Here is a 72089-nt window from a genome sequence, read left to right on the forward strand (position 1 = left end):
ACCCGTGGCCGGCGTGGGAGTGGATGCGTCGGAGCGGGCCTGGCAGCAGCAGATGAAGTTGCGGGGGCTGCAGTCGAAGCAGTTACTGATGCCGGTCGAGGAGCAGGTGCTGATGTTGGTTGAAGAGCAGTTGTTGATGCCGGTTGAGGAGCAGGTGCTGCTACCGGCCAAGGAGCAGGTGCTGATGCCGGCCAAGGAGCAGGTGCTGATGCCGGTCGAGCAGGCATTGGTACCAGCCGAAGGGCAGGCACTGGTACCAGCCGAGGGGCAGGCACTGGTACCACCCGAGGAGCAGGCACTGGTACCAGACGAGGAGCAGGCCCTGGTACCAGCCGAGGAACAGGTACTGGAGTGTGATCCAGACTAGGACTAGGACTCAGACTAGGAGTCAAACTAAGACTCCGACTCCGACACAGACTACGACTACAACTACGACTAGAACTACGACTACGACTAGAACTAGGAATATAACTACGACTACGAATACAATTACGACTTGGACAAGAACTGAGACATGGACTAGGACTAGCACTAAGACTAAGACTGGGACTAGAACTAAGACTCGGACCAGGACTCAGATAAGGACTCGGACCAGGACTCGGACTACGCGTCAGTCTACGAGTCGGTCTACAAGTCGGACCAGGAGTTGGTCTACAGGTCGGACCAGAAGTCAGACCAGGACTAGTGTGGTGGATAGACCGGAGCTTAAACAGCAAACAAAGTGGTTTTAGTACAAAAGTTTTTTTTACCCAATATCAAAAACTACAGAGTTGGATTGGATTGCCCATTTAAACAGGCAGCATCCTCTGCAGCAGTGGTCCCCAACCACCGGGCCGCGGCACCGGGCCGCAGAAGATTTTTTTATAAAAAAATAAAAATAAATAAATAAAATAAAATATATATTTTTTATTTTTTTTTATTAAATCAACATAAAAACACAATATACACTTACAATTAGTGTATCCCCCACCCACCCCCCGCTTAATAATTTGTCCCCCCCCCCACGGGCCGCGGGACAAATTATTAAGCGTTGACCGGTCAACGGATACAAAAAGGTTTGGGACCACTGCTCTGGAGGATCCAGATCATGCAAATCACACATAGCCATGGTCTATTTGGCCATTTTATATGTGTCCCTCATGTGTCGAGGTCCCGTTGTTTTGGATCTTTTTGTTCCACAACATCCTTGAGTCCCTCAGTCATAATATACAATCAAAACATTTTGTAGAATGGTTGACCACAAATTCAACTTTCACCCACATATGCTCAGCAGTGGTTCAGATTAGGCTTTTTGATAGACTTCTTTTTCGGACTTCAACAGACACAAAATATGGTTCAAAAAGTCAGAAATTCCACTACATACCCCCCTTCCAGGGTTGTAGAACCCTGGACCATACCGATTTCTGTCCTAGGCCACTTACTTAAAATTTCTACCACAGATAAAGGCGAAAACCCCAAGTTGTTATGCGGGGCGAAAATTCCTCTACGACCCTCACTGAGCGATCGCTGTTATCAGCCTGCAGTAAAACCATCTCACAGAACACAATGAGTGGCCTCCCCTTTGATATAGTAAAATGGTATAACAGAATACTTTGATCATGAAAACAGATATGTTCTGTACCAGATTATATCTAAATAGCTACTTTACATCAGGCAATAAAATGATGACACTAATTAATCATAATTAATAATGTATATATTTTAATAATAATTATTAATTAATCAATAAATAATCATGGTATATCATGTAATCAAATTAAGAAAATTCATAAAATGCCCTTTCATTGACACATACTAAATATCCAATACAACCACACCTTATTTACATCATCACACAAAGACAGTACATGCTATTATTAACATCTGTCATCATTTGTAAAAACTACCATGATTTTAACAGACACACCTCACAATTTACAACAAAAATGCTCTCATGGATAATATAATACACATTAAGTTGATATGTCAAACATAATGCCCACCTTAGTGACCGTGTGAGCAGTTTTGATTGCTCCAAAACCACTTTTTATAACTTAAATTTTTCTATTCCTTTTGATCTAACAGGGAGAAGGCTAATTGGTCTGTACTTGTTGATGTCTTGTTTATTTCCTGCTTCATGGATTGGGATGATAGTAACAGTTTTCAGCGTGGTAGGGAAAGTGTTTTCTGTTATTGATTTATTTATCAATGTTGTTATAGGAGCAGTAAGACTATCTTTATACGTTTTTAGGAAGAAGGTGTCCAGACCGTACATATCTCGAGATCGTGATAATGCAGGGAGGATTTTGTTTACCTTTGAGGATTTTGTTTACCTTTGTTTCATTTGTTAATTCTAAACTTAGTCCATCCTGAATAAATGGCAATTCTTTGCACTGATTTTGAGGAACTTTTTATTTAGGGTTTGTACAGACTGGATGAAATGTTCATTAAAATGATTATTTATGTCCAAACTGTCTGTGATAGTACCGCCATTGATATTTAATGTTGTAGTGTTGTTTCTTGTTTGCTCTCTTCCAGTGAGTTTGTCACTGGTTTTCCATAACTGTCTAATGTTCCCTTTTGCAGCTTTGATTGATTCTAAGTGAAAGTCAGCCCTATACTTCGGCATAATTATTGTAACTTTGTTCCTCAAACTTTTAAAAATCATACGATCCGTAATTAGACGTGTTTTAATTGCTCTTTTGAGAGCTGAGTCCCGATTTTTCATTAGAATCCAAATTGTTTCATTAAACCAAAGTTTTTTTATTTTAGCACTTTTCTTTCTGGGTTTTGTTTTAGTGTATTTAAAGATGATCTCTTTGATTTTTGTATCCAATGTAATTCTAGTAGGCCTGCTTATCATTTGTGTCATGTAAAGCCGTTTATAATATCCTTCAGTTTCTTTCAACGTGACTTATTTATTAACCAGTCCAGATTAACGTCCCCCATATTGTTCAATTCTTTCATATTGTGCTGTTTGAGGATGTCTTAAAATTAATTGAGAAAAATGTCTTTAGCTGTGGGTGGTCGGTATGCTACATCCATCCATCCATTTTCTACCGCTTATTCCCTTTCAGGGTTGCGGGGGGCGCTGGAGCCTATCTCAGCTACAATCGGGCGGAAGGCGGGTTACACCCTGGACAAGTCGCCACCTCATCGCAGGGCCAACACAGATAGACAGACAACATTCACACTCACATTCACACACTAGGGCCAATTTAGTGTTGCCAATCAACCTATCCCCAGGTGCATGTCTTTGGAAGTGGGAGGAAGCCGGAGTACCCGGAGGGAACCCACGCAGTCACGGGGAGAACATGCAAACTCCACACAGAAAGATCCTCAGCCTGGAATTGAACCCAGGACTGCAGGACCTTCGTATTGTGAGGCAGACGCACTAACCCCTCTGCCACCGTGAAGCCTACGGTATGCTACAATTACCTTGAAACACATTTCTGAGGAAAATGGGATTTTAATTTCAACACTCTCAAGATGATATACTGGGAGGGTTATTTTTTCCACTTTTTTAATGTTTTCTCTTACATAAATCATAACTACTCCCCCCTTTGTCACTTGATCTGTTTTTTCTGTAATCTTGTCAGACAAAGACAAAGGTACCCCAGATTAGAGTCTGACAGTAACTGCTGGATTTGTTCAGTATTGTTCCTGTTGTAGAAAGTTGAATGATGCGGACATGTTTGTTACTGAATACTTTCTATCAGACTTCTGTCTATAGGCGACTTTGTGTATGTAATAAGAAACTATAATAATTTGATATGCTTAAATGTGTTATTTCAACTCAGCTGTTGTGTAGCTGCTAGCTCATTGTATCCTACAGCAGGAGTGTCAAAATCGCAGCCCATAGCTATGTGTTTAACAGACAACCGAAACAATTGAAAATGTGGTATTTGGGTGTTGATTCAATCAGCGGCAGCTATGCCCTGTTTTATCATTGGACCTAAGTCTTTGGTTTCGTAGGCTGGACAGAGAGCAAGGGAACAATGTCGCACAGCATTTGTGTCCATCTTATACCATGTTAGTTATTGCAAAGATATGTAAACATGAGTAGCCACACCCTGAGTTCCAACATATATATATACAGTGGGGCAAAAAAGTATTTAGTCAGCCACGGATTGTGCAAGTTCTCCCACTTAAAATGATGACAGAGGTCTGTAATTTTCATCATAGGTACACTTCATTTGTGAGAGACAGAATGTCATGAGGTCAGATGAAACCAAAATAGAACTTTTTGGTATAAACTCAACTCGTCGTGTTTGGAGGAAGAAGAATACTGAGTTGTATCCCAAGAACACCATACATACTGTGAAGCATGGGGGTGGAAACATCATGCTTTGGGGCTGTTTTCTGCTAAGGGGACAGGACGATTGATCCGTGTTAAGGAAAGAATGAATGGGGCCATGTATCGTGAGATTTTGAGCCAAAACCTCCTTCCATCAGTGAGAGCTTTGAATGGTTGACCAAATACTTATCTTCCACCATAATTTACAAATAAATTCTTTAAAATTCCTACAATGTGAATTCCTGGATTTTTTTTTCACATTCTGTCTCTCACAGTTGAAGTGTACCTATGATGAAAATTACAGACCTGTGCCATTATTTTAAGTGGAATAACTTGCACAATCCGTGGCTGACTAAATACTTTTTTGCCCCACTTTATATATAAAAAGGAGTCAAAGGCCTCCTGGTATGAGTCGTCTAACTGGTGATCATAATATATGGCGGGTCGGGTGGTGGTACACACAGACACTGCTCAGCCAGCCAGAGTTTTCACTGATAGAACAGTTGCAGCAGGAGTTGGGGTACTCAGCAGGTGTCAGCCATTTCTGTGGTATGAGCTCATGCTCATGAAGGAGCCCTGGTAGTGGCGTCGCAGCCTGGCGTCTCCACCGCCAGGCAACACCAGGAAGGTCCCTTTGTGCGATATTGAATGTCAGTGTACAGTTTGTAAAGCAGGTCATTACCAAATAGGCACGGTGTGTGCAGGTCGACCACGAAGGGGCACTTCAGTGCGTGTCCAGCAATTTGAACCAGAAGTGGCCCAGTGACAGGTAACATTCGTGTGACCTCAGCGAAGCCTTCGACCTTCAAAAGGGAAGCCCACAGTTTCTTTGGTACCTCTGCATCCAGAGAGGAGTTGGTGGCACCAGTGTCAATCACGAAACTGATAACATTGTCCGTTGACACTTATGTCCAGCTGTGGGCGTCCTTCTCCGCGCCTTCGTGTTTGTCTGGCGGCATGACGGGACTTTTCCCGTTCGGAAATGTTGAGACAGTCCTAAACCCAGTGACCAGGTTGGTCTCAGGCAAAACATTTTCCGCCCTGGACTGACCTTGAAGCACCGCGTTGTCCACCACCCGAGTCCATCTGTCTGGTCTCACTTCTTTTGCGGATTATTTTCTTCACCTGCTGGAACTCAAAAGGAAGGTTACCCACTGCTGAATATACTTTAGCTGATTTTTGACTTTTCGGTTCTTTTGACATTTTTGCTTCAGAATTTGTAAATTAAGGAGTTGTTTCCCTGTTAATCTATCTCAGCCTTTTTCGTTGTCCTCTTGCTTAGTCCAATTCTGCATATCATGTTTAAAATCACAGCATTGATTGTCCCATTAAATGTTAAATAAATGTTAAATCAACTAAAGATTATTTATAAGTTAATGAGACTGTCGTTTGTGTCCATCAGTTAGTTAGTTGTGCACTCTGACTTCCTGTCGTGCGTGATATTCTTCAAAATAAAAGCATGCATTTATTCTCGTCGTCACCAGATTCCATTCCACTGTTATTTAGATAGCGCTGTCCACACACACACACAAGGTCGTGTGCTAAGTGACAAGCCGACCAACACTTCTGTCCTTTGTAACAATTTACATTTCGATTCTTATTATAGTTATTAATCTCGGCTTTTATTTGTAATTATCATTCAACACTATTCAAAGCAAACGGTTGTAAAGGTTATAATTATTCGCATTATACTATCAAAAGTCTGTAGCTAACTGAAAGCTGTTGAGATTTGGTGTGCCTCCTTCTTATGCCATTATTCTATCTTACCTCACCACCCAGTTGTATGGTGTAATGCAATGTCTAAATAAAAATAAATATTCCAACTTAAAAATGTTAGACTACACCTTAAAGTTACTTTTATTATATTCATTTCCAAACTCACCTCCACCACAGCAGACATTTTCCTCACAATCCTATCTCAACACCCCATACATTGTAAAACTATGGCATAAGAGGTGTTTTACAACAGTGGTTAAATAGTTATTTAAGTAATAGGTCTCAATATGTGGAAATGAATAAGACTAAATCACAGCCAAGAAGAGTAACTTGTGGGGTTCCACAAGCCTCGTTATTGGGACCTAAGTTATTTATACTTAATTTAAATGATATTTTTTCAGTTCCTAATAAATTAAAATGTATTACGTTTGCAGATGATACAAATGTATATTGTTCAGAAGAAGACTTCAAACCGCATATTGAATATATAGAGGGAAACATTTCCAAATCCATTGCTATTCTGTATAAAGTAAGACACATTCTGAATAAGAAATGTCTGCATATGTTATATTATTCTTTTATTTTTCCATATCTAACATATTGTCTGAGCTGCCACCTTACCGTGGTAGAGGAGTTTGCGTGTCCCAATGATCCTAGGAGCTATGTTGTCCGGGGGCTTTAAGCCCCCTGGTAGGGTCTCCCAAGGCAAACTGGTCCTAGGTGAGGGACCAGACAAAGAGCAGCTCGAAAACCTCTATGAAAAGTAAAAACAAAGGACCCAGATTTCCCTTGCCCGGACGCGGGTCACCGGGGCCCCCCTCTGGAGCCAGGCCTGGAGGTGGGGCACGATGGTGAGCGCCTGGTGGCCGGGCCTGTACCCATGGGGCCCGGCCGGGCACAGCCCGAAGAGGCAACGTGGGTCCCCCCTCCAATGGGCTCACCACCCATAGCAGGGGCCATAGAGGTCGGGTGTAATGTGAGCTGGGCGGCAGCCGAAGGCAGGGCACTTGGTGGTCCGATCCTCGGCTACATAAGCTCGCTCTTGGGACGTGGAATGTCACCTCACTGGGGGGAAAGGAGCCTGAGCTAGTGCGCGAAGTAGAGAAATTCCGGCTGGATGTAGTCGGACTCACTTCGACGCACAGCAAGGGCTCTGGAACCACTTCTCTTGAAAGGGGATGGACTCTCTTTCACTCTGGCGTGGCCGGCAGTGAGAGGCGACGGGCTGGGGTGGCAATTCTTGTTCCCCCCGGCTTAAAGCCTGTACGTTGGAGTTCAACCCAGTGGACGAAAGGGTAGCCTCCCTCCTCCTTCGGGTGGGGGGGCGGTTTCTGACTCTTGTTTGCGCTTACGCACCAAACAACAGTTCAGAGTACCCACCCTTTTTGGGTACACTCGAGGGAGTACTGGAGAGTGCTCCCCCGGGTGATTCCCTTGTTCTGCTGGGGGACTTCAACGCTCATGTTGGCAACGACAGTGAAACCTGGAGAGGCGTGATTGGGAAGAATGGTCGCCCGGATCTAAACCCGAGTGGTGTTTTGTTATTGGACTTTTGTGCTCGTCACGGATTGTCCATAACAAACACCATGTTCAAACATAAGGGTGTCCATATGTGCACTTGGCACCAGGACACCCTAGGCCGCAGTTCCATGATTGACTTTGAAGTTGTGTCATCGGATTTGCGGCCTCATGTTTTGGACACTCGGGTAAAGAGAGGGGCGGAGCTTTCTACCGATCACCACCTGGTGGTGAGTTGGCTGCGATGGTGGGGGAGGATGCCGGACAGACCTGGCAGGCCCAAACGCATTGTGAGGGTTTGCTGGGAACGTCTGGCAGAGTCTCCTGTCAGAGAAAGTTTCAATTCCCACCTCCGGAGGAACTTTGAACATGTCACGAGGGAGGTGCTGGACATTGAGTCCGAGTGGACCATGTTCCGCACCTCTATTGTTGAGGCGGCTGATCGGAGCTGTGGCCGCAAGGTAGTTGGTGCTTGTCGTGGCGGTAATCCTAAAACCTGCTGGTGGACACCAGCGGTGAGGGATGCCGTCAAGCTGAAGAAGGAGTCCTATCGGGTTCTTTTGGCTCATAGGACTCCAGAGGCAGTGGACAGGTACCGACAGGCCAAGCGGTGTGCAGCTTCAGCGGTCACAGAGGCCAAAACTCGGACATGGGAAGAGTTTGGGGAAGCCATGGAAAATGACTTCCGGATGGCTTCGAAGCGATTCTGGACCACCATCCGCCGCCTCAGGAAGGGGAAGCAGAGCACTGTCAACACCGTGTATGGTGCGGATGGTGTTCTGCTGACCTCAACTGCGGATGTTGTGGATAGGTGGAGGGAATACTTTGAAGACCTCCTCAATCCCACCAACACGTCTTCCTATGAGGAAGCAGTGCCTGGGGAATCTGTGGTGGACTCTCCTATTTCTGGGGCTGAGGTTGCTGAGGTAGTTAAAAAGCTCCTCGGTGGCAAGGCCCCAGGGGTGGATGAGATCCGCCCGGAGTTCCTTAAGGCTCTGGATGCTGTGGGGCTGTCTTGGTTGACAAGACTCTGCAGCATCGCGTGGACATCGGGGGCGGTACCTCTGGATTGGCAGACCGGGGTGGTGGTCCCTCTCTTTAAGAAGGGGGACCGGAGGGTGTGTTCCAACTATCGTGGGATCACACTCCTCAGCCTTCCCGGTAAGGTTTATTCAGGTGTACTGGAGAGGAGGCTACGCCGGATAGTCGAACCTCGGATTCAGGAGGAACAGTGTGGTTTTCGTCCTGGTCGTGGAACTGTGGACCAGCTCTAAACTCTCGGCAGGGTTCTTGAGGGTGCATGGGAGTTTGCCCAACCAGTCTACATGTGCTTTGTGGACTTGGAGAAGGCATTCGACCGTGTCCCTCGGGAAGTCCTGTGGGGAGTGCTCAGAGAGTATGGGGTATCGGACTGTCTTATTATGGCAGTCCGATCCCTGTATGATCAGTGTCAGAGCTTGGTCCACATTGCTGGCAGTAAGTCGGACACGTTTCCAGTGAGGGTTGGACCCCGCCAAGGTTGCCCTTTCTCACCGATTCTGTTCATAACTTTTATGGACAGAATTTCTAGGCGCAGTCAAGGCATTGAGGGGTTCCGGTTTGGTGGCCGCGGGATTAAGTCTCTGCTTTTTGCAGACGATGTGGTCCTGTTGGCTTCATCTGGCAGGGATCTTCAGCTCTCACTGGATCGGTTCGCAGCCGAGTGTGAAGCGGCCGGAATGAGAATCAGCACCTCCAAATCCGAGTCCATGGTTCTCTCCCGGAAAAGGGTGGAGTGCCATCTCCGGGTTGGGGAGGAGACCCTGCCCCAAGTGGAGGAGTTCAAGTACCTAGGAGTCTTGTTCACGAGTGAGGGAAGAGTGGATCGTGAGATCGACAGGCGGATCGGTGCGGCGTCTTCAGTAATGCGGACGTTGTACCGATCTGTTGTGGTGAAGAAGGAGCTGAGCCGGAAGGCAAAGCTCTCAATTTACCGGTCGATCTACATTCCCATCCTCACCTATGGTCATGAGCTTTGGGTCATGACCGAAAGGATAAGATCACGGGTACAAGCGGCCGAAATGAGTTTCCTCCGCCGTTTGGCGGGGCTCTCCCTTAGAGATAGGGTGAGAAGCTCTGTCATCCGGGAGGAACTCAAAGTAAAGCCGCTGCTCCTCCACATCGAGAGGAGCCAGATGAGGTGGTTCGGGCATCTGGTCAGGATGCCACCCGAACGCCTCCCGAGGGAGGTGCTTAGGGCACGTCCAACCGGTAGGAGGCCACGGGGAAGACCCAGGACACGTTGGGAAGTCTATGTCTCCCGGCTGGCCTGGGAACGCCTCGGGATCCCCCGGGAAGAGCTAGACGAAGTGGCTGGGGAGAGGGAAGTCTGGGCTTCCCTGCTTAGGCTGCTGCCCCCGCGACCCGACCTCGGATAAGCGGAAGGAGATGGATGGATGGATGGATGGATGGACTTAACTTAAAAACAAAACATTAGAATAATACATAAAGCGTTTTACTATGCACATACTAATCCATTATTTATAAGTTGTAATATGCTAAATCTGTCAGATATTATGTTTCAAATGAAGAACAACAGCCCTTCCAGCTTGTATTCTTAGCTTATTTACATTAAGAGGAGAAAACTATAATTTACGGGTTGTATTGATTTCGAAATAGGTAAAGTAACTATAAACTATATAACTATAAAATACAAATGTATTTCAGCTTTAGGAGTTAACAACCAACCAACCAAACAAACAAACAAACTTGCAGCGAGCCACCATCAACTGTATATGCTGACACATGAATACCATTTATGAATACCTTCATTTGTAACTTTTTTATCTTTTGTTCAACTTGCTTTACAAACCACATCCTGTATCCATCCTTTCCTTACACTTCACACAATGTTTCTATTTCTATTCTCCTCTACTACAAACCATTCATGTAAGGTTAAACCATCCTTTTTCTTTTCCTTTTTCCAATCTATTCTCCCTTTAAACTTCTCCTGCTCACTCTTTTTCTCACAATAAAAACTTGCATCTAATACATCCATTTTTCTATTTATCTCTTTAAAAACACATCAAGCCAAAAATAAATCGGTCTTATAAAATACAACAGGGTCAACAATAATCCAAACACAGAGATCTATAGAGGCAGAAAATAAGTATAAGAAATATAAAAAACAAGCTATTTGGTATACTACGAATATCTAAAAGGGAATACTACAGTCAATTATTAAACAAGAACAGAAACAACATGAGAGCAACATGGGGCATCCTAAACAGCATCATTAAAAATGGTGCTTAGAAAGATTACCCCCAGTACTTTCTAGATGGACAATATGGACTAAATAGTTGAACGTTTTAATGATTACTTTGTTAATATCGGAAAAAATCTCGAGCAAAGAATTCCAAATGCAGATGATGGGTCAGTTTCATTACTTCCACAATTCTCCAAAATCATGGAAAACTATTCAATAGCCGATTAGATAATTTTATCAACAAAAGTGGGACTCTCGTGGAGAACCAATTTGGATTCAGAGCAAATATCTCAACATCAATAGCATTAATCAAAATAACAGAGGAAAACATTTCAATAATGAATAAAACAAAACACGTTCTGGGCCAAAAATCACTTTATATTCTCTACTGCTCGCTCATGTTACCACATCTGAGTTACCGTTAAACAACTACAAATGTGCGCCATATTCGTTAACTGTGCCACAAAAAAGATAAATGATAAATAAATGGGTTGTACTTGTATAGCGCTTTTCTACCTTCAAGGTACTCAAAGCGCTTTGACACTACTTCCACATTTACCCATTCACACACACATTCACACACTGATGGAGGGAGCTGCCATGCAAGGCGCCAACCAGCACCCATCAGGAGCAAGGGTGAAGTGTCTTGCTCAGGACACAACGGACGTGACGAGGTTGGTACTAGGTGGGAATTGAACCAGGGACACTAGGGTTGCGCACGGCCACTCTTCCACTGCGCCACACCGTCCCTAGATCAATTACAATAATACATAATGTTGGATATAGAGAACATACAAGCCCTTTATTTATTGAGTCCAAAATATTTAAGTCCGGTGATTTGGTAAAATTGCAAACAGCGAAAATGATGTCCAAAGCAAATTATAACCTGCTACCAAAGAATGTACAACAATTTTTCTCAACTAAAGAGGAGAAATATAACCTTAAAGGAAAATTTAATTTAAAACATTTGTATACACGTACAACACCCAAAACCTTTTTTCATATCAGTATGTGGAATTAAATTATGGAATGAATTAAGTAAAGAAGTTAAACATTGTACTGAAATGATCCACTTTAAGAGGCCGTTCACATTAATAGTGCTTACAAAGTGCAAAGAAGAAGGATTATGAGTAACACTTTCAGCCCTATTGAAAATAAGATATTTTTCATCACAGTATGTTAATAATGACTGAATTAATTAATTACATATTACAAAACTGTTGTATTACTCATTCACGGATGTCATTCTACTATAATACTATGAAAAAGGTCAGTGAATGAATGTAAACGCTCTGACCTGGGAAAGGGGTAGGATTAAATAAGCTTTGCTTCTTCCTACTCCTTTTCGGACATGATGTAATGTGAAATGATATGAAATTGTCTGATGTATTATGTTGTAAGTATGTTCACGACCAAACCTGTGACTCAGACTCCATGATTCACACAGGTGTGACTATAAACGTCGACAATATTTTGATTCGACCCGGTTACACGGATAAAATTAAAAAATGTTTTAGAATATAAATTTAAATTTTCTTCTATTGTGATCATTCTTAAAATAATTAAAATGTCAATATATTTAAATAATCAATTTACCTTTTTCAAAATTAAATTCAAGTTTATTAAATTTACTTCTTTAACTTTATTTAAAGTATTTTCTATATAAACATTTATTCAAAACCACCCAAATTTATTTTGTGATATTTAAATGTTTATTTATTCATATACCTTTTATTTTACTGGAATTAGCAAGCACAAACTACCAGTACACTCTATAGACTGAGAACAGCTGTTCAAACACACTTAGTAACTACAAGCTAAATGCTAACCTAGCCTTACTAGGCTTCAGTAAGCTAATTTTTGCTAACCTAGCTCAATGATAAACTAATCCTATGCTAATCCAATTTTATGCTAAACTATGCTATGCTATGCTATGCTATGCTAACAGTGACACACCTCAACCGGCCCACGTCTTATGTGCAGCACGTCACACAGCCTCGTCACACGTCCTCATTTCCAAGACAAATCTCTTATCTCAAATGTCTCCTAACAGAGGCTCCTCTCGTAATTCATTCACACCGTATGCTATTTCATACTTTGAAACTTGCCTACAACAAAAATATATTCAGAGAGAGCCATTTTCTATAGTCAAAATCTCAGACCCTTCTTACAAAACTATAATATCGGTTAAAAACAACTTCAACAGTCAACTATTTTTCTCACCCGGAAGCACAGTTGTATTATATCAGACCTTAATAATTGTAAACAACATTTATCGTTCACTCTGAGCTGGACAAAATGGCTCGGGAGGGAGAAGTCTGGTATCTCTGCTTAGGCTGCTGCCCCCGCGACCCAACCTCCGATAAGCGGAAGAAGATAAATAGATGGATGGATCATTCACTCATGTGATTTCTGAACATAAACTTTGTCTATCTTCTCATAAACACACACATTTTGGACAAGTTCCCAACTTTTACAGATTAGCAGAGATGTGAGAAAATGGGGGGGGGGGGGGGGGGGTTGCGGCAGTGTGGGAGTAATGATTATCTTTCAAGCGAGGGAAATAAAACAGATCAGACCCGTAGGTGCATGCATGATTGTTATTAAAATACGAATATATATAAATGTACCAACATAAACTGAATCACTCCACATCCAACACACTTCTCAACATTCACCAATATACACAGACATTAACAAAAGGCAACCCACCCCATGTCTGGACAAATATAAACAATTATGCACACGTGCTTTTTGTGGAACGGCCGTTTCAAAACATCAACACAGGTCCATTCTTACTCATAAAACGGGGATTAACCCGTCCAGCGGAGCAGACCCTGTGACAACAAACTGACCAATTCCGCAAACCACACCTCAAATTTAAGGCCCCGTAGAGTCACTGGTAATCACCCAATAATTCTACAGGCATCATGCTTGGTCAGTTCCATACAGCTTCACCAAGTTTCACCAAAGCTCTACCGTATGGAGCCCGATCTCCATCTGTCTAACTGTAGCCCATTAATCAGAACTCGTGACAAACATCAGCTGAGTCAATCCCCTTTAACGGAGGCTTGACGAGGAGATGACTCCAGTTGGTCCCCCGCGAAGTGACGGGTCTTTGCTTGGTTCGTACTGTCACATTTGGAACACATCGTGATGCGCGAGTTGCCACCCCAAGATGCAGTGGGACCAGACAAGCAGGGATTGCAGGTAAGAGCTGGTTTAATGTACAAAAAGGTAAAATAACACTGGTACAAAACATAAAAGAAAGTGCGTGCCTACGCACGGTAAGCTAAGCTAACACTTAGCAATGGAGTCCGAAAGTCCAAACTGACGCGTGCCGAGCGCACGGAAGCTAAGACGTGACTTAGCAATAGAATCAAGGACTAGAGAAACCAAACGTGAAAGTTGCATGTAGCAAATGACGAACCAAGGACGGACTGTGGTTGAATGCAGGCTTGAATACTAAAGTAACAATCAAGACACCCGTGCGCGTAAAACAAGAGCAGCTGGGACAAATCAGAAACCATGGTAACCAAAACAGTAAGTGCACACACAAACTAAGGGATCGGAAGAGTCCAAAAATTATCAAAACACACAAAAGGACTCAAGAACGAGACTAAGGATGTGATCCGGGAAGCGGATCACAACATTATCAAAGATTAAAATCTTTTTTTTTTATCTTTTAAACAATTTGAACACACTTTCATCTCATCACGTCTGGACTACTGTAACACACTTTACACTGGAATAAGTCAAAAGGCACTGTCATGCTTACAGTTAGCTTGCTGTCCGTGAAAGGCAGACAACGTGCCGTTATGAGGCAGGGAAGGTGGAGACGGCTTGCAGAGAGAGGAGGGTTTATGGCAAAGGTAGTGAAGTGTATTTCTGGTCTTGTCACCCCTTCCTGTGCAGGTCAGTCAAACACTTTTACAAATAGATGGAATATAAATTAAATGAGAAAATGAAACTAAATTTCATGGTACAATGATTGATGATAAATTGAACAAGAAATATCATGTAAAAAATATACAAAATAAAGTAGCAAGAATTAGAGATGCGCGGTTTGCGGTCTCATATGCGGAGTCCGCGGGTAAACTGCGGGTCGGGCGGTTTACATGAGGAAAAAATAGATTTTAATTGGGGATAGGTTGATTGGCAACACTAAATTGGCCCTAGTGTGTGAATGTGAGTGTGAATGTTGTCTATCTGTGTTGGCCCTGCGATGAGGTGGCGACTTGTCCAGGGTGTACCCCGCCTTCCGCCCGATTGTAGCTGAGATAGGCGCCAGCGCCCCCCGCGAGCGACCCCGAAAGGGAATAAGCGGTAGAAAATGGATGGATGGATAGATCCGGGCGGTGGCGGTTGAACCATCCGGAGAAATCTGATATACATGGTTCTGGGATCAGTATCCTTTGCCATTCAAAGAGCTATCTAAGACCCATGTCATAAAGCTAAGAAATAAAAAGGAGACGCTATTATTCTGTTGAATGACTGCCGGCAGTCACCCAGATATTGAATATTAATGCGTGCTATGAAGCCATTGACTTTGTCGCCTTCCACATCATACACAATCTGCTTGTCAGTTCAGCATCATGTTGTATGTGACTTCCGCGGCAACACGCAAACGACTGCATGGCATACTGGGTGAAACAGAGTACACTAATGGTTGTGATATAAACAATTATAACACTCTTAGTAATATGCGCCACGCTTTGAAGTCACACCAATTAAGAACGACAAACACATTTCGGGAGAACATCCTCACAGTAACACAACATAAACGCAACACAACAAATACCCATATTTGTTGTGTTGACTATTTTATACACCCCAAGTATTTATGAAGTGTCATAAATACAAAGGATTATGGGTATTAGTTGTGTTGCGTTTATGTTGTGTTACTGTGAGGATGTTCTCCCGAAATGTGTTTTTTCAATCTTGTATTGTGTGGCTTCATAGCGTGGCGCATATTAGTAAGTGTTAAAGTTGTTTAAATCACAACCATCAGTGTACTCTGTATCACCCAGTATGCCTTTCAATCTCTTACATGTGACTGCGGGTGCTGCATACAACATGTTGCTGGACCAACATTCGGTTCGTACATGTCATTGAAGTTGTCAAAGGCATTGGTTTCACAGCACACCCATATTCTTGTCATCAGTGTGAATGCTAATGAAAAGTCATGAGAACGTTAGTGGTTCCTTTTGATTACATTACTCTGTGAAACAGATTTAAAATAGCTCTGTGGTGGTAAAGGTGGCTAACCTCTGATGTAATCCAGCGGGCGGTCGGCGGGCGGGTTCGGTCCCGATAAAATGTTGGTTCGGGTGGACGGCGGGTGGATGACGATTTTGGTGATGCAGATGATATAATTGCCTATCCGCGCATCTCTAGCAAGAATAATGTCATTAATGAATAAAGCAAAACATGTTCTAGGCCCAAAATCACTTCATATTCTTTACTGCTTGCTAGTGTTACCATATCTGAGTTATTGTGTAGAAATATGTGGAAATAACTAAAAAAGTACACTTCATTCATTAACGGTGCAACACAAAATATCAGTTAGAATAATACATAATGTTGGATATAGAGAACATACAAGCCCTTTATTTATTGAATCAAAGCTACTGAAGTTCCACGACATAGTGAATTTAGAAACAGCTAAAAGTATACACAAAGCAAAGTATAAACATTTTTTCTCAAAAAAAAGAGGAGAAATATAGTCTTTAAGAAAAATGTAATTTAAAACATTTGTATGCACGTACAACACTTAAAACTTTCAGTATGTCTGTATGTGGAATTTAATTATGGAGTGGATTAAGCAAAGCCGTCAAACAATGTACTTATATGATCCACTTCAAGAAACTCTTCAAACTAAAAGTGTTTACAAAGTACAAAGAAGAGAACCATGATAAACATTTTGAAAGTATTTCATCCATCCATCCATTCATTTTTTTCAAAATAATCTTGTTCATCTCATCATATGAAATGTAACTTACTTCACCAAGTATTATTCATTTATTTATTTATTTATTTTTATTGTGATTACTTATGGAGTATATTGTGAATAAATTGAGAACAGGAAGTGAACACAAGTTTTAGCAACTGTTATGTAAAAGAAAAAGGGTAGGATTAAATAAACTCTGCTTCTTCCTGCTCCTTTTCGAACATGTTGAAAAGAGAAACTGGGAATTGTGATGTATCATGCTGTATGCATGTTCGAAATAAACTCAAACTCAAACTCAACTCCACTTTGATGTTTGTTTGCTTTAGTTGGATCCAAAATGGATCATTTGTATGATGGATCTGATCTTCTCTCTCTTGCATGTACTAACCACTCCAAAACTGTCCCTTCCCACCTTTCATGAAGGCGGACTTTTTTATTTTCATATCCATCTTCCACCGCCATGATTCCAGCAAACAAGCTGAACCTCCGGAGGACGAGAGACCACATTATTGCTTCTCACAGCTTATTGCTTTGCCTTTCAATGCCGGCGCCAGAACTACAGAAGAGAACAAAGAGACCCATTGTTTAAATGTGAGGTTGAAGATAACTATTTCAAATTGCAACGGAAACTGGGGGGTGGAGCTTTGCAAATGAGATAATATCTGTCTAATAATTATGTGACTAAATTAAACAACCAAAATCTCTCAGTGTGATTCCATACAGTTGTCAGTCCCTGGAGGAATTTGTCAAATTTCTTGACAAAATTGTCTGAATTCAACAAACGGATTGTTTCCAAAGCCTGCAATTTCCCCATCCAATTTGGCCAAACAGTTTGAGTTTGACCAATCAAATTGGCGCTCAAACGTACACTTCAACCGTCTAATTAAAAGACCATAAAGGAACAAAAATGTATCAAATTTGGAACAAAATTGTATCAAATCTGTATTGCTCTGGCGGCCCATTTGTTCTCTCGTGTAACTCAGACCTTCTTCATGTTCCTGTCTAAAGTGCTAAGCCTTCTGGGTAAAGTAGTGTATAAACCAGGGGTGTCAAACTCATTTTAGATCGGGGGCCACATGGAGAAAAATCTACTCCCAAGTGGGCCGGACGGGTAAAATCCCTGCACGATAACTTAAAAATAAAGACACCTTCAGATTATTTTCTGTGTTTAAAAATAGAAGAAGCAATGTACAAATCATATATATATATATGTATATATATTTTTTTACACTTACATGTTGCGGTTAATAGTATTCTATCTTTATTTGTCGTTATTTAGATTTTCTGAATTAATGATGTGATAATGTTCATCAGTCAACTCAATGGTGTTCATTTTCAATCAATCAAGATGAAAAAAGATATCAAAATCAAATTATAGTGTGCCATGTATGTAGTTTGATCATTTTCCTCGATTGATGTACTAACATCATGTGGTTTATTTCGTATATATGTACCATCATCTACAGCAGGGGTCCGCAACCTTTACCACTCAAAGAGCCATTTTGACCCGTTTCACAAAATGAAGAAAACTATGGGAGCCACAAGACTCTTTTGAAATTTAAAATGAAATAACACAGCGTACAAAGTTTTTTTTTTGCTTTGTGCTATGTATTAACCAGGGGTCTCAGACACGCGGACCGCACCTTAATATGAAAATTTAATAGTAGTGCGGCCTGCAAGTTTTTTTTAAATGCCGCTTGACAACATCACATTTGCCAACCATCTCAATTTTTTCGGGAGACTACCGAATATTAGAGCAACCGTTCTCACGACTTTCTGCTGGTTTTAACCCCAACAATAATAATTAAGGCATGCTATGATGACAATGCGTTTAAAGCTCTCTACAACCGTAACAAACAGTTTACAAGCCCATTCACATGTTGTATGAGGCTTCTGCAGACACACATAAGCGACTGCAAGGCATACTTGGTCAACAGCCATACAGTTACACTGAGGGTTGTGATATAAACAACTTTAGCACTCTTACTAATATGCGCCACACTGTGAAACCACACCAAACAAGAATGACAAACACATTTCGGGAGAACATCCGCATTGTAACACAACATAAACACAACAAAAGAACTACCCAGAATCCCATATACATTATACTCCCCCGCTACCACCAAACCCCGCCCACCTCAACCGACGCACAGGGGTGGGGGGTGGGGGGGAGGGGGGGGGCGGATGTAGTGGGGGTGTATAATGTAGCCCGGAAGAGTTAGGGATGAATGGAATTCTGGGTATTTCTTCTGTTGTGTTTATGTTGTGTTACAGTGCGGTGTGGGTTCACAGTGTGGCGGATATTAGTAAGAGTAGTAAAGTTGTTTATATCACAACCCTCAGTGTAACCTGTATGGCTGTTGAACAAGTATGCCTTGCAGTTGCTTGCGCATTGAGTCAGCAGCCCCACACTAGATGTGGCCAGCCGGCACTCAGATAGCATAGTATTAAAGCGGACGCGACGACATGGTCGAGAGGACGTTTAAGGCATTGCCATCACGGCACGCCCTCAATATTGTTGTTTGGGTGAAAATCTGAGAATGTTGTCCTGGGGAGATTTCTGGGAGAGGTATTGAAATCCGGGAAGCCTCCCGGAAAAATGGGAAATATTGACAATTTTCAAGCGTAAAACATACATGGAGAATGTCTGCAACTTTTGGCCAACAGAGCCGACAGCAGACAACAAGGAAGCCTTTGGTGGTGTTTATTTTAATAATTATAATTTATTATTATCATTAGTCATTATGAATAAAGAGAGTACAGTTATTTGACAATGAGCTCTAAGTATGTGATTCTACTGTCCCCTAGTGTCTACTTTTAGGACAGTGTGGTATACAAACATTATTAAAGTATTTGTTTTCCCTTTTTTTTTAACTCCAGTACGTTTTGTTTTTAGGGTTACAACAAAAACTTAAAATATTAATAACGGATTCAATGTTATTGACAAAAAAAAGTCCTTAAAACATTTCAACTTCTGCTACAACTTTCTGAAAAGGTTGCCTTGAATTCAGGCATTTTTGGCTGTAATAATCACAGTCCCTCTAAGAATTTGTCCATAAAGCAGCAGTTGTTTTTTTTTTTACAATTTAATTGGCTATTAAATGCATCAATCATCATGACGATTTGATGTAAATTGTCCGAGTTACAAATGTTAGAATAGGGAGTGGCTGGTACACTTTGTCTATTGTTCTCCAGAAAATGAGGTAAACTTTTTTGGGGGGTTGGCGGAGCTGTCATTCAAAAGTTCATAGAGTGAGTGCTACCAAAACATGCTATGCCAACCAACTTTACCAACTTTACAATCAACAGTTTAACAGATGTTTTAATGACGACAATTATTGATGTGACTCAGCAGTGGATAGTGTGTTCTTATGGCTTGTTGTATACTATTTACTGACGGGCAGAACAGGGGTTAGTGCGTGTGCATCACAATAATGAGGTCCAGGGTTCGATGCCCGGGCTTGGGGTCTTTCTGTGTGGAGTTTGCATATTCTCCCCATGATTGCGTGAGTTCTCTCCGGGTACTCCGACTACACCTGGGGATAGGTTGATTGGCAACACTAAATTGGCCCTGAATGTGAGTGTGATTGTCATCTGTCTGTGTTGGCCCTGGGATGAAGTGGTGACTTGTCAAGAGTATACCAGCTCCGCGACCCCAAGATGGACAAGTGGTAGAAAATTGATGAATTGATACTTACCGACTTTTTTTTAATTGACACAACAGTAACTTCTTTTTAGGAATTGTGTTAAATACAGTGAGGCTCCAAATGTTAACTCTGTCTGGGCTGTGAGTGCAGTAAGTATGTTTTTCTGTCCATGTAACCTTTTCCACATCACAATATTGTATAAAGAGTCTCAACATCACACGCTATTGTGACACCAATTATCATTTACTTGTTTGTCACCTTTTGGTGGGCGGTAAGACCATTTAGATGTTCAGTGTTTGGAGCAGTTCATTGTTTTTTCCTTTGTGTCTTACGTTTTTCTTTGTCGCCGCCCCTTTGTTTTCTGTTACAAACCTAACCACTCCCTGAGCTGTGTATAATTACTGAGCCGGGCATAATTACAAGGGGGTGCTGCAGGTGTGAGTAATTAATAGGCCTATTCAATCACACCTGTATGGGCAGAAAAGCGCTGCATGATTACTCATTGTGACACAGGACGTCAGATCCATGGTCTGGATTCGTCTCCTCAATTCAAGTTCCTGTATGACCTTTCACCTTCCTGCCCTGTGTAGTTTTCCTCCCGGCTCAGGTAGCAACTATGTTCTTGATTATCATATTTTACCTGGTGCAATTTTTTGTTCCTTTTTTATGCACCATAGTTTTTTGTTATCTACTCAAGTGTTGTTCTTTATCCCTGTCTTAAGCAATAAAGACACTTGTAGTTCTTACTCCTGCTCGTGTTTTGCATCTTGAGATCCGCTAGCCTTGGTCCAAAAAATATTATCTGCAATTCAATAATTATAATCTGCAAATGATGTGCCGTTGTCTCGTGTCTGTGCTGCATAGAGCTCGGCATGGTAATTATGTAATACTCCATATCAGTAAGTGGCAGCAAGTTGTTCATTGCTTTGTAGAAGTTGGAATGCGTCAAGGATGGTTTGTCGCGATACCAATATGCAGAGCACAGCAAGAGAAAGCCTGCAGTTAAAAATGTATGTTACACTTAAACCAAAAATGAACAAAAGAAAAGTCCCACTAGGAAATGGCACTGAAGCATAGAGATGGCTATGCAAAACAAAGGTAAGACTGAACTGGCTACAAAGTAAACAAAAACATAATGCTGGACGACAGACAGCAAAGACTTACAGTGTGTGTCATGACATGACAATCAACAATGTCCCCCCAAAGAAGGATAGCCTCAACTGAAATAGTCTTGTTTGCCAATACAAAGCAAGTCAGGCAATGCTGCTACAGGAAAAAAAACAACAACACAGGAAGAGCCACCAATATAACAGCACAAGACAGGAGCTGAAGCACTTCACACAGGAAAAAAACAACGAACTAAAAAAAAAAGACAACCTGGTGGAGTTTCTTTTTTTTAACGTTTCTGCTGGTGGTGTGTCGCTGTATTTTTTCAATTAAAAAAATGTGCCTCGGCTCAAAAAAGGTTGAAAAACACTGTCTTAGAGTATCACACACTCACCATCAGTCTACTGTGTATGCATAGGTAGACACTGACAGTGGACAAATTTGACACAGCAATTGGATAACAATTGCCTGATATGATAGCTGAACATACCAAGAAGTCAATAATCGGTGTGCTGTGTCAATAAAAAGAGCATAGTGCACTGCTAACCCTTATTGTATTAGCATCTATTAGCTCCTTAATATTGGAGGGTCTAACAATTTTTGTGTTAAATATGTGCATAAAAGTCAAATCGCTTTTTATTGCACATGCATTGGTGTAGTAGTTATAAAATAGCTGTAAATGTAAACATGCAGACAGTAAACAGGAAGGAAGAAAAACAAAGCTTTAATTCATTATAGAAAAACAAAGCTTTAATTCATTATAGTATCTGGTAAAAGTGAGAAAAAAAGGGAAAAAAAACATAACTAATTACTTTACAAAGTTTAAAAAAAAGGTATGAAGACAAAAAGCTGTGATAAGGTGATCTGCCATCTATTACTTTTGACTGGTGCAGAAGAGTCTAAAAAGAGAAATGTAAAAAATAGTAATCTGTGTTAAAAACATTCTAATGTTTGTTTGGAAAATACTTCCTTGATTTATGTTGTTTTTCTGTAGTACCTGCATTTTAAAAAATGTCTAGTTGTTGTTTTAGTCACTGATCGGGTTTCGACTACTTTTGCCTGGCTTACCTGGTAGAGGGAAACACTTTCTTTCATTTGGCCATTACAGACTGGACCTGAATGAATAAGCATCGTGTCCGTGTTTCTGTTCAATATCCCACTCCTCTACAGGGGTGTAACATTGGCATAGCTTTTAGAATTAGAGTGCAGCAAGCAATTAAAATTTGACAAATAGTTTTGTTGTGTTTGTGTTATGTCAGCGTTCATTGTCTTTTTCTTGCAGACTAATTCTGGAAATAAATCCAGGTCTCCCACCGACGGCAAGGCGGCTCAGGAAAAGATGTCTGGAATGACCGTGAAGTCTTCCGAGGTGCATTGTAAGAAGTACATATAACACAAACACACGAAGGAATGAGTTGTGCTGTATAGTGTGAGGCAGCTGCTCTCACACCTCCACTGTTTACCTTCTGTGCTGACGTCCTGCACCCGGCTCATCCTTATTGCTCATTGACTGGTCATCAACTTACCAAATGTCTTGTGTGGCCTCTGTGTGTCATGTCACTGTGGGGAAAAAAAACAAACAATTATATATACAGTGCTGTGTATCTGCAGCATATCCCCTAGGAACCAACGTCCACTGAAGTGGACATTTGTAATTTGCAAGTGGGGCTATTTTTCCCCTAAATGTGTAAACAGACAAACCAAAAATAAAATAATTTGTGTTTTGCACAACAGGGCTATTTTATTCCAAAACATGTAAAGAATTAAACCAAAAACAAAATCCCACTATAGACTATTATTTTACAAAATGTTTCGAGAAATGTAGCAAAAACAAAATTCCACTAGAGAGGACATTTAAGCAGAAATGTGTAAAGAAGTTGATTACAAACGTCCACTAGAGTGGACATTTATGTTTTGCAAAAAGTTTTTTCCTACGAATTTTGTAAACAAAAGCAAATGTCCACTGCAGTTCAGGGTTGTTTTATATATCAGTGTGATTATTTTTTTCGCAATGTGTAAAAAAAAAAATAATAAAAAAAAAATGTCCAAAAACAAATGTCAACGGACAATTTGTGTTTTGCATAACAAGGTTTTTTTTTGTTCTAGAAATGATGTAAAACAAAAGAAAACGCCCACTGCAATGGACATTTGTGTTTTTGCTTTATTTTTGATATATAGAAATAGACCAAAAACAAATGTCTACGGTATAGACATTTCTATTTTGCAGAAGCGAGTAATTTCCCCCTTGAAATGTGGAAAGCAATAGACCAAAAACAATTTTCTTTAGCTAAAACTTTAAACTTTTTAAAAGGCATGCTGCATTTTAAAATTGTGCTGTTTTGAAGTGGGAAACATGTTTTTCAGTGATAATATTACGTGGAAAAAATGCAGTTGCTGTAATGAAGGTGATGATAATTAACTTAGGGAAGCGGCTCTGCCCTTTGCTTGAACATTCATCCATTTTCTACCGCTAGTCCCATTTGGGGTTGTGGGGGGTGCTGGTGCCTATAGTTCTGTAAAATAAAGTGTCAGCCAGAAGAGTTTGGCTTTTGTGATTAGCATGGAAAGCCATTATTGCTATTCTGAATGTTGCTGGGTTGGGTTTGGTTTACTTTTTCCTAGAAATGGTTGATCAGTACAGAATGACTTTGGACGCTTGCTTTCTTAAAGTTAACTTGTTATTCCGTGGTGTCTCAAATAATAGTAATACACAATTAATACAAATATTTGGAGCTTGCCGACACGATCTCTTCAGCCACAAACTTTGGCTTTGAATAATGTGTCGTTGGATAAATGTGCTTTGTAAAAGCTATGTGCATCACATCGTTCCCTTGCAGAGGAACACCCAAATCACCTGTTGGGGAGACAAAGCACTAACAACAAGACCTGAAGAACTAAATCTACCCAGGTTGTTGTTGGTGGAAACAAATGAGGAACTTTTTTTTACCCGTGAATGGGGAATTTCCTTTTTTAAAAAAAATTTTTTTAATTAATTTATTAATCAATCCAACAAAACAATACATGATAATGCAATCAAACTCCAAAACCAAACCCGACCCAGCAACATTCAGAATAGCAATAAACAGAGCAATTGAGGACACACAAACATGACACGGTACAATCTAAAAGTAGTGAAACAAAATGAATATTATCAATATTAGTAAAGATTTAAAAAAAGCAGTGATTAAAAATCCATCCATCCATCCATCTTCTTCCGCTTATCCGAGGTCGGGTCGCAGGGGCAGCAGTCTAAGCAGGGAAGCCCAGATTTCCCTCTCCCCAGCCACTTCGTCTAGCTCTTCCCGGGGGATCCCGAGGCGTTCCCAGGCCAGCTGGGAGACATAGTCTTCCCAAATTGTCCTGGGTCTTCCCCGTGGCCTCCTACCGGTTGGACGCGCCCATAACACCTCCCTAGGAAGGTGTTCGGGTGGCATCCTGACCAGATGCCAGAGCCACCACATCTGGCTCCTCTCGATGTGGAGGAGCAGCGGCTTTACTTTGAGCTCCTCTCGGATTGCAGAGCTTCTCACCCTATCTCTAAGGGAGAGACCCGCCACCCAGCGGAGGAAACTCATTTCGGCCGCTTAAAGCCGTGATCTTATCCTTTCGGTCATGATCCAAAGCTCATGACCATAGGTGGGGATGGGAACGTAGATCGACCGGTAAATTGAGAGCTTTGCCTTGCGGCTCAGCTCCTTCTTCACCACAACAGATCGGTACAACGTCCGCATTACTGAAGACGCCGCGCCGATCCGCCTGTCGATCTCACGATCCATTCTGCCCCAACTCGTGAGCAAGACTCCCAGGTACTTGATTAAAAATCCCTCATTGATATTATCATTAAAAACGTTAATACAAAAAAGAATGAGAAATTTACTGAAAAAGTTCCTGCGGTGGAAAAGGCCCTTCGGTGTCACGGACAGAGTGGGAAGTGTCGTTGTCACCTTTCGATTAAGAGCGCACTGTTAAGTATGCTTTTAATTTAGACGATTGTGATTTCGATTCCTTGTTTCGAATAAGGTGGTCAAAGTCTAGTCAGCCGCCTAACCGCTTCAGACCACACATGGAACCGCAGACAGAGGTGGGTAGAGTACCCAACGATTCTAATCAAGTAAGATGACCGTTACTTTAGAGCAGGGGTTCTCAAAACTTTTTACACCAAGTATCACCTCAGAAAACACTTGGCTCTCCAAGTATCACCATTTAGACCGACATTTCAAAAAAAGTAGCGGAGTAGATGTAACGTTACCAGTGGGAAATAGACGGCACAGAGACAGGCGAACAGTTTAGCCTTAGGCTTATTTATTACAGTGAGGATATCAAATGTGTAACTAGACTCAAAGATATGGTGTAGGACTATGTGTGGAATTTTCTACTGTTGTGGCAAATGCAAGAAACACAGCGTTGTTTCTTTCAGGTCTTTATTGTAAGACTGCCAACATGAGACTAAAATAATGCAACACAATATGCACTTTTAAAGTGTGTCCGAGAAGCCCTATAAACCACACCCATTCTGCTGACTGTGAGCATGGTCCTAGTGCCTGCCACACAACCCCCCGAACACCCAGACAGCAAGTTATGGGGAAAACATTTCAGGGGGCCTCACTCGCCTGCCGTAACGGGTACAATGTCCATTTCGCGGAGGAGCAGGTGTACCTTGTGGGGAAGAACAAATATCAGGGCCCGGTGGAGGCGAAGGACATTCAACCCTAACAGATTTTGGAGGGCGACCTCGGCAGGGGACTTGGCCTGGCAGTATTTCTTCACCTGCAACCCAATGCGCCGGTTTAAGCCTGTCCAGAGAAATGCAATCCCTGCGCCCGCCCATATCCAGCACAAAGTTTTTAGGACCGCGTTCTAGCACTCTAAAAGGGCCATCGTAAGGGGGTTGGAGGGGCGAACGGTGGGCGCCGTGACGTACAAAGACAAAACGGGCAGATTTAAGCTCCGATTGCACAAACGACTTAGGGAAACAGTGGTGAAAGCCAAAGACCCCCTCGACAAAAAAAGGAAACTGTCGCGGGGTACAACCCTCAGGTAAAAATTTCCCCGGAACGCGGAGTGGCTGACCGAACACCAATTCAGCCGGGGTCGCTGCGAGATCCTCTTTAGGAGCTGAACGCAACCCGAGCATAACCCCGCGCGTAAAGCTGCCTTAAACGACCGGTGAAAACATTCACATAAGCCGTTAGCTTGGGGGTCATACGGTGCACCTGCACACTCAAGGACTGCGCCAACACTGACCAAAGCTCCGACACAAACTGGGATCCCCTGTCCGAGGTGATATCGATGGCGTGCCAAAACGCGCAACCCAGGCTGACAGAAACGCACGGGCAACGTCTACAGAGGCTGTGGGGGAAAGTGGAACCGCTTTTGGCCATCTGGTGGTACAATATACCATCGCTAGCAAGTGTGTATAACCCTGCGACGGAGGGAGGGAGCCAACTAAGTCTACATGCACTTGGTAAAACCGCCTGACCGGAATCGGAAATGGTTTGAGGGCCACCCTAGTGTGCCGGTGGACCTTGGCGTGCTGACATGCCACGCATGCGGCTGCCCACTGCCTAACATCCTTCCTAAGGCCAGCCCAAACAAACTTGGCACCAACCAACTTGACGGAAGCCCAAACGCCAGGGTACGACAGGGAGTGTTTTGCGTCAAAAACCTGGCGGCACAAGTCTACCGGGACAACCGGCTGAGGGCGGCCAGTGGAAACATTGCAGAGGAGGGCGGGACTGCTATCCTGAACCACCCCCTTCTTGAGCATGAGCGCTGTACCCTCGGTTTTGTGTGCGCGGATGTCGGGGTCGTCGGGCTGGTCAGCGAACATTCCCGAAATATCTAAACCGAGCTTCACGGGGCATACGAGTATGCGTGAGAGACAGTCAGCCACAGGGTTGGCTGAATGTCTGTAGTGAACTTGGAGATGACCGACAAGTGACACTGCTGACGGGCTGACCAAGGCTCTGTGACCTTTGACATGGCAAACGTCAGGGGTTTGTGGTCAACAAAAGACACCCCTTTGCGGGACACCTTTGGGCCAATAATCCTCATTTTCGGAATCTCTGCCTCCGAGAAGATTTCAAATGTCAACTTTTTGACCAATCAAATATGTCCCTGCCTCGTGCACTTCCTTGTTTACCTTGACAGAGATGTGGATGTGTGATGATGATCCCTCATTGGTTAACTTCTTTCTATTTTATAATCCTGTGAGACATTTGAGCAGAAATGTGTAAAGAAGTTGATTACAAACGTCCACTAGAGTGGACATTTATGTTTTGCAAAAAGTTTGTGGTCAACAAAAGCTGTGAAAGATCGACCCTCCAACAGAAAACGAAAATGGCGTGTCGCAAGATACAGTGCCAAGAACTCTCGGTCAAATACAATGTACTTCTGCTCGTTATCCCGCAGTTTACGACTGAAGAACGCAAGGGGCTGCCACACATTCGCCACCCGCTGCTCAACCACAGCACCCACCGTGACATCAGACGCGTCCGTTGTCAAAAGCACGGGCGCCGCGGAAACAGGGTGGGCGAGAAGAGCAGCCCCTGCGAGTGCGGATTTAGCTCTATGAAAAGCTTGAACTTTCTGAGAGTCCATTCAAGGGAATCGCTAGCCTTTTTGTTACGTGGGGCACCATAAAGAGGCTGCAGGAGGTGGGCAGCACGTGGAAGGAACCGATTATAAAAATGAATCATGCCCAAAAAGTCCTGCAGAGCTTTGACAGTGGAGGGACGAAGAAAATCCGCCACTGCCTGCAATTTCGAAGGCAAAGGGATCGCACACTGCGACCAAATACCGTGACCTAAAAAATCAATCTCCGACAGCCCAAACTGACATTTGAAGGATTGACAATCAGGCTGTGCTCGTCAAGACGTTTGATCACCTGTGTTAGGTGTGACTGGTGCTCCCCAGCTGGAGGACTCGCCACTAAAATGTCGTCAAGATAAACAAACCCAAAATAGAGCCCGCGCAATCCATTAATCTCTGAAAGGTTTGTGCTGCCCCCCTCCAGGCCAAAAGGCATATGCCGGAACTCAAAAAGCCCAAACGGGGTTATTACTGCGGTCTTGGGCACGTCCTCGGAATGCACCGGGACCTGGTATTAACCGCGAATTAGGTCTACCTTTGAAAAAATGGCGGTGCCAGCCATGCGCGCCGAAATGTCCTGGATGTGCGGTATAGGGTAGCGGTCATGCGTTGGATGTTGTTAAGGCGGCGAAAATCCTCACAAGGGCACCAGGAACCATCTTATTTAGGCACCATGTGCTAGGGCGAAGCCCACGGGCTATTAGAACGCCTAACGATGCCTAAACGCTCCATAGTAGCGAACTCCTCTTTAGCAATGGTCGATTAAGCTGCGTCAAGACGGTGGGCCCACTGTGGGAATGAAATGTTCAACACCGTGTTTAGTGACCGCGATGGCGGCGATGAGAAAGCATGGAGGAACACACCGTCGAGCTTTGGTGCAAAAACATTGATGGAAGAAGCACTGGCTTGCTTCGCGCCTTTTCCGGGTAGCGACTCCTGCCATACCGCTGGGTCCGCGTTTTCCATCGTCTGCAGGGGGGGCACTTCCACGCTCTGCACGGCAAACCGTCTGGAGGCCAGAAGGACCCGGTCAGCTTCTTCAGCCAAACTCCGGTAATCGTCGGAGGCCAGAGAAGTGAACGACTACCGTTCAGTGGCACTCACTTCCATCACAATGAAGTGTTTCGAGAAACTGGTCCGGACCCACATCCTCTCATCCCTACCGCCCGCATTGGACCCCCGACAGTTTGCCTCCTGAGCCAACAGGTCTACGGAGGACGCCATTGCTACAGCTCTCCACTCCGGCATGTCCCACATGGAGGGGGGTGAGGGGGGACTATGTACGGCTGCTCTTCAAGGACTTCAGCTCTGCATTTAATACCATCTTACCTGACAGACTGGTGACCAAGCTAGCAGACCTCGGAATATCCAACCCCATCTGTCTCTGGATTAAAGACTTCCTGTCTGACCGCCATCAGAGGGTGAGAATGGGCACCCACACCTCCACAGCCCTCAGCCTAAGCACCGGCTCATCTCAGGGCTGCGTGCTGAGCCCCCTGCTCTACTCACTCTACACCCACGACTTCACAGCCACCCACAATGCAATCACATCATAAAGTTTGCTGATGACACAACGGTGGTGGGCTGCATCTCTAGGGTCGACGAAACGGCATACCGGGACGAGGTGGAGCAGCTAGCAGTGTTAAGCAGAATGAATAACCTGAAGCTGAACCAGCTCAAGACCCAGGAAGTGATCTCGGACAGCAGGAGGAGAAAAACTACCATACAGCCCCTGTATATCGATGGGGGCTGTGTGGAAAGAGTCTCATCCCTACGCTTCCTGGGAGTTCACCTGAAGGAGGACCTGTCCTGGAGGACCAACACCACGGCCATCGCCAAGAAGGCACAGCAGAGGCTCTACTTCTTGAGAGTACTCAGGATTCACCACCTGAGACAGGATCTACTGGTGTCCTTCTACCGCTGTTCTGTGGAGAGCATCCTCACATACTGCATCTGCGTATGGTTCTGCAGCTGCACAGCAGCAGAGAGGAAAGCTCTCCAAAGGGTCGTCAACTCGGCCCAAAAAATCATCGGGTGCCCCTTCCCCTCCCTGGAAGAACTGTACAACCCCGTGCTGCCTGAAGAAGGCAGCCAACATACTCAAGGACCCATCCCACCCCGGCAACAGCAAAGTCGATCGGCTGCCTTCCGCAGCAAATAGACTCAAGAACAGTTTCTACCCCCGGGCCATAACTGCACTAAACGCAGGTAGTATGTAAATAAAAAATAAAACTCCCTCATGTACAACATGAGGAAGCCACCGGTCAATCACGATCCGGGACTGTGCAATCAGCGTTTACACGCCAACTGGACAATATGTAACATATTTATTTACATATTTTATCCACAATAAAAAGCCTGCACAGCATAGGAGGTAGGAAATACTGACTCCCTCCTCCTCAGCACACTGGGAATCAGCACTACTCCTCTCTAGTCAGTTTCACTAGTCACTTTATACTTTTTATTGTCTTGTTTTTTTTTTTTACATTGCCTCTTAGAGTGGTGTTAAGCCACATTGTATATTGTGTATATTGTGTGGTTTCTTGTTTTTTTTTGAATGAAAAGCACCTCAGGGAAGCAACCTAAATTCCGTTGGACCTGTACCTGTACATGCACGATGACAATAAAGATCATTCATTCATTCATTCATTCATTCAAGTGGAGTTCGCTAGCACCGCACGGGCCGCAGGTGGAAGTTGCCGCAAGAAAAGACGCAGGAAACTAAACTCGCCTTCCTATGAGTCCAGCAGCGACAGCATACTGTCCATTAAATCCACAGCGGTGCTATCGCCCAAACTCGGCAGGGAAAGAAGTCTATCTGCCCTCTCGGCGTCAGTTAGAGTAAATCTCTGAAGCAGAAGATTCTTGAGGGCAGTGTACTTGCCGCTCCACAGGTTCGCAACAGCTGCATAGCACGGCGAGTGGTTGCCTGGTCGAGGGCTGTTACAACCAAGTAACACCGTGAGTCGTCGCCGGCTATTCTTCGCAGGTGGAAGAGAGCCTCGATGTGCTGGAACCATGATGCCGGGTCGCTCTGTCAGAACTCCCGAAGCTTTGTCCCCGCGGGTAAAGTAGGTTGTTGGAGTTGGGGCGACATGGCCGATGAAGACACAACTTCCTCTTCTGCGTGAAATCACGTCGGGGTCACCAATGTGGCAAATGCAAGAAACACAGAGTTGTTTCTTTCAGGTCTTTACTGTAAGACTGTTCACTTGATAATAAAACAATGCAACACAATAGGCACTTTTAAAGTGTGTCCAAGAAGCCATATAAACTACACCCATTCTGCTGAGTGTGAGCATGGTCCTAGTGCCCGCCACAATGTAGACTATTACCAGCAGCTGTTGGTAGTGTGTGTTGAGAAAAATGCAAGGGTCCAGAAAGGGCGGGGCGAGCTCGGAGTCCGTGGGCAGGCGAGAGGTCTGGTTCAGGAGACAGGCTTCGAGGTCCGTGGGCAGGCGAAAGGTCGGGATCTGGGAGAGCGACAGTAATTCCAGGGGTAGATCAGGGACTTAAGACACACAGCTCAAGTCGAGGAGTTGGGAGGATTAGGTTCTGGCACCGGAACGTAGGACGCCCTGGTTGATATAGTGCGCGGCGACGTCATCAGCATCAAGTGCGTTGATTGGTGATTTGGAACCGCTTAGCTGGGGTGCAGCAATGGCTGGAAAGGAGCGTGCCAAGGAGAAGAACGTGCAGGGAAGCACTCTGGGGAGTGCGCTCTGGGGAGTGTGCTGAGGAATGTGCCCGCGCCGTGACAGTAGGCCTGAGTATTCATTAAAACCAAGTAATAGGTTTTATTTAAGTACTGAATATTTAGTGTTTTACGCCACTGTAACCTCACACACAGTTTGAACAGTAACATTGTGTTTGAATATAGTGTTTACATGTGTTCTGCGTTTTGATTGGCTGTGAGGCTGGAAAAGGGCGGATGTAAGCGGAGATTGTGGAGAGAATTCGGTTCCCATGTTCTTTGAGTGAAAGAAATGACAGAGTATGTCGGCTCTGTCCATCCATCTTCTTCCGCTTAGCTGAGGTCGGGTCGCGGGGGCCGCAGCCTGAGCAGGGAAGCCCAGACTTCCCTCTCCCCAGCCACTTCGTCCAGCTCTTCCCGGGGGATCCCGAGTAGTAGTTTTCCCAACGTGTCCTGGGTCTTCCCCGTGGCCTCTACCGGTTGGACGAGGCCACGGGAGGCATCCTGACCAGATGTCCGAACCACCTCATCTGGCACCTCTCGATGTGGAGGAACAGCGGCTTTACTTTGAGTTCCTCCCGGATGACAAAGCTTCTCAACCTGTCTCTAACGGAGAGCACCGCCACCCGGCGGAGGAAACTCATTTTGGCCGTTTGTACTTGTGATCTTATCCTATCGGTCATGACCCACTCGTGAACAAGACTCCACTTGGGGCAGGGTCTCCTCCCCAACCCGGAGATGGCACTCCACCCTTTTCCGGGAGAGAACCATGGACTCGGACTTGGAGGTGCTGATTCTCATTCCGGTCGCTTCACACTCGGCTGCGAACCGATCCAGTGAGAGCTGAAGATTCCGGCCAGATGAAGCCATAGGACCACATCATCTGCAAAAATCAGAGACCTAATCCCACGGCCACCAAACCGGAACCCCTCAACGTCGGTTCTGTTTTTGTCTTAATTTATTATTTTGGCGTGAAACGACCGGCATGGGTAGTATTGTAACAAATTCGATTGAAGGCTAATAAAGTTCAGTAATCAACAGATGATGAATGAATATAATGATGATATCAGTAAACATAGCGATCGGAATAAAACTCAATGTAACGAAGTAAAAGTAGTGTTTATTCTTCACAAAAATACTATAGGTAAGAGTTAAAAGTATGGTGGATTAAACTACTCTATCAAGTACAATGTATCCAAAAAGTTACATAAGTAAATGTAACTGAGTAAATGTAGGGCCTTATGACCCACCACGGGCTGTTGATAAGTTTCAGGTTCTGCACTCAGCCGGCATCATTTCAAGCAAGTTCCTCTAATTATAAAATAAAACAAACTGGCAACAATAATCAGATTTGGATCTTTGAATTTGATCTGAAATACACCAGGATTTCTGACTTTATTTTCTTTTTTTATCTTTGGGGGACGGTGTGGCAAAGTTGGGAGAGTGGCTGTGCCAGCAGGGTTACTGGTTCAATCCCCATTTTCTACTATCCTGGTCACGTCCGTTGTGTCCTTGAGCAAGACACTTCACCCTTGCTCCTGATGGGTCCTGGTTAGCACCTAGCATGGCAGCTCCCGCCATCAGTGTGTGTGAATGGGTGAATGTAGAAATACTGTCAAAGCGCTTAGGGCTCCTTAAAAAGGGGTAGAAAAGCGCTATACAAGTACAATAATTTACCATTTAGACCCAAACTAAAAGCGTGGTTTGACTCTGGAAATGTTTTGGTCAAGAAACCAACAACAAGAGATGATCATCACAGCTGAAGTTGCACACTGATTGAGTCCTATGTAGGAAATGTAATGCTGGCGACGTCATTCTCAAAGTGTGAACCACAGCTGCACAATCACAGTTTTTTAACATAGTGTTGGAGGTGAGTTTCTGAGTGTGATGAATGTCATGAACGCGGTTTATCAGTGCCGTAATATTATGTTTATGGTTTGGTTGGTTTTATGCAGCCAATAGGTATGTAAACATATGAAATTATATATTATGGTTTACGAAACTGAAACAATCATGATTATCTTTATCATGGTACTGTTTTTATTTTTAATTCAATGAAAAAAAACACACAAAATATACTTTCTTGACGGATGAAACATTAAATATTGTTCTTACTTCTTGAGAGCCATAAAATGATTATTTGAGTGTTTAAATATGTTCATCTTTTTCCATTCTAATTTGTAAAGGTTTTAGAGTATTTTATTATTGATGAAGGCAAAACCAGGAATGCACGTATGTATGTGATGTGTCACAGGTTCACTTCCTGTTGTAAACACGGCGAAATATTAATTTATGTATAGATGTATCTCTTTGTGGTTAAATGATCATAGGGTAGGTAGGATAGGTCTTTATTGTCATTGCAACAAATGGTAAATTGTAAATGGGTTGTACTTGTATAGCGCTTTTCTACCCCTTTTTTAAGGAGCCCAAAGCACTTTGACAGTATTTCCATATTCGCCCATTCACACACACATTCACACACTGACTGCGGGAGCACAACAAAACTATGTTTTCAGCACAAACCCGTTCAAGATTAGACAAACAAAAAGGGTACAGAGTTACAAAATGGGAACGCTGATGGGTGGCGTCCCGTAAAAGGTGGGAAAAAGGTAAAACGCTGGGGAAGAAGATGAGTAAAAAAATACAATCTTTAGACTGGGTTCCTAAGGGGGCTTAGTCTAGAGTGGGAAAAAACCCTCCATGCCAGGCACACATAGTGTAGACAAGACAAAACAAAGAGAGCAAGCAGGGAGAAGAAGGGACCGGGAAACCACTCTCACCATAGGCAAAACAGAAAGATAGTTGTAAAGACAGCAATGTGTTTATGGAATAGTCCACAATTACAAGTGGTAAAATGCATCTCCACTTCAATACATCACTGACAATCAAGTGGATAATAGATTTCTTTACTGCATTGTCTTGTAACACAGTGGAAATTGAAAGGTGGTGGTCAAATTATATCTCAGAAAGCTTAACTCCTGAAATATTTTTTCTGACAAAAATACATTTGCATATTACAAACCAAAATGTGTTATATTTGTGTGTGATCAAATAGTATAGTTTAAAACAGGGCTCCGCAATAGTTATCATATTCACATTTTGCAGTTGGTCTCACATACATGTTGACATCGGAGCCATGACATCTGCAGTAATCCTTTTTTTCACATGCAAATAAACAGAAAAACATAATCACAATTTTCCTAAAGGATTTTCCTGAACGCATATCCAAGATGGCTGCTTCAAACCATGCGGCTGCTACACAAATCTGTGGCCTAACTGAGCTAGAATTAGCTGCATAGCAACAAACAAACATAGAGGCATGAAATAAAACATTATCTGTAGCACAGTGTACATTTAATAGTGGTGAGTCCACGTTGGTCACAAGATTATTCTAATTGCTCTTTAATCAATCAATCAATCCAAGTTGACTTATATGGCCCTTAATCACAAATGTCTCAAAGGGCTGCACAGGCCACAACGTCATCCTCTGAACAACGAGAAAACCTTGAAAGGGACCGCAGATGTGGGGACAAAGACGTCACCGACTGATGCATAAGGAGTGGTCACCCCAGATCCTGACTTCATGTGGAAGTCCAGTCCATTGGGAGATCAGCAGGGGATCATTTTGAATGGAGACAAGTCAGCAGGACAGCGACATCACCAACTGATGCAAAGAGGAGTGGTCCATTCAGGGTCCCGACTTACAACAGCTAGCATCTCATCCGAGGAAGCTGATCCGTGATCATCTGGTAACCTCTCCATGCACGAGAGGGGGGCTGAGCAGAAAATAGAGGAAGCAGATCAATTGGTCAAAAAAGGGATCTAATTAAAGGCTAGAGTATACAAATGAGTTTTAAGATAGGACTTAAATGTTTTGTACTGAGATAGCATTTCTAACTGTTACTGGTAGGGCATTACAGAGTACATGAGCCTGAAAAGGAAACACTCTAATGCCTGCAGACTTTTTTTTGGCTCTGGGAACCGCTAATAAGTTATTTTGAACGCAGATTTCTGGCGGCCGGGACATATGGTACAATACAATCAGCAAGATAGGATGGAGCTAGACCGTTTAGTATTTTATAGGTAAGTAGTAAAACCTTAAAGTCTCATATTAAAGGGGAACATTATCACCAGACTTATGTAAGCGTCAATATATATCTTGATGTTGCAGAAAAAAGACCATATGTTTTTTTAAAAGATTTCCGAACTCTAAAAGGGTAAATTTGGCGATTTAAACGCCTTTCAATTGATAGCCTATCAAAGCGATCCGCCATTTTCTCAATCTCATTACACGCACCAAGTCAAATCAGCTCTGTTATTTTCCGTTTTTTCGACTGTTTTCCCGTACCTTGGAGACATCATGCCTCGTCGATGTCTTGTCGGAGGGTGTAACAACACGAACAGAGACGGATTCAAGTTGCACCAGTGGACAAAAGATGCAAAAGTTTGGTTTGCACACTTTACCAACGACAGCCATGCTACGACAGAGATGGCAAGAATGTGTGGATATCCTGCGACACTCAAAGCAGATGCATTTCCAACGATAAAGTCAAAGGAATCTGCAATATTGGAAAATAGACCACCACTGAATCTGCCGAAATGCGTAAGCTATTCAGGGACGATGGACCTCGGGAACACGGCAAGCGATGACGGCAGTCTGTTCCCGCAGACGAGCGAGGTAAACCCCCTGGATGTCTTGGCTAAGACGTGATTTATGCCACTTCTTTTTCTGTCTCATTTTGTCCATAAAACTTATAACATGAATGCACAAAGGTGAGTTTTGTTGACGTTATTGACTTATGTGGAGTGTACTTTCTCCCGTGTCACTGTCTGTCGTGTCGTTTTCGTCGGTTTCGCTTGTACATGGTTCAAAGCCATGTGGCTCAAAAGCTTCAGTTTCTTCTTCAATTTTGTTTTCGCTACCTGCCTCCACACTCCAACCATCCGTTTCAATACATGCGTAATCTGTTGAATCGCTTACGCCGCTGAAATCCGAGTCTGAATCCGAGCTATTATCACTATACCTTTCTGTGTATCCGCCATGTTTCTTTCTGGTGCCTTCACGCTGTGAGGTCACAGGATAATTGACAGGTGGATGTACTGATGGTGAAAATCAGGCACTTTGAAGCCGTTTTTCGGGATATTGCGTGATGGGTAAAATTTTGAGAAAAACTTCGAAAAATAAAATAAGCCACTGGGAACTCATTTTTATTGGTTTTAACCATTCAGAAATTGTGATAATGTTCCCCTTTAAGTGCAGAAGAAGCCAGTGCAGGTGAGTCAGTATATGTATATATGATCAAACGTTCCTGTTTTCGTCAAAAGTCTAGCTGCCGTATTTTGTAACAAATGCAATCTTTTAATGCTATAGGGAGACCCGAAAATAATACAATACAGGAATCGAGACGACACATACCGAACGCATGAATAATGATTTCAACGTTGCTGGTGGACAAAACGGGACATTTTTTGCGATATTGAGGGGATGAGAGAATGCTGTTTTAGTAACACTATTAATGTGTGACACAAATGAGAGAGTTGGATGGAAGATAATACCAAGGTTCTTTACAGAGTTGCTTTCTGTAATTTTTTTGTTGTCAAATGTTAAGGTGGTATTATTAAATGTTGCCTTTGTTTGATTTCATTTAGATACGCCTCCAGGAGTCTACAATCTGGCGTGCTGTTCAGCTTTAGGGGCATGTAGAGTTTGGTGTCATCAGGCGGTTGCGATTGGCTGGCGACTATTTGAGGTAGTACCCCACCTCTACACCTGAAGCCAGCTGGATAGGCTCCTGTAAATGAAATGACAAAATTCCAAGCCTGCTTGTAACACAGAAGTTTGGATTTACCCGTTTATTAAATTGTGTGAAGTATTCATGGCTGTGTTGCGGGTTATTTACTACGACTGAATGTACAATTGATAACAAGTGCAAAAGTGGTGCAGACCGCCTTATTTAAATGACATAATTGCATTTACTACTGTCATTACGTACCCATGAAATCACTCGTTTCTCTTCAAATTCATGTTTTTGTGCCCTCTTACCTGTAGTGTTTTGCAATGTTGAACAAGCAGCACACATCTGTAATATGTGACAAATGTTCTGCATTATAAAATTGGAATTAAAAAAAAAAAAAAAAAAAATTAACACCACTGCGCATTCCTGCATCTGGAATTATCCAAACACAAGAAAATGCATATTTGAAGACATTTTTTTATTTAAGATATGAATTCTAATGACATACTGTATTTACTCAATAAAAAACCTCAAAAACAAACACTGTTAAAAAAAACAAAAAACACCAGCAGACACCAGAACACGTCAATGGAATTTGTTTTAATCAGCCCTTTAAGTCATCCAGCCAGATGTCTAACGTGTATTTCTGACAGTCGAAATATGTTGACATGCACACTTAGGACGAAAGATTATCTGTCCAGCTGTTTTTGCAGCGTTACCCCCACATTTTTTTTACAGCCATGTGTATAATAATTGTGTCATGTGTCATTTAGTTTTCGGAGGTCCTAAATATAAGTGGTCCACACTGTGTGATGAAACACTCGGTCCATGTTCACATGTTATCTGGTTAAAGGCCTACTGAAATGAGATTTTCTTATTCAAACGGGAATAGCAGGTCCATTCTATGTGTCATACTTGATCATTTCGCGATATTGCCATATTTTTGCTAAAAAGATTTAGTAGCGAAACTCGACGATAAAGTTCGCCACTTTTGGTACTTCCTGAAAAAGCCTCACTTTTACCGGAAGTCGCAGACGATGACGTCGCAAGTGTGGGGGCTCCTCACATATTCAAATTGATTTTAATGGGAGCCTCCAACAAAAACAGTGATTCGGACGACAATTGCCCCATTAATTTGAGCGAGGATGAAACATTTGTGTTTGAGGATATTGATAGCGACGGACAATTAAAAAAAAAAAAAAAAGTAAAAAAAAAAAAAAACGCGATAGCATTGGGACGTATTCCGATGTTTTTAAATACATTTAGGATAATTCTGGGAAATCCCTTATCTTTCTATTGTGTTGCTAGTGTTTTAGTGAGTTTAATATTACCTGATAGTCGGAGGTGTTGACGCCAATGTCTCATGGGTGTCGACGGCAGCTGTACGGACGACACAAGCTCAGCTGATATCCGGTAAGTGGCGACTTTTTAACCACAATTTTCTCACCGAAACCTGCTGGTTGACATTTGGTCTGGATCCATGTCTGCTTGACCGCGCTCTGATCCATAGTGAAGTTTCAGCTCTGGGAATTTTAAACAAGGAATGTGTTTGTGTGGCTAAAGGCTAAAGTCCCCAACTCCATCTTTGTACTGTGACTTCTCCAATATTAGTTGAACAAACTGCAAAAGATTCAGCAACACGGCTCTCCAAAATACTGTGTAAGTATGCCGTTAAAGCAGACGACTTTTACCTGTGTGTTTGCGTAGCGCTCATACTTCCTAAAAACCCGTGACGTCCTGCGTACACGTCATCATTATACGACGATTCCAAGACGAAACTCCCGGGAAATTTAAAATTGTAATTTAGTAAACAAAAAAAGCGGTATTGGCATGTGTTGCAATGTTAATATTTCATCATTGATGTATAAACTATCAGACTGCGTGGTGGGTAGTAGTGGGTTTCAGTAAGCCTTTAATATTCAGGTCACAACATGTAAAGGGAGTATTGTTGGCGGTTTCTGGATATTTTAGAGGGTTTTATGGGCAGAAGTGACCCTTGATCTGTAGACTCAATTGTTAGCTGTGTATTTATGATTTCGAATGCATAAAAAAGCCGAGCATGTGTGTTCTTGTCTTACATAAAGATTGTGAATGATAGACAACACATCTCTTTCCAATTGTTGCATATTTCCAGTATTACTGATCTGCTGATATGGTCAGAGTGCAGAAGCGTTCGTCCAGTGACGTAGAATCTGTGAAAATTGCCAAAGATATTCGAATCGCACTATTCAAAATGGCTGATTGAATTTTTTGCATTTTGTTATGTTTAGAGTGTATTTTCATATACTTTGCTGATTTTAAATACAATAGGATGAGGTTTACTGGATACAATTAAGCATATGAATTCAATTTGTTACTTTTAGCTGTTGTGCAAAAATGTTTTCTAGGATTTTAGGGATAATTGGGAGATGAGACACTGGCCTGTAGTTTCGGTCGCCAATGTGAGAGACCAGCGCGACTGCTAAACTAAAACCCCAAATTGCCAACATTATTCTTGAAGTTGACTGGTTGCTATTGCACTTGCACAGATGTGTATGCGCCCTTCGCAAAGGAGATGTGGCTTATCTGTTGACTAAAATATACTTTTTTTTTTTTTCAAATTGGACTGTTGAGGTTGGGAACAAGGGTTGTGGCGGTTTAAGGGGGACGCAAAAACCACTCAGCCCCGGGGCCCCTCCTTAATTTAATGCAACAAACGGGTGTGTTAAAATCAACTTTGAATCTCAAAATAACTCAACTCAACATGTTTCCTTTGAAATATACAAACCCTGTTTCTATATGAGTTGGGAAATTGTGTTAGATGTAAATTCAAACCCCGTTTCCATATGAGTTGGGAAATTGTGTTAGATGTAAATACAAACGGAATACAATCATTTGAAAATCATTTTCAACCCATTTGATGTTAAAACTGATAAACATTTTTTTTTTGCAAATTATCATTTTTCAACATAATAAGTAACTTGAAAGATACATCTCCTGGATGCACTAGGACACATCATCAGTGATGTAACCTGGATTCATCGGGTGTTTCGGGTCTCGCAACATCAGACACCCTCGTCCAGGCGACCCGGCCAGGATGATCAAGTCCCTGCTTGTGTCCCAGTAGCAACCGGCTTTCTCCGCCGCTTCACTCGCGGATTGAATGGCCCTCCTTTTGGCAGCCCCTGTGACTCCCAATTGGCCAAGCACTTTGCAGAGGGAGCATCCTGCAAAGCCACGGCATCCAACTTCTAATGGCTCATAGAAAGTCCTCCAGCCCCTGCCCCTGCAGTCCTCCAACAGTTCCTGATACTTGGCACTTTTCCTTTGGTTGGTTTCCTCAATACGCTCCTCCCAAGGCACTGTTAGCTCCAGCATGATGAGCAAAAGTCGAAGCCTCTGAAATGATGATCATGTCTGGCCGTAGAGATGTTTTTACAATGTGCTGGGGGAACCTCAGTTGTTTTCCCAGGACACATCTGTAAACATATTAGAACTGTTTATCTTTATTTATCAAACACAATAAAATGCTGACATTATAAATTGCAGATAAACTCATATTAAACCAGAATACATAAGCCTTATAGAAAGTCAACTATTTTGATTTGGACCTACCATTTTAATAGAGCGGTGCTGTAACCCGGATGTCTTAAGACTTGGACTAAGTAAGTCCAAACCAAAATCACGGATACTCAACAGATGAAGTACTATCTATCTATCTGTCTCAACTATCTATCCATCTATCTATCTATCTATCTATCTATCTATCTATCTATCTATCTATCTATCTATCTATCTATCTATCTATCTATCTATCTATCTATCTATCTATCTGTCATGTACTGTTTTGTCATGTTCGAGCCACCGTAGCCTGTGTTCAGTGTGTGACGTCACGAGAGCGGGGGAGAGTTTAACTCTCGAGGTTGTTAATAAACGGGAGTGATCCGAGGCATTGAGTTAAAACGTGTTGCCTGATTATTATTAAATTAAGACACCTAAATAAGCATATAGGTGAAACTGAGGACATAACAATGGCGACGAGGTGGAACGTCAAAATGCTTCGCTGATGAAGAGGATTCGCATCGCTGTTTCAGATGGACTTGATTGGAGGCGAGAACTCAGAAAATATGTCACAGTATACCGGAGCATCGATCACACAACAACGGGGAAGAGCCCCGCTGAGTTGCTTTTCAACCGAAAAATGAGAGGGAAGTTGCCAAGCATCACAGCAGCAGGACACGCTGATCTGGAAGTCAGAGACAGAGACGCAGAACAAAAAGGACAATCCAAGATCTATGCAGACGAACGCCGTGGAGCCAGATATTCAGACGTCAATGTTGGTGACACTGTCCTGGTGAGACAAGAAAAGACTGATAAACTTACCACACCTTTCCACACAACGCCACATAAGGTGGTGAGCAAATCAGGAAACCAAGTAGTTGTTGAGTCTCCAACAGGAGCCAGATACACAAGGAATACAACATTTGTGAAACGATACAACAACTCTCATGATACACCCACCAGAAAGGATGCATCCCAGGACGTTGAGGACTGCACAATAAACAGAGAGACACAACCTGCTCAACGCGCAGAACAGAGTATCACCAGCCATGACACCCAAGACACACAAAGGCCTTCGAGGAAGATACGGTTGCCACAGAAGCTGGCAGACTATGTGATGACATAGACTTTTATCTTGTTACGGTCTGGTGATGTAGTAGTAACATTTAAAAAAAAAAAAAAAAAGAAAAGGGAGAAATGTTTGAGTCAAGTTTAGTGACAATATTGTGTGATGTTGTAATGTGAAATTAACAACTTCAAAGTAAGGTCAAAGCAAGTTTACAGTATGATATATTTCTTGACTGAAATTGAATTGATGCATGGTTGAGAATACAGAGAAGACATACAGAATATTTGAGTATGTGTTTAATAAGAAATGTTTTGAGTACTCCCTAATGTTTATAGTTGACAATTGAAAATAACCTGAAGTTTATTTCTAAGGAAAGGAGGGATGTCATGTACTGTTTTGTCATGTTCGAGCCACCGTAGCCTGTGTTCAGTGTGTGACGTCACGAGAGCGGGGGAGAGTTGAACTCTCGAGGTTGTTAATAAACGGGAGTGATCCGAGGCATTGAGTTAAAACGTGTTGCCTGATTATTATTAAATTAAGACACCTAAATAAGCATATAGGTGAAACTGAGGACATAACACTATCTATCTATCTATCTATCTATCTATCTATCTATCTATCTATCTATCTATCTATCTATCTATCTATATATCTATCTATCTATCTATCTGAATTGAAAATGGTTTTATGATGCCCCATAGCTTTGATGACAAAGCTACACAAAAAGCAAAACAACTCGGCTTTACGTGGTCAGACTTCTAAAATAATTATTGTGGAGATTTTTATCCAATATCTTGGAAATTGATTTCAAATTTCTGTGTTTCAATACAACTTTTAGAATCTACTTTTTCCATTTGTAAAGGCTTCATTCTTTGCCATTGTTCTTGCTACATAATAATAATAATAATAATAATAATGGCACAGAGATGTATGGATAACCTGCAATTTGCAACGATAAAGTCAACAAAATCACAAAGGGGAGTTTTGTTGATGTTGACTGCCACCTAATCGATGCTAACATGCTATGCTAATCGATGCTAACATGCTATTTACCGGCGGTGCTAAAGCAGACATGGCACAGAGATGTATGGATAACCTGCAGATGCATTTGCAACTATATTACGTTTCCTTCCACCCACATTTAATGCGAAAAAAACACTTACCAATTGACTGATTTAAGTTGCTCCAGTGTCACAAGATGCGAAAGTCCTGATCGTTTGGTCCGCACATTTTACCGGTGATGCTAACGCAGCTATTCGGCCATGCTATGGCTATGAATAGCGTCAATAGCTATTCGCTCAATAGCTTCAGTTTCTTCTTCAATACTTTCATACTCCAACCATCCGTTTCAATACATGTGTAATCTGTTGAATCACTTAAGCCGCTGAAATCCGAGTCTGAATCCGAGCTAATGTCGCTATATCTTGCTGTGGTATTCGCCGTTGTTTGTTTACATTGGCAGCACTGTATGACGTCACAGGGAAATGGATAGTCGCATCGCAAATAGCGAAAATCAAGCACTTTAAAGCTTTTTTTAGGGATATTCCGAGACTGGTAAAATTTTGAAAAAAACTTCAAAAAATACAACAAGCCACTGGGAACTGATTTTTATTGTTTTTAACCCTTTTGAAATTGTGATAATGTTCCCCTTTAAGCATCGAACTTAAAGCCCACAATCTCAAGCTGTCCAGTGCAAGCTTGTTAGGTGTCAGTGAATGAGGTTTACACAATGACACAACTTCATAGTCACACTCACCCGCCTTAACCTCATTCTCATTTGGGTCAAGGCACCGCTGTAACTTGCTTGGTCTAGCTCCTTCTTCCTTTCTGCTCGGGTTCGAACCTGGGTCTTCCAAATCAGAGTAGAGAGCTTTAAAAACACTGTCATCAACTCAGTGTCCATCATAAGCTCTTAGGGTGTTATGGGGGGAACTTTACTAACTATGACACCTGGGTGAAGTCTTGTCTGGGTTTTGTCTGGTTTCAGGTTGTGTTGTCATTTCTTGTTTTATTTTGAAAAGCTAACGCTTCTTCTTGTTTAAAAATCTCTTGCCCTTCCTCGTGTGTCATCGTTTGTCCCGACTGATTGATGATTGATGCATACCTGCCAACCCTCCCAAATTTTCTGGGAGACTCCCGAAATTCAGCGCCTCTCCCGAAAACCTCCCGGGACAAATATTCTCCCGAAAATCTCACGGTTTTCAGCCATGCCCCCTCCAGCTCCATGCGGACCTCAGTGAGGATAGCCTTTTTTCACATCCGCTTTCCCACGATATAAACAGCGTGCCTGCCCAATCACCTTATTCCATACGAGGCGTCCGGCATACCGCCGATGAGCATGGTGCAGATGGAGAAGATCTTCTCGGCGTCCGTGTTGGCGCACACGTTTAAAGCCAACACTGGTCAGGCTGCTGAGGGTGAAGTAGAGGGAGATGATGTACGAGCTGCGCACCGACGGGCCGCTGACCGTGTTGTTGACGTAGGGCAGTGGTCCCCAACCACCGTGACGCGGCCCGGTACCGGTCCGTGGATCGATTGGTACAAGAAAAAAATATATATATATATTTTTTTTTTTTTTTTTATTAATCAACATAAAAAAAAGACAAGATGCACTTACAATTAGTGCACCAATCAAAAAAACCTCCCTCCCCCATTTACACTCATTCACACAAAAGGGTTGTTTTTTTCTGTTATTAATATTTCTGGTTCCTAAAATATACATCAATATATATCAATACAGTCTGCAAGGGATACAGTCCGTAAGCACACATGATTGTATTTTTTTATTAACCTCTGTCGGACAAAATTTCAAGTGTTGACCGGTCCGCAATTATAAAAAGGTTGGGGACCACTGACGTAGGGCATCTCCAGATGTTTGCCCAGCTCATGGAGCCATCTTTGAGGAAGAGACGAAAGGACAACAGGGTGACAAGAACTAAATCATCCATACTACAGATACATTGTATTATTATGTTTATCTTACCTAAAACTAAATATATTTATTAATTAAAAAACACAAAACTAAATATATTTTTACTATATTTTGCTAAAAACATCAAAATTAATTGTACTTTTATTTGTATTTTTTCTGACCGGTCCATAGAAATATACAGTAACATATTTGAAGTAATTAATTTTATATGATCATAATATTTCATTTCAAATGACCATATTTTATAATTATAAGAATTGCTTGTTTATCAATGTTTACTTATATAGCCCTAAATCACTAGTGTCTCAAAGGGCTGCACAAACCACAACACAAACCACTACGACATCCTCGGTAGGCCCACATAAGGGCAAGGAAAACTCACACCCAGTGGGATGTCGGTGACAATGATGACCCAGTGGGACGTCGGTGACAATGATGACTATGAGAACCTTGGAGAAGACGAAAGCAATGGATGACAAGCGGGTCTAACATGATACTGTGAAAGTTCAATCCATAATGGATCCAACACAGCCTTGAGAGTCCAGTCCAAAGCGGATCCAACACAGCAGCGAGAGTCCCGTTCACAGCGGAGCCAGCAGGAAACCGTCCCAAGCGGAGGCGGATCAGCAGCGCAGAGATGTCCCCAGCCGATACACAGGCAAGCAGTACATGGCCACCGGATCGGACCGGACCCCTTCCACAAGGGAGAGTGGGACATAGGAGAAAAAGAAAAGAAACGGCAGATCAACTGGTCTAAAAAGCGAGTCTATTTAAAGGCTAGAGTATACAAATGAGTTATAAGGTGAGACTTAAATGCTTCTACTGAGGCGGCATCTTGATCTGTTACCGGGAGGGCATTCCAGAGTACTGGAACCCGAAATGAAAACGCTCTATAGCCCGCAGACTTTTTTTGGGCTTTGGGAATCACTAATAAGCCAGAGTCCTTTGAACGCAGATTTCTTGCCGGGACATATGGTACAATACAATGGGCAAGATAGGATGGAGCTAGACCGTGTAGTATTTTATACGTAAGTAGTAAAATCTTAAAGTCACATCTTAAGTGCACAGGAAGCCAGTGCAGGTGAGCCAGTATAGGCGTAATGTGATCAAACTTTCTTGTTCTTGTCAAAAGTCTAGCAGCCGCATTTTGTATCAACTGTAATCTTTTGATGCTAGACATGGGGAGACCCGAAAATAATACGTTGCAGTAATCGAGGCGGGACGTAACACACGCATGGATAATGATCTCAGCGTCTCTCAGAATTAATTGATAAAGTCCGAATAGGGCCCTGAGGGGCAGTAGATAACAGCCAGGTGTAGAGGCAGCGGTGTGGCAGACCTCATAGTAAGCACCTCAAAGGATTTATATTTATTATTTAAGTTAGGACTAAGGTTAAAGTTTTCGTTGTATATTAGTGCGACCCCACCACCCCTTTTAAGGGGACGGGCAATATGCGCATGTGTAAAGTTAGGAGGACATGCCTCATTTAGCGCAAAAAAGTCGATTGGTTTAAGCCAGGTTTCGCTAAGACCGATGACGTTACGATTGTTGTCTCTGATGATATCATTGACTAACAACATTTTGGGAGACATTGATCTTATGTTTATATCAACAACTTTAGCATTTTATTCATTACATTTTGAAGCTCTCAGAAACCAAGTTATGTTATATTCCTTAAATGGTAAAATGGTAAATGGGTTGTACTTGTATAGCACTTTTCTACCCCCTTTTAAGGAGCCCAAAGCGCTTTGACAGTATTTCCACATTCGCCCATTCACACACATCAGGAGCAAGGGTTAAGTGTCTTGCTAAAGGACACAACAGACGTGACTAGGATGGTAGAAGGTGGAGATTGAACCAGTAACCCTCAGATTGCTGGCACAGCCATTCTACCAACTTCGCCACGCCCCATTATTTATGCAAGTTTGAAGTATCAATTATCTAAACAGAGTTTTGTTTGCATATTTTCAGGATGTAGAGATATATATACAGTATGTATACATATATATATATATCTATATATATCTATAAATATATATATATATATATATATATATAAATATATATATATGTATATATATACAGTGTATATATATATATATATATATGTATATATATATATATATATATATATATATATATATATATATAAATATAAATGAAAATACTTGACTTGGTGAATTCTAGCTGTAAATATACTCCTCCCCTCTTAACCACACCCCCGCCCCCAACCACACCCCACCCCACCCCTGACCACGCCCCCCACCTCCCGAAATCAGAGGTCTCAAGGTTGGCAAGTATGATTGATGTCTCGTCCGCTTTCTGTCCTGTGCCAGAGTGTTTCGTATCTCCATGCGCGTAACTCCAGTGTTCTTTGGAGTCTTGTCCACAGCCATAACCACATTTTTGTGTTACATTTTGAATCCTTGGGAGAGTTCTTGGTTTGTAGTGTTTTCAGGTAAGGTTAGCTCCCTAGTATCACCTCCGTTGGAGAACTTTTTTGTTATATTTAGTGGTTTTATTTCTTAGAAACTTTTGTCCTCTGTAGCTGGAGCGTTATGTGTTTGTTAATAATTTTGTAAATTTAGTGGTCAGGTTAGATCTGTTTAGCCCGTGTTGTTTCTCACATTTTTGGATCCATTCCCTTGTCAGAATAAAGAACTGCTTTTGAAATCCTGCACCTGTGTTCAGAGTCTAATTATGGTCGTGACAGTAACACATTTTACATGTTTGCACAGTCGCACTAGCTGGCCTCCGTTACACTCACCCCTAAACATCAGCCTTATCCGGGTCACTGTAAGATGCCTGATCCAGCCCCTGCTTCCGTTCCACCTTGGACTCAGATCCGAGCTTTCACCTCAGTGTCCAGCGCATGCTCTTAAGGTGTAATGGAGTAAGTTTTACTAAAGTTTACACCGGCTGGCTTCCGTGTCACTCACCCTGCTAAACCTCACTCTCATCAGGGTAACGGCACCACTTTTACCCGCCTACTCGAGCCTCTGCTTCCATTCCGCCTGGGGCTGTAACCTGGTCCTCTGAATGAAAATGGAGAGCGCTGAGCACCAAGCTGTCAAGCGGCATACAGCGCAAGCTCAGCGAGGGGGGTTTACTAAGGTATAAACTACCTAGCCTTTGTTACACAAATACCTAGCAAAACTTGTGGTGAAAAAATTGTAAAAATTAAAAACTGCACACAGTGTGTTAGAAATACTTAGTAATAATATCTGCACCTTTGAAACCACAACAAAATATTATCTAAAAAGACTCATGAAAAAGGTACAAGCTGACTTTCGTAAGTGTCACGCTCCCGTCTACGGGGGGAAGTTCACCTGTCACTTCTGCACCTCGTTCACTATAGTCTATAAATAGACTTGCAATACTCCAGGAAAGAGCCGTGGTATCTCCTTTGTGCCGTTAAATCTGGCATGGAGGGGCGTTGATGTCAGCACCATGCGCACGCACGCGCACACGCATGCGCGCACACACACGCGCACGCACACGCACACGCACGCACGCACCCACACACACACACACACACACACACGCACACACACACACACACACACACACACACACACACACACACACACAGCAACAGACTTGCATACATATGGATGGAACATGGGTGGAATGCAGCAAGAGCCCTCACACACATGGCTACCCTTATTTCTAGCTTTCCATCTGATGTCACTACAAAATGGGTCTGCTGATGGAACTCTTGACGTATGATGTTGCGAATTGATGAGTGGCAAGGAAAGAGAGACAGTAAAATCGATTTCCCTGTGTCTCTTTCATTTGCTTTTTTACAATTTTCCATTCGTCTTGTGACTTCAGTGCCCTGGCAGGTGGTCATTCTCCAGCGCTTTTTGATTGAAATTGATTGATAGAAACTTTTATTAGTAGATTGCACAGTTCAGTACATATTCCGTACAATTGACCACTAAATGGTAACACCCGAATAAGTTTTTCAACTTGTTTAAGTCGGGGGCCACGTTAATCAACTCATGGAAATACGCTGACATGTATTAGTAAGAAATCGAAGCAACATCTTTGTCATGTTCTCCACTCTCATCTTCTTTATCAAGTCACTTAACTGCCTCTCCAAGCGTGCCTTGAGAAGGAAAGCAACAATTAGAAACAGGTCAAGAGAGAAACTGCTAAATTAAAGCAACAGGCCTGTGAGAATAGTGGCATGATTGGAGGAAATGTAAGATCATCTGTCTGGACTGGGCAGAGTGTACAGATAATAACCAGAGCAATTGGATTTTCTAATGGGCAAATGAAAGCAAACAACTAATACAAAAAACTCTTGCTTTATAGTTGTGTTTTATAGGATATACATCAATATATTTCATAATTTCATATTACTAAGACTACTTGAAATGCTTTGAATCTATTGTCACTGGACGATTGAGTAGATTTCAGCAGTTCATAGTGGAGAACAAATAAGACAGCTCTAGTAAGCCAGACCATCATTCCTCCAGATTTTTATTACATTAATTTCCTCTTTTTTAACAAGTCAAATCTAAAAAGTGTAGTCCAAAAAAACCCTGAAGTTTTAACTGCCCATATATGGTTGTTCCTCGTTTATCGCGGCCAATTTTTTTCAAGGGCTTTTTATAAATGTTTGTAAAGGAGGATAATGTTGAATACGTTTTCATGATTAGAGAATAAAACCTCTGAAATATATTTTTAGACTTAATTAGAGCTCAATAAACATAAAATAACTGCCATATAGTCACTGTTACACTTACTTCACACCAAATGTAACCTTTGAATGTGTTCTACTGTCGATTACAGCAGTGGTTCTCAAATGGGGGTACGCGTACCCCTGGGGGTACTTGAAAGTATGCCAAGGGGTACGTGAGATTTTTAAAAAATATTCTAAAAATAACAACAATTCAAAAACCCTTTATAAATATATGTATTGAATAATAATTCAACAAAATATGAATGTAAGTTCATAAACTGTGAAAAGAAATGCAACAATGCAATATTCATTTTTGTGGACATGCTCCATAAATATTGATGTTAAAGATTTATTTTTGTGTGAAGAAATGTTTTGAATTAAGTTCATGAATCCAGATGGATCTCTATAACAATCCCCAAAGAGAGCACTTTAAGTTGATGATTACTTCTATGTGTAGAAATCTTTATTTATAATTGAATCACTTGTTTATTTTTCAACAAGTTTTTAGTTTTTTTTATATCTAGTTTTCCAAATATTTCAAGAAAGACCACTACAAATGAGCAATATTTTGCACTGTTATACAATTTAAGAAATCAGAAACTGATGACATAGTGCTTTATTTTACTTCTTTATGTTTTTTTTTAAACAAAAATGATTTGCTCTGATTAGGGGGTACTTGAATTAAAAAAATGTTCACGGGGGCACATCACTGAAAAAAGGTTGAGAACTACTGTATTACAGTACTCACTGGTAGCCCAGTGGATCCTCCCAGTGTCATCGCTTTGGCCGTCACCCGGCCACTACAACATGACCACGACATGGAATTACTTTTTCACACCCTGGGTAATTCCTCTAAGTTAGGACTGGGCTTTCATGGGCTGAAACCACAGACATAAGTTTGTTCTGCAAAAACTTTGCAGCTAAGCTCTCCGCAACCATCAGCCACGTCAACAAAATTGCATTTCCCGCCACCATTTTCATTCCACATCACTCACATTAAAGGCTCACCAATGTCATGTAGAGGTGGTTATTGATGTCGAAGATGAAGTTCATTAACAGAGTTTGTCCCCACTGAGCATTGCCTTGCAAAGCTATGTCGGCAACATTAGCAATTATTGCTAAGTGGTTCACAGAGTCCCATTAAATCCTGCTACCACCCGCTATTGTATATTGACATAGCTAACATCAAAGGCTCACCAACATGGAGATGTCTTATTGGTGAGACAGAGGTCCAAAACAAAGTGCATAAACAGTTTTGTATGGTCTGCTTAAAAGGGAACTGAACTTTTTTTTTATGTTGCTTATAATTCACAGTCCAAGACACAGTCCAACACTTATCACTTTCTTTCTTCATACTAATTTGTTGTATCCAGCAAGTACAAGGTGGCTTACAATGAAGCTAGTTGGACTAATCTTATGTGCTTATAAAGCTGGATCTGCTCATTGCTCAACTTCTAAAACTTCTTGCTCATCCTCCTTATTTTCAGGCTCAAAAATGATCATAAAGTCTGCCATGATAAGTTGTTGTAGTTGTTGTTTTTGAAGGAAATGCGAGCGTTGTAATGCAAAAATGTCTGTAAATATTACACGTTAATAAGAGTGTGCATGTTACCACATTACATATACACTAACAGTGTGTATCTTGTTGTAGGTTTTTAGATATTTTTTAGAGAAGCAAATCCCATTACATCCATTATTAGGTGACATTTGCTAACATTTATTTGTGAGTTAGAATGCATAACAAAAGAAAAAAACATGTGTTCTGGTCTTATATATGGATTGAGAACGGTAGGCAAAATTCTCCCACCCAAAGAGTGCAGTTCCCCTTTTAAGGGGCTGTTTGCAACTTCCTCACAGTTACATTTTTTTAACGCAAAACATATGACAAGAACACCATTGGCTATATTATTTTACATTAGTAGTTTTACAGAACACATTTGTTTTAAAATGGTCTATATTTTTCACAATTATTAAGTTTATGCAGTAAGAAAATATTACGTTTCGAAAAACATGATTGGTGTTCACGATAGTCATGTCTCATCCGTACGTACATGCAGGGAGCGCATGCACTTGTGCAAAAACAGTCCAAAAGAAGCAACAATTTGCAATCATGTTGTTGTAGAATATACATTCAATGACAGCTAATGCTAACTATCCAAATTGGTATCATTAGCTAACAACACCTAAATGTACGTGTACGTACGTACTGACTCTATTACGTTCTAGAAGCCATAATAGGGCAGGATATAATGCTTTGAATATATTGGAACGCCAGCACCCTCCAAGCATCTGTACACATGTTGCAAACTGCCGCTTTCAAAGTGCAAGTATAGGGGAAAAAACAAGTTGCCTCTATATTGAAGCAATTGCCATATATATCTGACATATGACACCAAAAGACTTCCAAAGTTTGCAAATAAATAGATATGATCTAAATAGTATCAATCTCAAGGAAATTCCCGAGCCATTTCGAGAGTTAACAAGGAAACCAGTCACGTGATCCGTGACGTAGTGGTAGGAACCACACAACCCTTCCCCATTAACAACAATGCTAATCAAGCAGACTTTGTGAGCGCCAACAATGATTACCGTACTTTGGAAACATTTATGATCCAGAACCTTTCATTTTTGAGCCTGGAAGCAAGGAGGAAGACCAATATGTTTTAGACGCCGGGTAGCACTTTAGCATTAACAGTATTGCTAGGTGCTAAACAGTCATCCATCCATCCATCAATCCATTTTCTACCGCTTGTCCAACAGACATACTAACTGACAGACATACTACATTTATAAAACAAACACTTACTGTAATATTTCCACTCTTGCTGGAATGTTGATTGGCTGGACGCTCACATAATCCTGTTTAGATGAAGAGTTAATAGTAATACTCATGAAGGGGTTAAAAAAAAAAAAAAGTAGCGTCTTTTTGTGTTGTTTTTGCCATCGGGGATGTCAAAGTCGACCAGTCTCTATTGAGTCAACCGGTCTGTATTGACTTCCAGGTTAGAAATGCATAAATTATAATCTAGAATACTACAAGTTTTAGCCTCGTGAAAATAGCAGCTTTAAAAGGGGAGCAAGAAGTGGAATCTTGAACTACTGACCTGTATGCCATTAACACGAGAGAAACATGGCAATCCCAGTCCCGTCAATGTTTAGCCGTGACAATAGCGAACTGTTGTCCCAGTCCCGTCGATGTTTAGCCGTGACAATAGCGAACTGTTGTCCCAAGGTGCAGTTAAAACTCTCCACAAGCCCGTCATTCTGTGGGTGCAGGGGTGTGGTCCGGGTCTTCCGAGAGGCAAGTTTTTCGCACAACGTTACAAAAAGCCTTGACTCAAAGTTTCTGCATTGATCGGTGTGGATGATCTCTTGAGCACCGAACCTGCTGAACATCACCTCCAACACCGCGTCTGCAGTAGTTTTAGCTTCATGATCGGGCAGGCTGTATGCTTCAGGCCACTTTGTAAAGTAGTCCGTTACTGTGAGGATGTAGCGGTTACCTCTTTCTGTGCGAGGGAAGAGCTGATGACATCTATCCCCACCCTCTCCGTTGGACAGCGTAGTGGAATTTTTGACTTTATTGTGATTAATTTATACCACATTTTGTGTTTGTTAAAGTCCGAAAAAGAAGCCTATTTCTGAATCACTGGGAAACAGAATGTAAGGCAAAGTTCAGTTTGTGAGCACGGTGACCATTCTGAGAATTGTTATGACTGTTTGTTATGACTCTTGTGTTGGTGCCAGGAGTGACAAAAACAAAGAGACCTTGTCATATGAAGAAAACATAAAAAGTGAGTGTACCGAGGATCTGCATGATTTGCATGAATCTAGAGCCCCGAGACAACGTTGTCTGTATCATTGGCAAATTAATCCAACCAGTACTTTTGATATTGGGTAAATAAACCTTTTGTACTAAAGCTACTTTGTTGCTGTCTAAGATCTGGAATTTTCCACCACAATGTGGCGCTGCGAGCAGGGTGGTCCAGAAGCTGCGGGTCGAAGCCGATCCGGGTCTTCTCTCAGGCAGACAGAGTTTGCAGGTGCGCATTTAAATGTAAGCAATTTTGCTTAAAGTGTAAAAGCTGTCTGTCTGGAGATGATCGGGATTGGAAAGACTAATTACTGAACCTTGATAAAAAAGATAGGTGTTGCAGGTTCTCCAAAAACAACTTGTGATTGGGTATAATATCTTTGGATTGGGTTGCTTTTTATTGCTGTGGATTTTAAATTGCATGTTTTTATATTTTAGGATTTGATTATAGTTTTATTTGCATGTATTTATATTTTAGAATTTGATTGTATTTAGGATTGTACGTTTTTACATTTTGGAAGTTGATTGTATGTTTAATTGCATGTTTTTACATGATAGAATTTGAATGTCTTTTTTTAATTGCAGGTTTTTACTCCTTGTGGACTTTGCTGGTATTTTAAGACATTGCCCCTTTTAGCTGGTTGCCCCTAACAACCAAAGTGCCCAATTGAACTGCACGGGAAATTGGACGCACCTGAGGAGCATTAGGACTGCACGTTTAAAAGGAGCAACAAGAGAAGGAGTGAGACAGGCAGAAGCAGGGGCGAGAGAGAAGGAAGGATCGACAGAGGGAAACGACAGGCTTGGACGACAGGAGAAAGAGGACGGCAGGATTCGGCAGGTTCTGGCCGGAACGGAGGGGAATCAACAGGCTTTGTCAAGGGCGACCGAGTGAACGCACGCAGGCGGGGAAGGAACCCCCGGACCACGCAGTAGACCCCGCAGGCTACCGGAACGAACACCAAGACGTCCACAACAGGCAGGGGCAGAGGAAACTCTGCCGCCCAAGTAAGTGCCGTACTGTTGTGGATCTGTGGGCTTGCGGGCTCGTGCGTCATACGCTGGCTGTGTGGTTCTGTGGACAGGGGGCGATTTGGACCCAGAGACCTGCGGAGACCCCCGGAGCGACCAAGAGGCGGAGCGGGACGGGTAGGTCGTAGGTCCCGCAAGTGACCGAGACTGGCGAGGAGAGTGGGCGTGTCCCAACACTTTGACGCGGAACTACAGCAACGGCAGGGGAAACCCTGCCTTGTGTGTAAGTGTGACGTCAGCCCGGATAACGTCGCAGTTTTTTTGTTGATTTTATCTCCGTGGCCTGCCTCCCTTTTTAATTTTTGTGCAGGAGGATGCCGTGGAAGGGGGCGGAGCCAAGATACCCACACGCCTGTTGGCCCCTCGCCCATCACCTATGTACCATCTGGTATTTTAGCATCAACAACCTGACTGTTTTTATTGTATTTTAATAAATTGTGAACCGGTTAATCATCTTTCCTTATTTTAGAAAGCTGCTCTCACTACATTGGATTCTTAATATTTATATTAACAATTTGTATTGGTTTTAAGCTCAACTGTATTAGATTTTAATATTTTTAGCACTCGGGACCATTACAGGAGTACCAACCAAATTGTGGGCAAAACATGATACTGATGTGGGAATGATTAAATCAGCTCAACCCGTGGACTTCAAGTTAAAACCAGGGTGTAGACCACCTTGGAAACCCCAATATCCTCTTAAGCCAAGGGCGTCCACAACAGGCAGGGGCGGGACGGGTAGGTCGTAGGTCCCTGAGGCGGGAATTAAGGAAACTATAACAGGTCTGTTGGAGGCTGGAGTGTTGTTGGTTGAGTCGAACCCATGCAGTAACACACCATTTTTACCAGTGCTAAAAGCAGACAAAAGTCAACATCGGTTGGTACATGATTTGCGCGCATTGAACGAGGTGATTGAGGACTATCCAGCTAATGTTCCAAATCCACACACATTGTTGACAAATGTTCCGTCTGAGGCTACGTGCTTCACAGTAATCGATTTATGTTCTGCATTTTTCAGTGTGCCACTAAGTCCAGCTAGTAGGCATTTGTTTGCATTTACGTATAGAAACCAGTCCTATACGTACTCACGTCTCCCTCAGGGTTTCAAACCCAGCCCTCACGTTTTCAACAAAGTATTAAAAGAAGACATGGCTGACTTGATTGGCAAAATCACCAGCACAGATATCCAATATGTGGATGACATCATTTTGTGTGCGCCAGACTTGGAAACCTGCCACAATGACTCTAAGACACTGTTAAATATGCTTGCTGAAAAAGGCCACAAGGCTTCACTGAAAAAGCTCCAGTACTGTATAGATCAGGTAGAGTATTTGGGTAGATTAATCGAGGGGACGCGAGCAGTCTCCCCCGCACAGCTGGAGGCCGTGTCAAAAGCCCCTCGGCCTACCACTGTGAAAGAAATTATGACATTTTTGGGAATGACGGGATACTGTTCTGACAAATATTCTGTTATCGTCCAACCCCTGAGAAACATGATAAGAGAAAAAGGAGCTGAACATTTGCGAAGTAAACTAATTGGACTTCAGAGGGGCACATTGCATTTGAATCCATAAAAACATTGCTACAACAGGCACCGGTTTTGACTCTGCCAGACTATGAGAAACCGTTCCAACTGTTTGTGTCATGTCGCCAGGGTCATGCAGTAGGAATGTTAGGCCAGAAAACAGTTGTAGGTTCTTGTGCTCAGCCAATACCCTATTACTCTGTTGCACTAACACCAGTGGAGCTCGGGTTGCCAGAGTGTTATCGACACCTGGCTGCGGCTCACCTACTATATGAAAAAGCATCATCCCTAACAATGGGGTATCGCATAGAAATTTTGTCACATCACAAACTGATAAACTTGATTGAGAGAGGGAAATTTGTTTTGACTGCACAGCGGTTGACTGAATACCATCGATTACTTGAGTATCCAGATGTGACGATGCACATCTGCAGAGTAAAAAATCCTGCGGATAACATCCCACTTCCGTTCGACGGAAAACCACATGACTGTGTGGCTGAGGCAGAGAGATATGCCAAACTGCGATCTGACCTTAGCGCCACCCCTTTGGAGTCAAACGACATGACATTGTTTGTGGACGGCTCGTGCTACAAAGATGGGGAGGCCCTCAGGTCAGGGTTTGCAGTAATTGAATGGAAGAATGGTGAAGCTGGGATTGTGAAAATGCAAGAGAGTGTGCAGCCATGTTCAAGCCAGCTGGCAGAAGTAAAGAGGTTGACAAGTGCATGTGATCATGCGGAGGACAGAAATGTGAATGTGTATACTGATTCAGCATGCGCACATGGGGTGTGTCATGTGTTTGGTGCTGCGTGGAAGGGTAGAGGCTTCAGAAAGACTGACGGCTCTCCCATCCAACACTGTCACCAGATCATGAAGTTGCGGACAGCAATGATGAAGCCAAAGACTTTAGCCATCATAAAATGTGCTGCACATCAGAATGGTGGATCATGGATAACCAAAGGAAATGCAGCAGCAGACAAAGCAGCAAAACGAGCAGCATCAGTGAGTCATAAATCCACCATAATGAATCATGCTGTGGACATTGAGGAAAAAATGACCAGCAAAGATTTGATACTGCTACAAGAAGGAGCCTCAGAAGCAGAACACCAACTCTGGCCTCAGAGAGGAGCATCTAAAGATGGGGAAGGACTATGGAGGAACCATCAGGGATTCTTTGTGGCTCCCAGTGAACTTTTACCCTTGCTGATCAACGAGGTTCATGGGGTAAGCCATGAGTCAAGAGGTGAAGTGTTGAGAAAAATCCGCCAGTGGAATTTTTGGGCCCCAAAATTACAGCAGCATGTTGATGGCGTAATTTGAAGATGTGAAATATGCCTAAAGAGTAACATTCGAAGAGGTACATTGCCTCCTGCTGGACACATTCCAAAACCTGAAGGACCGTTTATGCACTTGGTCATGGACTATGTGGACATGATATGACCAGTGCAAGGCAAAAGGTACATGTTGGTGGTAATTGACAGATTCAGCAGATGGGTTGAAGCCATGCCCTCTAAAAGCAGAAATGCGGAGACTGTGGCTAAATTTTTGTGTCGGAAAATCGTTCCAAGATTCGGTATCCCAATCAGGATAAGTTCAGATAATGGGAAAAAGTTTGTGGACAAAACTGTAAAGTGTATGCTGCAAAAGTTGGGGATTAAACAGCGGTTTGGATGTGTGTACAATCCACAGGGACAGAGTGTGGTTGAGAGAGTGAATGGTGTCCTAAAAACAAACTGCTTAAAATGTGCATGCAGACAGGGTTAAACTGGGTAGATGCATTGCCACTAGCGCTTATGGCCTACAAGAAGTAGTGCACATAGGGATCTAAAAATCACACCACATGAGGCTTTAACTGGCCGGCCGATGCCATCACCTATACACAAAACCGCCAAGGGTCCATCACTTGATATATTGACAAATGACATGAAATCTTATGTGAAACAAATGTCTAACATCCACAGGAGTATCTCTACACGTTTCATTTCCCTACAGGCAGAGGGAGAACGAGAGGATGGTCCGCTGACAGTGAAACCAGGTAACCTGGTATACGTGAAACTGTTCAGGAGGAGGTGGAACATCCCTCGGCGAGAAGGGCCATACAAGGTTATGAGAGCAACGCCCACTACAGTACAGGTAAAAGGTTATCCTACGTGGTATCATCTAAACCACTGTGTGAAGGCTCCAGAGGGCATCCTTGCAGAGGAAAAGACGGAAAATGATGACAGCCAGGGAAAAGATACCCTGGAAGGGGGGGATGATCCTCTTTTTCCTCCTATGTCTGGACATGATGGGGATGACACCAATACAGCGGAGTTCCCAGTTATTCACTTCCCCTGAGGATGCCAGCAATAAGGTCAGAGAGAGTGAGAGAGTTAGGAGAGAGACCAGGGCTCCAGAGGATTGCATAGTGACTCTCGCTGCAGAACCTCCAATCGCCGTGACTGCTACAACTGCTGTTTATAGTACACTCACTAGAAAAGAGAAAAGGCAAAGGAGAGCAATGGGGGGAAGCAGGGTAAAAGAGGTTGGTGTTAATCAGCTTAAGGAGAAGGATGAAGAGATGTGTACAGAGACTAGACTAGGTAAAAATGGGTGGTATAAGTGGGTTCAGTATGCTGGCCAGGTTAATAGTAAGACAGACTGTTACATTTGTACCAAGGCCAAAGTTGAACGTTTGTTTGTGACAAACATGGTTTATAGCTGGGAGAAGTGTGCTGAAGAGGCTGCCAGAGAGAGAGGGAGTGTCCGATCATGGTGTAAGGCAGACTGTTTGCTGTTTCTAGGGACGCCCAAATATTTGGAGTATAAAATATACAACAGTATAGGGAAAACAAATGAACAATGTTGTAAGGAGTCAGATGAAAGAATAAGTATTAGTAATGCTGAATTGGGTATGCTAAGGGGAATGCCTCTGATAGCTGTAGGACTGTTTGAGTGTGTGGAAAAAACTGGGAGTGCGCATGTGGGAAGAGTGAAAGATGTGACATGCAGCTATAAATGTGGAGAGTAGATGGTAATTGTACTAAGGCAAACTTACAAAAGGCTACTCTACTCAGGGGGGCCTCAATAGATAGATAGATGGATAGATAGTACTTTATTGATTCCTTCAGGAGAGTTCCTTCAGGAAAATTAAAATTCCAGCAGCAGTGTACAGAGTTGAGATCAATTTAAATAAAAGTAAAAAGTAAATAATGGGGGTTTAAATGGAAACAAAATAGAGAAATATTACAATAAGAATAAAATCTAAAAAGCAACAATGGGAATAAAAATATAACAGTAAAATAAGAATATAAAAAGACAAAGTAGGCAGTAGTGACCATGTTATGAAAAAGTATTGCACTGTTATTGTTTTGCATTCCCGGTCATCCTAGTACCCCCCGCCCTCTGCCCCAGAGAGGAGTTGTACAGTCTAATGGTGTGTGGGACAAAGGAGTTTTTGAGTCTATTAGTCCTGCACTTGGGATGAAGCAGTCTAGCACTGAACAGGCTCCTCTGGCTACTGATAACGCTATTCAGAGGGTGACTGGCATCATCCAGGATGCTTACTAGTTTGTCAACAGTCCTCTTCTCTGCCACCGTCACCAGTGTGTCCAGTTTCATTCCGATTGTAGAACCGGCCCGCCTGATCAGTTTCTCGAGTCTGGAGCTGTCCTTCTTAGATGTACTGCCCCCCCCCTGCACACTACCATGTAGAACAGAACACTGGCAACCACAGACTGGTAGTACATCCACAGGAGTTTTTTGCAGATGTTGAAGGAGTGCAGTCTCCTGAGGAAGTACAGCCTGCTCTCTCCTTTCTGGTACTGGTGGTCCGTGTTAACAGTCCAGTCCAGCTTATTGTTCACCCAAACCCCAAGGTACTTGAATGAGTCCACGGTCTGTACCTCAACTCCCTCGATCACAATAGGTTGTGACCGTGGACTCGACCTCTCAGAGTCAATGACCAGCTCCTTGGTCTTTGATGGATTGAGCTCCAAGAGGTTTGTGTGGCACCAGACAACAAAGTACCTCACCAGATTCTGAAACTCCTCCTCTCTGCCGTCCCTGATGCACCCAACGATGGCTGTGTCATCCGCGTACTTCTGGATGTGACACAGCTCTGAGTTGTAGCAGAAGTCAGCTGTGCACAGGGTGAAGAGAAGAGGGGCCAGCATCGTTCCCTGCGGTGCTCCGATGCTGCTGATCACAGTGTCGGACGTGATGTCCTTCAGTCTGACGTACTGTGGCCTGTTGGTGAGGTAGTTTGAAATCCAGGCAACCAGGCAGGGGTCCACTCGCATTTTGTAGAGCTTGTCCTGAAGGAGGCGGGGCTGGATGGTATTAAAGGCACTCGAGAAGTCCAGGAACAGGATCCTCACAGTGCCATTTCCCTTATCCAGGTGTGAGTGGGCTCCATGCAGCAGGTAAAGGATAGCATCCTCCACACCAACGCCTGCCTGGTACGCAAACTGCAGGCTGTCCTGGGCATGTTGCACCTGTGGTCTGAGGAGGCTGAGAAAGAGCCGCTCCAATGTCTTCATTAGATGAGAGGTGAGCGCCACTGGTCTGTAGTTGTTCAGATCACTGGGACAGTTCTTTTTGGGAACTGGAACAATGCATGACGTCTTCCAGAAGGTGGGCACTCTTCCCTGCTGCAGGCTGAGGTTAAAGATCCTTTGAAGTGGTTCACCCAGTTCTGCACCACAGGTCTTCAGGAGTCGGGGGGCACAGTTTGTCTGGGCCTGCTGCTTTCCTTGGCTGTAGCTTCCTCAGTTGACCTCTGACCTGGTCCGCAGAGATGACTAATGTCTGCGTAGAGGTGGTGGAGGGGGGTTCTGCCATGGCTGGGAGGGAGGTTTGTTGAGGGGAGCAGAAGAGGGGGTGGCTGTGATGGGGAGTGGGGGATGGAGAGGACACGGGCTGGTTAAACCGGTTGAAGAAGTTATTCATCTCATTGGCCCTCTCTATTGTCCCCACAACAGCTCTGGTCTTTGTCTTGTGGCCTGTGATGGTTTTCACACCTTCCCAGACCTCCCTCATGTTGTTCTGCTGCAGCTTCTGCTCCAGCTTCTTCCTGTAGCTGTCCTTAGCCTCCCTCACGCGTCGTTTCACCTCCCGCTGTGCTGCTCTCATTGCCTCCCTGTCTCCACTCCTGAATGCAGCTTTCTTTTTGTTGAGGACAGCTTTAACTTCTTGTGTTACCCAGGGTTTGTTATTAGGGTAGCACCGAACAGTCTTAGCAGGGCAGATCATGTCCACGCAGAAGTTGAGGTAATCCAATAACACCAGCCTTTGTGCCAGGATGCCCTTATCATGAGCAAACGGTAGCTCTGGCTGATCATTTTTGGTGGTGTGGAGAACAGCGGCTGTTTCCTGTTCTTTCTGTTGGTTGGGCAGGAAGATGTGCCAGGGTGCAGGTGGTGCAGGAAGTAGTTGTGTTGCCTGCTGATGGTGGCAACAGCAACAGTGTGTATAGGGTGAAGAGATAATATGCTCCAGATGGTAGGATATATCTAGATGCAATCGGTCAGCCTAGAGGTACTCCAGATACAGTGCTGTGGCATGGCAGAACAGACACGCGCTGGATTGGTTTTTGGCTGAGAAAGGTGGGGTTTGTGCACTCATTGGTGAGTATTGCTGCACATATATTCCAGGGCACACAGCTCCAGAGGGGGCATTTACCAAGGCTATGAGAAAACTCAAGACTTTCAGGACATAGGTGGAGGAAAATGCAGGAAAAGATAATGGTCCTGGTTGGTTGAGTTGGTTTGAAAAATGTATGATAGGATGGAGACAGGATTTAGTAAAGCTAGGAGTGATAGCCCTAGGTTTTATTATGATGATGGTTTTCCTACCCTTTTGTTGTGTCCCAGTAATGAAGTCATTGTTAGTCAGGAGAGTAGAGAGGCAGATGGTTGCTTTGACTATTAACCCATGCATGATCCCAGTCATGTACCCAATGCCTGACGTAGAGGAGTCTGGAGAGGAGAGAGACCACCCTTCCAGTGATGACGAGGACGAATGAGGTACCCAGGGACTACAGATGGAAAGTAGCTATTTAAATATCGGTTTGTGAACAATGTTTCAGTGCATTGTCCTATCATATAAAGACTAAATTAAAGAAACTACTTAGTGAATTATTGAGGCCACAATAATTCACTATGTGTTCTAAAATATCAAATTACTATTGCAAAAGCAAACATTGACCTCAAACATGACCTGTCCTCCGCCTCTGCTTTTGTTCCATTTGACTATCAGCTGCCTTTTTTGTTTTTCTTGGATGTTTCTGAAAGTACTACTACTATTACGTCTACTACTACTACCACTACTACTATTACTATTGCTACTGCAACTAACACTGTCCCTGTTTCAGGGACAGAGGGGGGAGGAGGTGAAATTGGACTGTGTCAGGTTTGAGTGCGTCAAGGTTTTTATTAATGAATAATTACAGCGGTTGGCAGAAACAACCCCAACCTCAGAGGATGCCAATTCAGTAATTAAATGTTCTGTAAATGGTCTAATCAAAAATATTAGGTTAAACAACGGCAACCATTTTAAAAATAAAAACTTAGTAAGCCTTGGTCGAAAAGGCTCGTGGACTAGAAAATAGGTTCATCCTCAGTCCCAAGGTAATGTTAAAAAGGATTAATAAGAACATCAAAACAAATTGGCAAAAATCTGTGCACAGATCAAATTGAATTTAATCGACCAGTTGCCATTAGCGTTAATTATCATTTGAATGTCCCTGAATACAACTGTTTTTGCGCTTTTGAATTTTTCACCCTGTACGCTACATACAGAACGGCCCTTCCCAGGACATAACTGCCAACATTGTGTCTCTTCCAAGGAGATTCACAGGCGTTTGGTCAGATATTAATACAGGCAGTTCAATTCTTTTTCCTTGAAACTGTAGGGGGACTGGCTCAGAAGTCGATATCAGCTGCTTAGTCCCTGAGAATCCAACTATTCGAACATATTGTCCTGATCTTGGGAGGTTTTTCGAGTCAGCCTGGCCCACACAGGTATCCGCCATCATCTTTACCGGCCTTCCCGCTAGTTGAACCTGCAGCATTGGTTCCTCATCAGGGCGTGATGTAACAGCCAGCTGATGACCTCCCTCTGAATCCCCAAGGCACCCCTAGTAGCCAGTAGGCGGCCCCTGCCAGGGGTTCACTGGCCCTTGGACACTTCTGCCTCTCAAGCGCAGGCCCTGGATGTTTTGTTCGAACCTGGGCATTGTCATCTGACCAGGGGGAAATCTGCAGTTATATTGCATGTGGCTATACCTTCCACAGTTGAAGCATTTTTTTTTTCCCACCTTAGATTACCCATCCTCTCTTCTGTCATTCCTCTTCCCATCACTGGACCTCCTCCCCAGCTCTGTATATATTACCTGGGGACAGTTATAGGTGCAGATACTGGAGCAGATGTTGTTGGACCCACTGGTGACATGACCGCTTGCATCTTTCTCTTCCCCTCAGTCAGTTGTTGCAGTGTCAGTTTTCTCACAGCTTCTTCATCAGCCTGTTTCTGTTGGAAGATTTTGGCTGGGTTCTTTGTTACCGCACCCACCACATGATCTGTAAACTGTCCGAATGTCATGCTATACAATCCCACAGCATCATTCAGTCTGCTTTTAGCTGCCTGCGGTAGTCCATTGGCTATCATCTTCCTGAGAGCCACAGTGTGAACGGCATCTTGGTCTGGCTGTGCACCTGATTATAGTAATTGATCCACTCTTTTCTGGTGTTGTGCACTTAAGCCTGTGGGCTCTCATCATCTTTGATGGGTTTGGCAGCGAGGGTCGTAGAGGAATTTTCACCCCACATAACAACATTGGGGTTTTCGCCTCTATCTGTGGTATGAATTTGAAGTAAGTGGCCTAGGTCAGAAATCGGTATGGTCCAGGGTTCCAGAACTCTGGAAGGGGGGTATGTAGTGGAATTTCTGACTTTATTGTGATTAATTTATACCATATTTTTTGTTTGTTAAAGTCCGAAAAAGAAGCCTATTTCTGAATCAACGGTAAACAAAATGTAAGGCAAAGTTCAGTTTGTGAGCACGGTGACCATTCTGAGAATTGTTATGACTGTTTGTTATGACTCTTGTGTTAATGCTAGGAGTGTCAAAAACAAAGAGACCGTGACATATGAAGAAAACATAAAAAGCGAGTGTACCGATGATCTGCATGATTTGCATGAATCTAGAGCGCCGAGACAACGTTGTCTGTTTCATTGGCAAATTAATCCAACCAGTACTTTTGGTGTTGGGTAAATAAACCTTTTGTACTAAAGCCACTTTGTTGCTGTCTAAAATCTGGAATTTTCCACCACAACAGCTCACAGGGAATTGCTTTAGCTGTGTATGTGATCTGCCTACAGGGCTCTTCTTTGCCACGTAGCTTGGCCACTCCTCCACAGCACACACCTTCTCAGGTACGGTGCCCACCCCGCCTCCTCCAACTCTGTGTCCCAGGAACGTGACCTCCCGTCTCAAAAAGCAGCACTTCTGGGGGTGTATTTTAAGCCTGCTGCCTTCATCCGCTCCAACACACATTGGAGGAGTTGGTTCAGTTTACAGAAAAGACATTAAAACAACCTCCATCTCCATTCCTGACGTTCCCTCATTTCAACACACTGCCTTCAAACTCCCTGGTCCCACTCCTCTAATCACAGCTGTCATTTAGCCAAGTCAAACCCCTCCTTTCTTTCCGATTTTTCCAATTTTCTGACCCAGCTTTGTGTCATCTCACCATCTGTTCTCCTCCTGGGTGATTTCAATTTTCACATCAACGACACAAATACTAAACCTGCATTTGAATTCCTGGATCTACTACACTGTCTCAACTTCACACAATATGTCAATTTCCCCACTCACACCCGTGGTCACACTCTAGATATCGTCTGCTCCTCTGGCCTCACCTTTCCAGTCTTAACATCAACATCTCAGACCACCTGGCTATAATTTTGGACATCAACATCCCTATCCGTCTCCCAAAGACTCACGCAAAATATCCTTCCGTAATATCAAATCCATCTCCCCCTCTGCTTTTGTCAGCCTCCCTCACCACCATGATATCTGCCTCTGCTCCCCTGTTAGCTGACAACCCCTTTGACCTGGTGAACTTCTACAATCACACACTCTCCTCCTGTTTTGACCAGTTAGCTCCCATCAAAACCAAAACCGTCACTTTCAGACACTCAGTACCCTGGTACACCCCTGAACTCCATTTAATGAAATCCCGCAAACGCCAACTGGAAAGACTATACAAGAAAAATGGTTTAACACTAGAACTCCCGGAGAGCAGCCATTTGGATTTTTCTACCTATAAAACCCACAGGTCAGCCGATTGACTGGAAGGCCCTTCTTTTATTATGTAAACGGCTGCAGTCACATGAGCCATTATGGCCACATTGGTCATTAGCATGGTACTGCCTCCTGAGTTGAGTTGAGTTTAGTCTGAGTTTATTTGGAACATGCAAGCATACAACATGATACATCACAATTTCCAGTTTCTCTTTTCAACATGTTCGAAAAGGAGTAGGAAGAAGCAGAGCTTTTTTAATCTTACCCCTTTTCTTTTACATAACAGTTGCTAAAACTTTTGTACACTTCCTGTTCTCAATGTATTCAGAATAGACTCTATTGATAATAAAAATAAATAAATAAATAAATAATTGGTGAAGTAAGTTTTAGTCCATACGATGAGATAAGTAAGATTATTTTGAGAATGAAAGAATGAATGGGTGAATAAATTCAGAATGTTTATCATGGTTCTTCTTTTTTGTACTTTGTGAACACTCGAAGTTTGAAGAGTTTCTTGAAGTGGATCATATTAGTACATTGTTTGATTGCTTTGCTTAATCCATTCCATAATTTAATTCCACATACTGATATGCTGAAGGTCCTAAGTGTTGTACGTGCGTACAAATGTTTTAAATTGCATTTTTCTCTAAGATTATATTTCTCCTCTTTTGTTGTGAAGAATTGTTGTATATTCTTGGGAAGTTTGCTTTGTGTATAATTTTAGCTGTTTGCAATTTCACTATATCGTGGAATTTCAGTATCTTTGATTCAATAAATCAAGGGTTTGTATGTTCTCTATATCCAACATTATGTATTATTCTAACTGATCTTTTTTGTAACACTGTTAGTGAATGAAGTGTTCTTTTGTAATTATTTCCCCATATTTCTACACAGTAACTCAGATATGGTAACACTAGTGAGCAGTAGAGAATATGAAGAGATTTTTGGTGTAGAACATATTTGGCTTTATTCATTATTGACGTGTTTCTTGCTACTATATGTTGTATTTTTACATGAGATTTCCAGTTCAATTCATCATCAATCATTATACCTACAAATTTGATATAATTTACTCTTTAAATTTCTATTCCGTCTATTTGTATTTGTGTTTGACATTCTCTTCTACTGTTACAATTTGGCATTATTTTAGTTTTACTGAGATTCAATGATAGTCTGTTTTTGTCAAACCATTTTTTTAATTTGTTAATTTATTTTGTTATTATTTGTATTATCTTCTGTGTGTTCTCTCCTGAACAAAACGCTGTTGTATCATCCGCAAATAATACTAATGGTAAATCTCTTGTAACTTTACAAATGTCATTTATATAGAGATTGAATAGTTTAGGTCCTAGTATTGATCCCTGAGGTACACCACAGGATATATTTACCAGTGTAGAAGTGTGTTCGCCTAGCTTCACGTATTGTTTCCTGTTCGTTAGATAACTTCTTATCCAGATTAAGACTAACCCTCTGATCCCATATCGTTCTAGTTTTTTGATTAAAATATTGTGATTGATTGTGTCAAATTCTTTAGTTAGCTCCATAAACACTGCTGCCGCACATCGTTAGCAATGGATCATTAGTCATTTTTGCGAGGGCTGTCTCCGTAGAGTGATTTGCCCTGAAACCGGATTGAAAGGTTTCACTTAGATTGTTAGACGCTAAGTGTTCATTTAGCTGGTCTGCAACAATTTTTTCGAGAATTTTCTAAATAAAGGGAAGTTGAGTCTGTAGTTTACCATGAGGTCAGGATTGAGGTTAGGTCTTTTAAGGAGAGGATGAATTACCCACTTTTTTGAATGCTAGGGGAACAGTGAAACAACTGCACTTCCTCCACTGCCCCTCTGTCACAACGTGTCCCCCAGGGTTCGGTGCTTGGTCCATTTCTCTTCATCCTGTACATGCTCCCCCTCCGCCGACATCACCTCCAATTCCACTGCTACGCTGACGATGACCAGCTATAGATCTACACAAAATCCATCTCCTCCATAACTCTCTCCACCCTGACCAACTGCCTCACTGAAATCAAATCGTGGAAGCACTCCAGCTTCCTCAAACTCAACTGCGACAAATCTGACATGCTCATCATCAGCCCCAAATCCCTCACCAAAACTGCTCACAACTTCTACCTCTCTGTCGACAATTCCACATCCACACACATCCGTAACCTCGGAGTCATTTTGGACAATAACCTTTCTTTTGTAGAACATGTCAATCACATTACAAGAACTGATTTCTTCCACCTTAAAAATATTGTCCATCTCCATACATCCCTCTCCTTCTCTGATGCTGAAATCCTGATCCATGCCTTCATTCCCTCCAGACTTGATTGCTGCAACAGCATCCTCTATGTTTCATCTTGCAAAATTCTCAATAAACTCCAATACAATCAAATTTCTGACATCTGCTTGCTCACCCACACCCGTTCCAGTGAGCACATCACCCCAGTCCTTCAGAAACTCCACTGTCTCCCCATTCTTCACCAGATCCACTTTAAAATCCTCCTCCTCACCCACAAAGCCCTTCACAACCAGGCCCCCTGCTACCTCACCAACCTGCTTCACCACAATACCCCTTACGCAGCCTCGGCTCTTCTGATGCAAACCTCCTCTCCCCACCACTCAGAACCAAGCTCCGGACCTGCGGTGATAGAGCCTTCTCCATCGCTGCTCCCACCCTCTTGAACTCTCTTCCCAAACCCGTCTGCAACTGCTCAGAAATTCCTACCTTCAAAAGCCATCTCAAAATACACCTCTTTAGATCTGCTTTTAACCAGTGATGTAATGTCCTGTCTTGTAAATGTCCTGTATTAAGTATTTTACAATGTACTGCTTTAATATTTCCGGCATTTTATATTATTACTTTGAACTGTTTTATATTTAAATGTTTTATCCTGTAAAGCGTATTTAAGTACTCTGAAAAGCTTTATACCAAATAAAATGTACTATCATTATTACGAGGAAAGGGGTAGGAGTCTTTTTTCGTCACCTTGTTCAAGGATCTGAAGTCGACACAGAAGCCTCACTCATTCACCTCCTTCTTTGGGACCATTACAAGGGGCGATGCCCAGGGAACATAAAGGACTCAATAAGTACAGCACGTTGCATCTCTTGTAGGACCTTATCAGCTGCGGCCTGACGGGCCAGTGGAAGCCGTCTAGTTCTCATCCTGATTGGGTGGGTGTCCCCTGTTTCAATAAAATGATGGATGAGGTCTGTCTGGCCGACATCATCTTCAGAGAGCGAAAAACAGTGCTTGTAATCTAGCAAGAGTTGCCACAGCTGCTCTTGTTCACTCTGGGTCAATACATCCCAGTTTTTCCTCCAGACCTTTCTCACAACCGCAATTCTTTCCCCATTGTCGCGTGGTACATCATTCATAACAGGGATCTGCAGCATAGCCATCTGTGGAAAAGTAGCAGGATCGTCAACCGGGTTGACTGTCTTTTTTGCCGCTAATGTAACGATGTGGCCAACAGAACAACTTGAATGAGGGGGTTGTCAGCACATCTGGATAACATGCCCATCTGGGAAGGTGAGGGTAGCCCACGTGGCGTTGATGACACAGTCCAGTGCTCCAAGCAGATCCACCCCAAGAATGCAGTCTTCAAAATTAGCAACCCACACCCGGTACTGATAAGATGTGTTCCCCACCCCCAGAGTCACCGCAACTTCCCCGACCATTGGAGTCTTCTCTCCGGTGACTGTCTGAAGCTTTACAAGGGTGGCCAAAATGGCAACCCACCCTGGCACCACCCCTGGCTTTATTATTGTTGCAGAGGAACCTGTGTCCACTAATGCCGTACAACAGTCATAGGAGTGTACCAACAGTTCCCTACCCAGGTTTGTCCAATTACCACGAGGTGTTCTGGCTGGCGATCTTTTCCGCCCACTGCCTGTACCACCCTCTGTTGAACAACCTGTACTGTGTCCTCCATGGGGTGATGTTGGGGCATATTCTTAGGGGCCAGTATTTTCCCATCTATACGGCCCCTTCCCCATTTCACTTATTGACTGGGGTATGTGGGCAATCACGGAGAAAGTGTCTGGCCTCCCTACAGCTCCAACATGTCTTAACACGCTGTATTGAGCATCGATCGTCAAGTAGGGTGGCTGTCCAAACCAACTGGGTCAGCGACTTCATCCACGCCTGGTCCCCCGGCAACAGGTCTGCCCCCTTTTGTTCTTTCACCCGAGGTGTATCACCAAGCACAACTCTTTTGAGCACTGGTGCGCAGCATCTCTCTCTCTGTAGCCAGCTCAAGGCCTGCCTCCTTCCTGAAGCTTCTTTTTGGAACTACCTCGGGTTGAAAAATGTTCCCAAGAAGAATGTTGTCGATTTAAGTACTGGAAGTGGGGGGGAACCAGGAGTGTCTGAAGAAGTAAGTCAGCTGGAGAAGTGATCGCAAGCTAGCTCCCCCTGGATGGCTGCAGGCATGTGAGCATAGGTGCGATGGATCAATCCCTCGATGTCGTTAGCCTGGTCCCTTAGTGCCTCTCCTGGTAGCCGCTGACGACTGCAGAGCTTTTAGTACAATAGGCTATCTGCTGAGCTCAGTCCAAATCTCTTCTTCAAGAGCTCCATAATCACTTCTCTGCTGGGCTTAGTAGCAGCAGGCTCGACAAGCCATCCCCAGTGAGGCACATTGCAAGCTGAAGGGACATTTCTTCTGGAGACCATCTTCTATCCTGTCAAATTGGGCATAAAATTCCTCCCAGTTCGCCTTGCCATCAAACCTGGGAGTGTTTATTGAGGGCAGAATTCCCCCATGCCAAGCAGCATGCGCTGCACCAGTCGACCCTGCCTCTCGCCTTCCTCTCTCGCTCTCTCTCTCTTTGCGGCGAGCTCCTCACATCCGGAATTCACACAGACATCTGCAGTCGCTGCCGGCACCTTAAGTCCCTACTCAATGTTCTTCACCTACCGTTCAATCTTGACAAAGTCGCCAGGAAACATCGTGGTACGTACCTCCAGAGGACGTAGCAGGCTGAACACACAAGCAGTGGCAGTATGGGCAACGTTTTACTTCTGACACCAATTGTAGCGTCCAGACGAAGTGCACACAAGTCTGACTCTCTTTTTAAACTTTTATTGAGCAATTTATATTAATACAGTTCAACTTATCCCGTTCCTTCCACATGCACGTCAATCCTCACTCCAACAGAGAAGGCTTCCTCCTTCTTCACCAATCACCTTACAGGCGTGGTACGTTCACAACAATGGGAATTCTGAATATCACTCACTCAAGAACACAACATCAACCTCAGCGGGTTGTTACAGTATAAAGTCAACTGGTTTTTCCACTCTACTTGTAATTTAATATACTGTAGGCCAGAAATTGTAAAATATGCATACAAAAATTAAATATGAACTTTCAATACAGTGAAGCCACAATATATGAAACACAAGGGACACCAGTACTTGCTAAATTCCTGTTAATATATGAATGATTATTTCTGTTAACGTGCTTCCAGCTACACTTCATTAGTTTTTTGGTTTTATTTTACAAACTTTACAAAACACTTATTTCTGTTTGTTTCAAGCTAGCTAAGCGGCTATCTTAGTTGATAGCATGTCTTCCTGTTTCATCTTACGCTGTTTCAGTCATCCAGCGAATAATATACTTATAATAAATGTACATTATTTATTAAATGTATGATTATTAACTTATGGAGCGGCTCCCAACTGACTATGGAAGTACACAGTTAGCTGCTAGCCGGGGCACCAAAAATTAACAAAGTACAAATCAGAGGGGATTGGCTTTTGTGATCGGCACTAAATGGCATTAATTGGCATATATATACAAAACCCAACACCAGTGAAGTTGTCCTGTTGTATACATCGTAAATAAAAACAGATTAAAATAATTTGCAATTCCTTTTCAACCTATATTCAATTGAATAGACTGCAAATACAAGATAAAACGTTGTTTTTTGCAAATATTAGCTCATTTGGAATTTGACGCCTACCACATGTTTCAAAAAAGCTGGCACAGATGGCAAACAAGACTGACAAAAGTTGAGGAATGCTCATCAAACACTTATTTGTAATATCCCACTGATGAACAGGCTAATTGGGAACAGGTGGGTGCCATGATTGGGTATAAAAGCAGCTTCCATGAAATGTTCAGTCATTCACAAACAAGGATGGGACGAGGGTCACCATTTTGTGAACAAATGCGTGAGCAAATTGTCGAATGGTTTAAAAACAACATTTCTCAATAAGGTATTGCAAGGAATTTAGGAATTTTACCCATCTATGGTCTGTAATATCATCAAAAGGGTCAGAGAATTGGAAGAATCACTGCACGCTAGCAGCAAGGCCGAAAACCCGTGATCCCTCAAGCGGTACTGCGTCAAAAACCGACATCAGTGTGGGCTCAGGAACACTTCAAAAAACCACTGTCAATAACTACAGTTAGTGCAAGTTAACACTCTACTATGCCATGGGAAAACCATTTATCGACAACACCCAGACACGCCGCCGGCTTCGCTGGGCCCAAATTCATCCAAGATGGATATTGCAAAGTGTAAAACTGTTCTGTGCTTTGATGAGTCCACATTTCAAATTGTTTTAGGAAACTGTGGACGTTGTGTCCTCCGGAACAAAGAGGAAAAGAACCATCCAAATTGTTATACATCAAAGTTGAAAATTCACTATCTGTGATGGTATGGGGGTGTATGGGGACGGCGTGGCGCAGTGGGGAGAGTGGCCGTGCGC

The 72089-nt window shown here is 42.8% G+C and overlaps 1 long non-coding RNA gene across 1 annotated transcript; it reads left to right on the forward strand.

Annotated features, from left to right (window-relative positions):
• Positions 1-20831: 20831 nt before the first annotated feature.
• LOC133537241 (uncharacterized) lies at positions 20832-37745 on the forward strand. The gene is made up of 3 exons (XR_009802633.1): positions 20832-20961; positions 22744-22837; positions 37396-37745. It is a non-coding gene; the product is annotated as an uncharacterized LOC133537241 (long non-coding RNA).
• The last annotated feature ends 34344 nt before the right edge of the window (positions 37746-72089 follow it).

This window comes from Nerophis ophidion, linkage group LG01 (genome assembly GCF_033978795.1).
Source record: "Nerophis ophidion isolate RoL-2023_Sa linkage group LG01, RoL_Noph_v1.0, whole genome shotgun sequence".
In the NCBI taxonomy this organism is placed as follows: Eukaryota; Metazoa; Chordata; class Actinopteri; order Syngnathiformes; family Syngnathidae; genus Nerophis; species Nerophis ophidion.